The sequence below is a fragment of the Panthera leo genome, chromosome A1 (assembly GCF_018350215.1).
Source record: "Panthera leo isolate Ple1 chromosome A1, P.leo_Ple1_pat1.1, whole genome shotgun sequence".
NCBI lineage: Eukaryota > Metazoa > Chordata > Mammalia > Carnivora > Felidae > Panthera > Panthera leo.
In genome coordinates, this window is record NC_056679.1 from 91,575,859 (window position 1) to 91,629,949 (window position 54,091).

At 43.1% G+C, this 54,091-nt stretch overlaps 2 protein-coding genes across 5 annotated transcripts; both read left to right on the forward strand.

The window, feature by feature from the left end:
- The first annotated feature begins 5,713 nt into the window (after positions 1-5,713).
- On the forward strand, positions 5,714-6,655 carry LOC122200062 (olfactory receptor 1D2-like). The gene has a single exon (XM_042905485.1). It carries the CDS (start codon positions 5,714-5,716, stop codon positions 6,653-6,655), a length of 942 nt encoding a protein of 313 aa, XP_042761419.1.
- Positions 6,656-28,562: 21,907 nt separating this feature from the next.
- ZNF354A (zinc finger protein 354A) lies at positions 28,563-51,399 on the forward strand. 4 transcript variants are annotated; one of them, XM_042932984.1, is made up of 5 exons: positions 28,563-28,753; positions 29,760-29,845; positions 33,952-34,078; positions 35,290-35,385; positions 49,284-51,399. In XM_042932984.1, the coding sequence occupies exons 2-5, from the start codon at positions 29,813-29,815 to the stop codon at positions 50,834-50,836; spliced, it is 1,809 nt and encodes a 602-aa protein (XP_042788918.1). In that variant the 5' UTR covers positions 28,563-28,753; positions 29,760-29,812; the 3' UTR covers positions 50,837-51,399. The 4 variants fall into 4 exon arrangements, with proteins under 4 accessions (XP_042788918.1, XP_042788950.1, XP_042788929.1 ...); XM_042933016.1 differs by lacking the exon at positions 28,563-28,753 and adding an exon at positions 30,060-30,113 and having other exon boundaries at positions 28,787-29,845; XM_042932995.1 differs by lacking the exon at positions 28,563-28,753 and adding an exon at positions 28,787-29,541.
- The last annotated feature ends 2,692 nt before the right edge of the window (positions 51,400-54,091 follow it).

Sequence of the window (54,091 nt, forward strand, 5' to 3'; positions counted from 1 at the left end):
GGTCATGATCTCACAGTTCGGTTCGTGAATTCAAGCCCCACATTGGGCTTTCTGCTATCAGCACAGAGCCTGCTTCAGATCCTCTGTCCCCCTCTCTCTCTCTGCCCTTCCCATTTGTTCTCTCTCCATCTTTCAAACTAAATAAATAAAAACTTAAAAAAAAAAAGAATTTGGTACAAAGAGCAGTTTCCTAAAATTGTAGGCAGAGACATGACATGAGGCCAGGGTTGATTTTATGTTGTATTCCAATCATTTATGTGTGGGAAGCTGTGCCCTCTCCCCAACTAGAGGGAAAGCAGAGTGAACACAGGCCTACACCTTTTCCACTTCTCTCTTCTGTAGAGCCTGGAACAGTCCCTGTCATATAGCAGGTGTCCAATAAACACTGAATAAATCACATAACCAGAGAAGGAATATTGTTAATGAGACCAAGATCATTTTACAACTGGTACAGGTAATGCTAGAGAGATGTGGGACACATGAGTTCCAGGCGCTGCTCAGTAAGGACCCTGGTACCTCCCTCAGCATAGCCACAGATAAAATCATGGTGGCTGCCAAGATTACACCGTGCATTGGGGCGCCTGGGTGGCTCAGTCGGTTAAGTGTCCGACTTCAGCTCAGGTCATGATCTCGCAGTTCACAAGTTTGAGCCCCGCATTGGGCTCTGTGCTGACAGCTCGGAGCCTGGAGCCTGCTTCTGATTCTGTGTCTCCCTCTCTCTCTGACCCTCCCCCCGTTCATGCTCTGTCTCTCTCTGTCTCAAAAATAAATAAACGTTAAAAAAAAAAAAAAAGATTACACCGTGCATCGAACCATCCCATGGAGGTCAGGAAGGTGACTTCCGACCCCAGTGACAACATGGAGATTAGGAACCCTAAGCCCCAAACACTCAGATGCAGCATGACAAAGGCCACTGCCCAAACTCTGTTTCCTGGCACTTTCCACCCCATCACATCACGGATGGTTCTCCAACATCTCATGCCATTTTTTTAAATGTTTATTCATTTTTGAGAGAGAGAGAGCCGGGGAGAGGCAGGGAGACAGAGACAGAGAGAGAGGGAGACAGAATCCTAAGCGAGAGAGAGAGAGAGAGAGAGAGAGAGAGAATCCCAAGCAAGGCTCCACACTGTCAGCACAGAGCCCAACACAGGGCTCAAACTCAAAATACGTGAGATCATAACCTGAGCCGAAATCAAGAGTTGGATGCTTAACTGACCGAGCCACCCAGATGCCCCCATCTTGTGCCATTCTAACGAACTCCCAAAATATATATTCAGAATAATCAGAGGATAAGGTGGGTCTGCTCCAAATTAGGACTTAGATTCGTCAACTCCTCAGTCCTTGGATGAAGGCAAAATGGGACAGAGAGTACTGAGGAATGACACAGCCAGGACTCTTCAGTGAATGTGGATCTGTGGATGCCTATACTCCAGGTGGACCTTGACCTAACCTGGAAAATTCCCAACAGGAAAAACTTACATCCCTGACCTACAGCACAGATGCAATCCTCTGGAGTAGATGATACATTTGTGATCTGCAGCACACAGACAGATTCTCTGTGGACTGCCTGTAATCAGGAGCTTTGGGAGTTCACTCTGGTGGGGACCATAAAATCCCTACACATCCATAGAAGGAATAGTGTTCCAGCCCGAGGATAAGGGAATAGACCGTGCCACCCTGGACCCCAGGTATTGTCCCCACACCCCAGGGCAGTGAGATTTGAGTAGGTGGCTACCTATAAGTCCATAAGCATACTTCCCAACCTTGCTAGTCTAATTATCACACTTGCTATCTGACCGACCTGTCACACAGGGCTGCAAAAAGGTAAGTGAGGTCATGTATGGGAAAGTCTTTATACATTTGAATCAACATAACTCTTTTAGGTATTATTGCATCATGACCTAAGAATGCTATCAATTAACCTCATTTGAAACTACAAAGTGCAAAATTCAGTCACACCGGGAACTCATACGGTGGCTCTATGTCCAACCTTGCTTAGACAACTGCAGGTTCCATGCTCCCAAACCAGGACCTCACCTCCACACGATGGCATGATCTTTTGCTTCATGTAACACCCTACAGGCCCACAGATAAAATCTCAGGGTCACCCTAAATTCCTAACTTATAGAAATTGTTAACAAAAAGGTTCAAAGAAGAGAAGGCTGCTTTGGGAAGAAGTGGGGACCCACCACTGAGGGTGAGCACCGTGGGACCCACCACTGAGGGTGACGGTGGTGGGAGCACCGTCACTTGCAGCGGTGCTCCCGGCAGGTCTCTCCCATAGGTGGGAGGCTGCATCTCTTCGTCTCACCTGCCACAGTCCTGCTGCACTTGCTCTGCTCTGGGGGGTAGGGGCAGTCATGGAACCTGCAGTCAGTCCCGGGGAGAGAAGTGAAGGCCAGCGCCACAACCTAGTGAAGGAATGAAGATCGGCACAGGCAGCCAGGTGAGGCCAGGGGAAGCCGGAAGGGAGGACACAGACACAGATGCTCAGACACAGACATCCCCCAGGATGTGAGGTTAGCACACGGACACGTGGTGCCACATCACCCACCTTTCATCTAATGGCTCCTCTGAATGGGGGGAGGGTCTGGCCTCCAGGTTTCATTCTGTCAGAATTTTACAGGATCTCTGATGTGGTTCTGAGGAAAGGGCATAATAGATCTACCAAGAGCTGCAACCCACTGGCTTCCATGTCAGATGGAAGGACCGTGCCAGGCACTTTGAGCCGCTTTCTCCCTCATCCTCACAGGCTGCCCCCATTGTACAGAGGAGGAAACTGAGCACGAGCAGTTTGCTCAGGAATTAAATCCACTTCTAGACTAAAGGTGAGCCAGAGCAGGATCAGGAGGCATCAGCGTCCCCTGTCTTTCCCAGTGAGCAGCAGAGAATTCCAGAGAATGGGACATGGGCGCTGCATGGTGCAAAGTCCTATATAAACAAAATGGATTTTTGATGTTTTCATGTAAGGCTCCTGAACCAAACACTGGGCAATGTGAATTTTAAAGAAAATTTTGAAAAGTCTCTCTTTCTTGTCTTACATTTCCCAGTGTTCTCCCCCACAGGCGAGGTGCCATTTTCCCTTACATCTTGCCATTAGTTTCCAATACATCTCAATCCTACTGGCTCCTCCTTGGCTTTAAACGTATCAATTTTTGAGTTTAGTAAGTGCTTTCTGGATGGCAGTAGTGCTCCCAGAAGATAGGGTCTGTTCCATTCTCTGGTGGCGCCACAGGGACGAGCTGAGTGCTCCACATGCACTTGACCAATGGTGATGTGAGCAAATGGACAAAAGTCTCCTCATTTATGCCATTTTGCTTTACTTCAATTTGTATGAAAGTAGGGGAAGATGTCCCTTAAGAATTCAGACTCTATGGTACAGATCAAATCCCACAAAACAAAGCATGATTACAACATAAATTCCCTATAGAACATAATGAGACCAAAGAACTACCCAGTGATCTGGTTGTTTCCAGAAATTTCTATTATTAAAAAATTCAGCTACATCCTGAAAATTTGTCAAAATGAGGCAAAAATTCATCTTGGGAAATCATATCTAATGTAAGATTCTGGCAAATAAATCATCCAAGGGGCACCTAGGTGGCTCAGTCAGTTAAGCCATCCAACTCTTGATTTCAGCTCAGGTCATGATCTCATGCTTTGTGAGATTGAGCCCCATGACACATTGACAGCATGCGTGGTCCTGGACAGCATGAAGCCTGCTTGGGATTCTCTCACCTCTCTCTGCCTCTTCCCTGCTTGTGCACACATGCACTCACTCTCTCCCTCAAAAATAAACATTTTTAAAAAATCATTCAAAGCCAATAGGTAAATAAATTACTCTGACTCATCTACTACATGAAGTGGGAAGAAGAGGGTCAGGAGGAAAGGGCTGGGGCCAGGGCGTAACACTGATAAGGTTAGGCTAAAGTCCTGAATGCTTTATTTGATTTTCTGTTTAAAACTGTAGACACGAACAACTCTGAACCTAAAATCAAAGTAAGATTTTCATCATCAACTGACTTTGTGCAAATTCTTCATCCCAGCTTTCTGAAATCCTTCAGAATTTAGACTGCCTGGGGAATAAGGAAATCTTGAGAAAGATTTGAGCTTCTAGAAGATACTAGAGAGGATGGCACATGGAAAGTGACTAGACTTTTCCCAAGGGATTCCAGGGGCCAGAACAGAAGGCAACCGTGGTGACAAAAATCAGCTAACACAGGGCAGCCTGGAGAGTGGGACCACTGTTAGCTCTGCCACTATGGGAGGGTCACTTACTTTTGCTGTGTGTCCCCCGCCTCCTGTGGAATAGGGACATTTATCGAATGACTGCAGAGGCAGGCTCTGAGGGATACCAGAGCCTTCTGTGTGCAGAGCTAAACAGAAGGAGTGCTCGGAGAGTACTAGCTGTTTGCCTTCCCAGCTGATTGCTGCCAGGCAAGAATGGGAGCCCAGCATATCCAGGTCTGCTGATTTTTCAAGAAGAGGTAGAATACAGACTTTATATGAAACCCTTGAGTTTTAACATGTCAGAAAATAGATGTCTTGTAAAACATTAAGGGTCTAAACCAAATAAATACACCTGCAGGCTGTGTCTGGCTTACAGAGCCCGTTTGTTCCTCTGGTCTACAGTGGTCACAGGTCCTGGATCACACAGACCAGGAACACACAATTCCTCCTCCTTCATATAGTCAAAGAAATTCCTGTTGACACAGAGCCTTGGACTTGTCTAGGACTCAGCACTGCCTCCTTTTCACTCTGCTCACTTAGCAGCCCCTTCAAGTTAGGCTTTAAGCCACAATTTTATTTACTAAATGCATTCATTAGTCACAGCAAAACACTTCTCATCCAACATAGTGTCCGTGTAGCTTTTGCTGGTAGATTTTTGGTGTGCAACACCTTTGTGAAAGTTCATTCTTTGACTACTTTGTTGAGCACTGACCACGTGCTGATTATTGTCCAGGCACAGGGCACACAACAGACAGCGGCGTGGACACATGTTCTTAGAAGGGCACAGCCTCATGGGGAAAACACACTATAAACCAGTTAACTAACAAATGAGATAACCTCCTACAGAGGTACAAAGGTGATAAATCAGCCATGTGAAGGTCCAGGTGGAGAGAATGCCAGGCCAAGAACAACCAGTGCAAAGGCCCTGCCTGGAGGCGAGAAGGGCATGAAGTCCCGTGTGGCTGGCAGGACATGCAGTCAGACAAGCAAGTGAGAACCAGGGCAGGAAGGCCTGGTCAACTGAAGAGGACATGATAGCTGAATCAAAGTCAAAGATTCAGTGACGCTGCTCCCAGCACACAGCACCTAAGACCAACCAGGTAGGTCCTTGGTAGCAAGACAGTAGAGGCACAGGACAGGCTCCGGATTCAGATCATGGGTGCCACTTGCTATCTACGTGGTCTTGAGCAAACTACTTAATCTGAGTCTCAGTTATTTCATCTGAAAGTGGAAATCATAAAAGTCACTGTTTTGTGGGGACCAAGAGAGACAGTACCCACGAAGTCCTTCGTATGGTGGCACGCAATAAAAAAACACTTGATAAAGAGCAGCAATTATTACAGGTACAAAACTCTGCTCACTTATCTGATTACAAGTAACCTTTGATCTGATTCTTAACACACAGCAGGTGTGTTAAGGCTCTGCTGGGATTTCATCCTCCCCCTTGTGTGTGGAGCCTGTCACCTCCCTGAGCTACGGTGGGATGTCCAGGGGGAAGGAGAATGGGACAGGAGTCACCGAGTTCCTCCTGCTTGGCCTCACTGGTGACCCAGAGCAGCAGCGAATCCTCTTCTGGCTCTTCCTGTGTACATACTTGGTCACTGTGGCTGGGAACACACTCATCATCCTGGCCATCGGCTCCGATCCCCGCCTGCACACCCCCATGTACTTCTTCCTTACCAATCTCTCCTTTGTTGACATCTGCTTCACCACCAACCTGATCCCCAAGCTGTTGGTCAACCACATAGCAGGAACATGGACAATCTCTTACCCCCATTGCCTGACCCAGATGTACTTCCTCATCTCCTTTGCCAACCTGGACACCTTTCTGCTGGCTGCCATGGCCCTGGACCGTTACGTGGCCATCTGCAAGCCCCTGCAGTACTACGCCATCATCACCCCCCAGCTCTGTCGGGGATTGACCGCACTCATGTGGACGTGCTCTGGCCTCATCTCCCTAGTCCACACGCTCCTCATGAACAGACTGACATTCTGCTCCTATGCCCGCGAGATCTCACACTTCTACTGCGACGCCTACCTGCTGATGAAAATCGCCTGCTCGGACACGCGTGTCAATCGGCACGTGTTCTTAGGTGCTGTGGTCCTGTTTGTGGCCCCCTCTGCACTCATTGTGGTCTCCTACATGTGCATAGCTGCAGCTGTCCTCCGGATTCCCTCCACCCCAGGAAGGCGCAAGGCATTTTCCATATGCAGCTCCCATCTGTCTGTGGTCATCGTTTTCTATGGAACTATCCTGGGGGTATATATTCGACCCCCCAACTCCTTCTCAGCTCAGGACACGGTAGCAACCATCATGTACACAGTGGTGACCCCTATGCTAAACCCCTTTATCTACAGCCTGAGGAACCAAGACATGAAGAAGGCTATAGGAAGTCTCTTCAGCAGGAGCTCAAAATCTTCTTAGTGATGGTGAGCACTGGGCTGATATCTGGAGAGGTCCAGGATGTCAGAAAACAGAACACAATAGCACCATTGACTCAATAATACCCACTTCCACACACTGAAAGATTATTTTCTGAGATGAAAAAGGCTAAAATTAGAGGAAATTTATATACTCTGTGTATATATTATTCTATCTCTGAGAAACTCAGTCTCCTTCCAGTTCTTTCCTCTACCATCCCTAAGGTAGGACTATCATCCCCATGCTTCTAAGGTGGTTGCTGGGGCTCCATCCATCTCTTCCTATCCCAGGCAGGGAGCACGAGGGGAAGAAAGCCAAAACACTTGCCACTTGGAAGGGCTTTCTCAGCAGCTCCACACAGCTTCTTCTGCTCATCTCTCAAATATTTCCCTCCAATTGCATGGCAGGCTGGGAAACGTAGTTTAGTTATTTTGTGCTGCTGCTGTTGTTTTGGTTAGACTTAAACACACCACCACCTCCAGTAAAATAGGGTTCTCCTGGAAAGGAAGATGGGATGGATAATGGGCAGATAACTGGCAAGTGTGCAACAATACTCAAGACTTACTTTGCTACATTTTATAGATGTGAAGTCACTTAGTGACTTTAGGAAAATAAACCTAAAATATAGGTTTTATATTATTGACCCCCTCTGGAGGGAGACTGTGTCAGGAAAAAAACCTCATATGCTCCCACACTGCTAAAGCTGTGACATTAGCAGAAAGACCGCACAATTCTACACATCAGAGTGATGTCCCTCTTGCAGGGAGCACAGCGAAAAAGTGAAAGGAGAGTTCATGACATTCAGTTTTTGTGACTTTAATTGTTCCCAAGGGATGGGTTAGCTTTCATCTTGAATGGTTTTTTTCTGTGTGTGTGTGGAAAATTAATATTGGAAGTGTGGAAAGTTAACAAAAGGAACACCACCACCCCCTCCCACAACACCCCCACCCTACTTACAATGGGGTTGGGGAACTCCCAGCAGGGGGAGCTCTCACACCCAACTACTGCTGGTCAATTGCAGCCCCTACTAGTTTGACTACTGCTTTACTACCCCAGCGGGAGCAAGAAAGGTTGTCCACCTCTCCACAACCCACCCCCCCTACCGCAACAGCCCAGCCAATGAGAGACTGTCACAACTCAGCGAATGAGAAGCTACCATACCACGAACTCCCAGTTGGAAGTCCCAATGGACTTTTTGTTTACAACAGCCCCTCCTAACTCCACCTTTCCTCTATAAAAGGGAGGTCCTCACCTTTGTTCTTCAACTGTCCCATGGTTTTACCATAGCTTACTCCTCCCAGTTGCAAGTCTCTACTCCCAATTAAACCCATTTTTTGCTGGCAAAATAACTGGCAGTTTTATTTTGAAAGTTAACAGAAGAAAGTTCATATTGTTCAAGCTGTGCAAAATATTATATTGATATATGTATGTGTGTGTTAAAGCACAAAGTATTTTAAAAATAATAAAACAATAAGGCATTAGAGTCCAATATCAGCTGATGGGCTTTAAAAGGCCTTGGTAGAGAACATGTTTCTAGGCTCAACATACAATTAATTGAGTGATTTGACTGCATGAGACTTCTTTAGAGAAAAATTAATAAACACCTACCATAGAAATGAAAAGATGAATGACAAGAACATGTGCAAGTCACAGGACAGAAGGTTATTCTACACCTACACAACACACACACACACACACACACACACACACAAAATGACAGAGGCTAGAAACAGTAATATGCAAACATGGTCATCATCACTGAAAACTCAAATAAATGGAAAAATAAAATAATCCCAATGTGCCCATTTTTTCTGATGTGACAATTTAAAAATTTTTTTAAATATTTATTTTTGAAGGAAAGAGAGACAGAGTGTGAACAGGGGAGGGGCAGAGAGGGAGACACAGAATCCAAAACAGGCTCCAGGCTCTGCACTGTTAGTGCAGAGCCCGAAGTGGGGCTCAAACTCACGAACGGCGAGATCATGACCGGAGCTGAAGTCAGTTGCTTAACCGACTGAGCCACCCAGGTGCCCCTTGATGCGATGGTTTTTAAAGAGAGAATATGCAACTACTAGGTATTTATCCAAGGGATACGAGTGTGCTGTTTCGAAGGGGCACATGCACCCCAATGTTTACAGCAGCACTATCAGCAATAGTCAAAGTATGGAAAGAGCCCAAATATCTATCAATGGATGAATGGATAAAGAAGATGTAGATATATGCAGAGAAGATGGCGGTGTAGGAGGACGCTGGGCTCACTGCGCGTCCTGCTGATCACTTAGATTCCACCTACACCTGCCTAAATAACCCAGAAAACCACCAGAAGACTAGCAGAACGGAGTCTCCGGAGCCAAGCGCAGACGAGAGGCCCACAGAAGAGGGTAGGAAGGGCAGAGAGGCGGTGCGCGCTGCACGACTGTCGGGAGGGAGCCGGGGCTGAGGGGAGGCCCACGGGCCAAGCAGAGACCCCGAGTCTAGCTTGCAAAAGCAGAGGAGCCGGACGGAGTGTGTTCCGACAGCAAGCGGGACTTAGCATCTGGGAGGTCATAAGTTAACAGCTCTGCTCGGAAAGCGGGAAGGCTGGAGGACAACGGGAGGGAGAGTTGCTGAGCCCCGGGATGACAGAGCTCAGTTTGGCGGAGAACAAAGGCACTCGCCAGGGCCATCTCCCTCACCCATCCCCCAGCCAAAATCCCAAAGGGAACCAGTTCCTGCCAGGGAACTTGCTAGCACAGGGCAAACACCCAACGCTGTGGTTCTGCGGAGCCACCTCTCTGGGAGCGGGTCTGACTCCCTCCCGCTGCCAGAGGGCCCCTCCTGAAGTGGATCACCTAAGGAGAAGCGAGCTAAGCCTGCCCCTCCTGCTCCCGTGCACTTTAAATTAAAGGCTGTAACAAGAGATGAAGAAGGGCATTATATAATAATCACAGGGTCTATCCATCAGGAAGAGCTAACAATTATAAATGTCTATGCGCCGAATACCGGAGCCCCCAAATATATAAAACAATTACTCATAAACATAAGCAACCTTATTGATGAGAATGTGGTAATTGCAGGGGACTTTAACACCCCACTTACAGAAATGGATAGATCATCTAGACACACGGTCAATAAAGAAACAAGGGCCCTGAATGATACATTGGATCAGATGGACTTGACAGATATATTTAGAACTCTGCATCCCAAAGCAACAGAATATACTTTCTTCTCGAGTGCACATGGAACATTCTCCAAGATAGATCATATACTGGGTCACAAAACAGCCCTTCATAAGTTTACAAGAATTGAAATTATAGCATGCATACTTTCAGACCACAATGCTATGAAGCTTGAAATCAACCACAGGAAAAAGTCTGGAAAACCTCCAAAAGCATGGAGGTTAAAGAACACCCTACTAACGAATGAGTGGGTCAACCAGGCAATTAGAGAAGAAATTTAAAAATATATGGAAACAAACGAAAATGAAAATACAACAATCCAAATGCTTTGGGACGCAGCGAAGGCAGTCCCGAGAGGAAAATACATTGCAATCCAGGCCTATCTCAAGAAACAAGAAAAATCCCAAATACAAAATCTAACAGCACACCTAAAGGAAATAGAAGCAGAACAGCAAAGGCAGCCTAAACCCAGCAGAAGAAGAGAAATAATAAAGATCAGAGCAGAAATAAACAATATAGAATCTAAAAAAACTGTAGAGCAGATCAACGAAACCAAGAGTTGGTTTTTTGAAAAAATAAACAAAATTGACAAACCTCTAGCCAGGCTTCTCAAAAAGAAAAGGGAGATGACCCAAATAGGTAAAATCATGAATGAAAATGGAATTATTACAACCAATCCCTCAGAGATACAAACAATTATCAGGGAATACTATGAAAAATTATATGCCAACAAATTGGACAACCTGGAAGAAATGGACAAATTCCTAAACACCCACACTCTTCCAAAACTCAATCAGGAGGAAATAGAAAGCTTAAACAGACCCATAACCAGCGAAGAAATTGAGTCGGTTATCAAAAATCTCCCAATAAATAAGAGTCCAGGACCAGATGGCTTCCCAGGGGAGTTCTACCAGACGTTTAAAGCAGAGATAATACCTATCCTTCTCAAGCTATTCCAAGAAATACAAAGGGAAGGAAAACTTCCAGACTCATTCTATGAAGCCAGTATTACTTGGATTCTTAAACCAGAGACCCAGTAAAAAAAGAGAACTACAGGCCAATATCCCTGATGAATATGGATGCAAAAATTCTCAATAAGATACTAGCAAATCGAATTCAACAGCATATAAAAAGAATATTCACCATGATCAAGTGGGATTCATTCCTGGGATGCAGGGCTGGTTCAACATTTGCAAATCAATCAACGTGATACATCACATTAATAAAAGAAAAGAGAAGAACCATATGATCCTGTCAATCGATGCAGAAAAGGCCTTTGACAAAATTCAGCACCTTTCTTAATAAAAACCCTTGAGAAAGTCGGGATAGAAGGAACATACTTAAACATCATAAAAGCCATTTATGAAAAGCCCACAGCTAATATCATCCTAAATGGGGAAAAACTGAGAGCTTTTTCCCTGAGATCAGGAACACGACAGGGATGCCCACTCTCACCGCTGTTGTTTAACATAGTGCTGGAAGTTCTAGCATCAGCAATCAGACAACAAAAGGAAATCAAAGGCATCAAAATTGGCAAAGGTGAAGTCAAGCTTTCGCTTTTTGCAGATGACATGATACTATACATGGAAAATCCGATAGACTCCACCAAAAGTCTGCTAGAACTGATACATGAATTCAGCAAAGTTGCAGGATACAAAATCAATGTACAGAAATCAGTTGCATTCTTACACACTAACAATGAAGCAACAGAAAGACAAATAAAGAAACTGATCCCATTCACAATTGCACCAAGAAGCATAAAATACCTAGGAATAAATCTAACCAAAGATGTAAAAGATCTGTATGCTGAAAACTATAGAAAGCTTATGAAGGTAATTGAAGAAGATATAAAGAAATGGAAAGACATTCCCTGCTCATGGATTGGAAAAATAAATATTGTCAAAATGTCAATACTACCCAAAGCTATCTACACATTCAATGCAATCCCAATCAAAATTGCACCAGCATTCTTCTCGAAACTAGAACAAGCAATTCTAAAATTCATATGGAACCACAAAAGGCCCCAAATAGCCAAAGTAATTTTGAAGAAGAAGACCAAAGCAGGAGGCATCACAATCCCAGACTTTAGCCTCTACTACAAAGCTGTCATCATCAAGACAGCATGGTATTGGCACAAAAACAGACACATAGACCAATGGAATAGAATAGAAACCCCAGAACTAGACCCACAAACGTATGGCCAACTCATCTTTGACAAAGCAGGAAAGAACATCCAATGGAAAAAAAACAGTCTCTTTAACAAATGGTGCTGGGAGAACTGGACAGCAACATGCAGAAGGTTGAAACTAGACCACTTTCTCACACCATTCACAAAAATAAACTCAAAATGGATAAAGGACCTGAATGTGAGACAGGAAACCATCAAAACCCTAGAAGAGAAAGCAGGAAAAGACCTCTCTGACCTCAGCTGTAGCAATCTCTTACTCGACACATCCCCAAAGGCAAGGGAATTAAAAGCAAAAATGAATTACTGGGACCTTATAAAGATAAAAAGCTTCTGCACAGCAAACAACCAACAAAACGAAAAGGCAACCAACGGAATGGGAAAAGATATTTGCAAATGACATATCGGACAAAGGGCTAGTATCCAAAATCTATAAAGAGCTCACCAAACTCCACACCCGAAAAACAAATAACCCAGTGAAGAAATGGGCAGAAAACATGAATAGACACTTCTCTAAAGAAAACATCCAGATGGCCAACAGGCACATGAAAAGATGCTCAACGTCGCTCCTTATCAGGGAAATACAAATCTCACTGTGTCTTTCATTAAAATTTCCCTAATGATTGGTGATATTGATCATTTCTTCGTGTGCTCATTAGCCATTTGTACACCTTCTCTCTTCTACCCAAGTTCTCTGCAATTTTTGAAGTGGGATGTTTGTTTTTGTTGTTGTAAGGTAATACAGTGGGTTTTTTTGTTTTTTAAGTCAGCTTCATACCCAGCACGGAACCCAACGTGGGGCTGGAACTCATGACCCTGAATACAACATCTGAGCTGAGATCAAAAGTCAGACACTTAACCAACCGAGCCACCCAGGCACCCTGGTTGTAGAGTTTTTATATATTCTGGATATTAATGCCTTATCAGATACGTCATTTCAAATATATTCTTCCATTCTGTGGGTTGCTTTTCTGCTCTCTTGACAGTGTCCTTGGAAGCACAAAAGTTTAATTTTGAGCAAGTCCAATTTATTTTTTTTCCCTTCACTCCCTGTGCTCTGGTGTCATAACCAAGAAATCACTGCGAAATCCAATGTTGTGAAGCTTTCCTTCTATGTTTTATTCTAATAGCTTTATAATTTTGGCTCTTAAGTCTTTGATCCATTGAGTTAATTTTTGTATATGGTGCGAGGTAAGGGTCCAACTTCATTCTTTTGCATTTGGTTATCTAGTGTCTCAGCACGATTTGATAAAAAGATTGTCCTTTCTCCACTGACCTTAACACTGCTGTTGAAAATCATTTGACTGTGTATGTGAGGGCTTATGTCTGGATGCTCTATTCCATTCCATTGAACTACACCACTATCTTTATGCCACTAAAACACTGTTCTGATTACTATAGGTTTGCAGTAAGTTTTTAAATCGGAAAGTGTGAGGCTGCCAATTGTGTTCTTTTTGAAGGTGTTTTCGGCTGGCTGAGGTCCCTTAATATGAATTTTAGAATGGACTCTTCTATTTCTGAAAAAAAAAATCTGTTGGATGCTGACTGAATTGCATTGAATCTATAGATCACTTTGGGTAGTGTTGACAACTCTACTAAGTCTTCTGTCCACACACGAGACGGTGCATTTATATGTATCTTGTCTAGTTAACTTCACCAATGTTTTATAGTTTTCCACATACAAGTCTTCCACCTCTTTGGATAAATTTGTTTCTAAGTATTTTATTCTTTTTGATGATACTGTAAATTGAGTTTTTAATTTTGTATTTGGATTGTTCACTGTTAGCATATAGAAACTCAATTTTTACATGCTGATTTTCCATCCTGCAACATTGCTGTATTTTTAGTAGTTCTAATAGTTTTGGTGGAATCTTTAGGGTTTTCTGCATATAAGATCATCTCATATGTGAACAAAGAAAATTTCACTTCTTCCTTTCCAATATGGATGTTGTTTATTTCTTTTTCTTGCTTCATTGCTCTAGTTAGGACTTCCAGGACCAAAATGAATAGAAGTGGCAAAAACAGGTCTCTTTGTCTTGTTCCTGATCATAGGAGAAAAGCTTTCAATTTTTTCACCATTGAGCAGGTATTTCAACATTGAGCATGATGGTTTTTTTTTCATATAAGTCATTTCATTAATGACATTTTCTACTTTCTATTTCTACGTTTCTATATTCTATTTTCTATATTTCTATTTTCTATTTATAGTTTGTTCATTTTTCTCAATCATGAAAAGGTGTAGAATTTTGTCAAATGCTTTTTATCAACTGTGATAATCACATGGGTTTTCTTCCTTTGTTCTATTAATGTGGTATATTACACTGGTTAATTTTCACATGGCAAACCATCCTGGAATTAATGCCACTTGGCTATGGTGTCTAATCCTTTTAATATGCTGCTGAATTTGGACTACTATTTTATTGAGGTTTTGCATTTACTCTCATAGGGAATAGTCATTGGTCTGTAGTTTTCTTACACTGTTTTCGGTTTTGCTGTCAGGGCAATGCTAGCCTTACAAAATGAACGTGGAAGTATTCCTTCCTTTTCATTTTTTAAAAAAAACTTTGAGAAGGATTTTTTTTAATTCTTTTTAACTGTTGGTATATTCACTGGTGAAACCATTTGGTCCAGGGCTTTTCTTTGTTGGGAATTTTCAGTTACTGATACAATCTACTTATTAGTTCCAAGTCTGTTAAGATTTATTCCTTTATAATTCAGTCTTGGTAGATGTTATCTTTCTAGGGATTGGTCCATTTCATTAGGTTATACTATTGGTGAATAATTGTTCACAGTATTCTATCATAATCCTTATGAGTAAAATCTGTAGTAATGCCCCCATTTTCATTTCTGATTTTAGTATTTAAGTCTTCTTTCTTTCTTTGTCAATATAACTAAAGGTTGGTCAATTTTATTGCTCTTTTCAAAGAACCTGTTTTTGGCTACATTGATTTTCTCTACTGTTTTTCCATTCTCTATTTTATTTATGCCAACTCCCTTTTCTAATTTTATTTTTTATTTTTTAAAATTTACATTCAAGTTAGTAGCATATAGTGAAACAATGATTTCAGGCATAGATTCCTTAATGCCCCTTACCCATTTAGCCCATCCCCCCTCCTACAACCCCTCCAGCAACCCTCAGTTTGTTCTCCATATTTATGAGTCTCTTCTGTTTTGTCCCCCTCCCTGTTTTTATGTTATTTTTGTTTCCCTTCCCTTATGTTCATCTGTTTTGTCTCTTAAAGTCCTCATATGAGTGAAGTCATATGATTTTTGTCTTTCTCTGACTAATTTCACTTAGCATAATACCTTCCAGTTCCATCCACGTAGTTGCAAATGGCAAGCTTTCATTCTTTTTGATTGCTGAGTAATACTCCATTGTATATATATATACCACATCTTCTTTATCCATTCATCCATCGATGGACATTTGGGCTCTTTCCATACTTTGGTTATTGTGGATAGTGCTGCTATAAACATGGGGGTGCATGTGTCCCTTTGAAACAGCACACCTGTATCCCATGGATAAATGCCTAGTAGTGCAATTGCTGGGTTGTAGGGAAGTTCTATTTTTAGTTTTTTGAGGAACCTCCATACTGTTTTCCAGAGTGGCTGCACCAGCTTGCATTCCCACCAACAGTGCAAGAGAGATCCTCTTTCTCCACATCGTTGCCAACATCTGTTGTTTCCTGAGTTGTTAATGTTAGCCATTCTGACAGGTATGAGGTGGTATCTCATTGTGGTTTTGATTTGTATTTACTTGATGATGAGTGATGTTGAGCATTTTTTCATGTGTCAGTTGGCCATCTGGATGTCTTCCTTGTAGAAGTGTCTATTCATGTCTTTTGCCCATTTCTTCACCGGAGTCTTTGTTTTTTGGGTGTTGAGTTTGATAAGTTCTTTATAGATTTTGGATACTAACCCTTTATCTGATATGTCGTTTGCAAATATCTTCTCCCATTCTGTCGGTTGCCTTTTAGTTTTGCTGATTGTTTCCTTGGCACCAACTCCCATCTTAATTATTTCTTTTCTTCTGTTTGTTTTGGGTTTAAATTGTCCTGCTTTCCTTAAAGTTGTTGATTTGAGATCTTTCTTCTTCCATTTTTTTTCTTTTTTTAATGTAAGTTTTTACAGTGATCAATTTCCCTGTTAGCACAGCATTTCTTATAGAGCAGATGTAGCTTTTGTTTAACTGGGAATGTCTTAATTTCTCTCTCATTTTTGAAGGACTGTTTTTGCTGCATATAGAAATCTTGGTTGACAGGTTTGTTTGCTCTCAGCACTTTAAATATCTTATTCCTGCCTTCTGGCCTCCAAGATTTCTACTGAGAAATCAGTTAACAGTCCTATCACAAATCTATTGTATTTGATGAATCATCTATTTCTTCTTGCTGCCTTCCACGACTCTCCCTTTATCCTTGGCTTTCAATAGTTTAATTATAATGTATCTCAATGTGGATCTCTGTGAGTTTGTCCTACATGGAGTTTGCAGAGTTCCACGGATTTGTAAATTCGTGTCTTTAATTGAATTTGGGAAGTTTTCAAGCCATTATTTTTTCTTTCTTTTTTTTTTTTTTGTTAATGTTTATTTAGTTTTGAGAGAGACAGAGACAGAATGTGAGTGGGTTAGGGGCAGAGAGAGGAGACACAGAATCCAAAGCAGGCTCCAGGATCCGAGATGTCAGCACAGAGCCCAACATGGGGCTTGAACTCACAAGCTGTGAGATCATGACCTGAGCCAAAGTTGGACACTCAACCGACTGAGCCACCCAGGCACCCCAAGCCATTATTTTTCCAAATAATTTGCCTCTTTCTCTCATTTCCTTCTGAGACTCTCATAATGGATATATTGACCTACTTGCTAGTAATTTCAAATGTTCTATCTTCACATTTGCTAATTCTTTCTTCTGCTTGCTGAAATCTGGAGTTGAATCCCTCTACAGAATTTCCAATTCATTTTCTTTCTTTTTAAGCTCCAGAAGTTGTTTGGTTCCTTTTTATAAATTGCTATCTTTTTGTTGATACCATTTTCTCCAATATCATTTTCCATACTTCCTTTAGTTCTTTGCCCATATTTTCCTTTAGCTCTTTAAACATATTCAAGACAATTTTTTAAAAATGTCTTTGCCTGGGGCACCTGGGTGGCTCAGTCAGTTAAGCAGCCAACCTCAGCTCAGGTCATTGTCTTGTGGTTCGTGAGTTTGAGCCCCACGTCGGGCTCTGTGCTGACAGCTGGAGCCTGGGGCCTGCTTTGGATTCTGTGTCTCCCTCTCTCTCCCTGCCCCACCCCCTCTCACACTCTGTGTCTGTGTCTCAAAATAAATAAATGTTAAAAAAATTAATAAAAATAAATAACTAAAATGTCTTTGCCTGTCTGATGCCTGTATTTTTCCAAGGACAGTTTCTGCAGCCTTAGTCTGGTCAGACTTTTATAACAAAATACCATAGACTGGATGACTTAAGCAACAAACTTGTACTTCTCAAGGTTGTAGAGGGTGGGAAGTCCAAGTTCAAGGTTCCAGCAGATTCAGTTACTGCTGCGGCCCTCTTTGTGGCTTATAGATACAACCTTCTTGCTGTATCCTCATATGGTGGAGAGAAAGCGCTTATTATTTCTCTTCTTGTAAGGATACTAACCCCATCATGGAGGTCCCACTCCCATGACCTCATCTAAACTTAATTATTTCCCAAAGGCCTCACCTCTACACCTTCATATTGGGAATTTGAATTCATATATGAATTGCGGGGGCAGGGAGGGAACAGATTCAATCCCATAACACTGCCAATTTATTTCCTTCCCTTGAATGAGCCATGTTTTCTTGTTTCTTTAGGTCTTGTGATTTTGTTGTTGCTATTGAAAACTGGGCACTTGAAAAAAGTCACATACATGCAGTTTCTGGATCTGCATGTATAGAGCCTGGAAATTGCCATTCCAACATAACAACAAGTAAAAAACTGAACAGACAGAACAATCATCAATTCTTCTAGGATCTGCAAGACAGGTGAGAACACAGGGCAAACCATTACTCCCAAGACTGGAGAAACCAAGAGGTGATTACAGAAAATAACTTATTGAAGCAGAGACTCAGCAGCAGAAACTGCTGCAGGAACAATTGCAGGGTAGAAAAACTCAACAGTAATTGACAGTTACTGGAGGCTGGGTGGGAACAATTCTGAGAGTTAAAAGTTCCAGGAGACCTCATCCTAAGAGGGGTGCCAAAATTTTGTGAGATTTTCAGGAGCTCTATGAGATTTTCTCAGTAAATACTCCTTGTGTAATACTCCTTTGTGTGAAAATCTCCTTGTGTTTCCAGGAAGGAAAAAGAAGAAGGAACCATCTTGAAATATAACATAGCACTCTGTTCTTAACAAGGCCTGCCCTCAGAAGAAACTAGTTAACCAGTGCCTAAATTGCTACAGTATTATCAGAGCCTAACTATCCCAGAGGAAGGGAAATGCCCAACTCTACTCAGCCTTACCCTTCCATATGGGGGAAGAAGTAGCCAACTCTAGCACATCCTAGCCATCCTGTCTCACTTACAAAGTTAGGAGAAAAAAGATTTTAAAACACTTGTAAAGTTCATGGTCACGAAGCATAAGCTTACTAAAAAACTGACACCTAATCACAGAACTATAGAAAATTTTCCTGCCACTCACACCTTACCACCGCATTACTAAAGGCCCATTTATAGCAATTCCCTTTGTCCTGTTCATCATTTCCACCTACAAAGAAAAAACATAATACATGCCAAAAGGCAGAACATACAACCTGAAGAGACAGAGCAAGCATCAGAACTAGACATGGCAGGGAAGTTGGAATTTTAAGACTGGGAATTTAAAACAACTATAATTAATATGCTAAGGGCTCTAATGGATAAAGTAGACAGCATGCAAGAACAGATGGGCAGTGTGAGGAAAGAGACAGAAATCCTAAGAAGGAACAAAAAAAATTGCTAGAGATCAAAAACACTGTAACAGATATGAAGATTGCCCTTAATGGACTTACTAGTAGACTGAACATGGCTGAGAAAAGAATCTCTGAACTTGAGGATATCTCAGTAGAAACCTCCAAAACTGAAAACCAAAGAAAAAAGTCTAAAACAAAACAAAACAAACAGTAACTGTAGGACAACTACAAATGGTGTAATATTCAGGTAATGGGAATACCAGAAGGAGAAGAAAGGAATGGAAGATTTGAAACAATAATAACTGAGAATTTTCCCAAATTAACATCAGACACCATACCACAGATCCAGGAAGTTCAGAGAGCATTAAATAATTTGGATGAATTCTAAAAACACTAAAATACTACACCTATGCATATCATTTTTAAATTATAGAAAAGCAAAGATAATGAAAATATACTGAAAGAAACCAGAGGAAAAAACACCTTAGCTATAGAGGAACAAAGATAAGAAGGCCACTATTATACCCACAATTTATGAGGCCACCATATGTCTAACATCTCTTTAGAAACCATGCAAGCAAGAAGAGAGTGAAGTATTTAAAGTGTTGGGGAAAAAAACACTACCAATCTAGAATTCTGTACCCTGCAAAATTATCCTTGAAAAGTGAAGGAGAAATAAAGACTTTATCAGACAAACGAAAATGAAGGGAATTTGTTGCCAGTATATCTGCTTTGCAAGAAATGTTGAAAGAGCTTCTTTAGAGAGAAGGAAAATAATATAGGTTAGAAACTCAGATCTTCATAAAGAAAGGAAGGGCACCAAAGGAGGATTAAAACTTTTATCTTCCTTATTCTTAATTGATCTAAAAGACAACAGTTTGTTCAAAATAATAGCAACAATGTATTTGACTACCTATGCTAATATATATCATAGATATGTTTATAGCAGCTAACTGAATGACAGCAATGATACATGGCAAAAGAGGGAGGAATTGAAATTATTTTGCTCTTATTAGGTTCTCACAAAACCCATGAAGTAGTATAGTGTTACTTAAAAGTAGACTTATATTAGTTGTAAATTTATTGCAAACTTTAGGGCAACCACTAAAGAAAGTAATAAAAAGAAGTATAATTGATACACTACAAATAAAAGGATATCCTATAGAGTAAAAGGAATCATATAAGATGATTCTGATATGCTACAGAGTAAAGGGAATCATATAAGATGCTCAATTAAAACATAAAAGGTAAAAAGAACATGGAAGACAAATATAGGAACAAAGAGCAAGGACAACAAATAGAAAACAGTAAAAAATATGGTAACATTAATTCAATTATATCAATAATCACTTTGAACATCAGTGGTTTAAATACACCAAGTAAAAGACAAATTGTCAGATGGATCAAGAAACATGACTCAACTATATGTTGTCTACAAGATACCCATTTTATAGATTTTTTTAATTTGTTGATGTTTATTTTTGAGAGAGAGAAACAAAGAGAGTGTGGTCAGGGGAGGGACAGAGAGAGAGGGAGACACAGAGCAGGCTCCAGGCTCCAAGCTGTCAGCACAGAGCCTGGTGTGGGGCTCACACCCATGGACCAGAAGATCATGACCTGAGCTGAAGTCGGATGCTTAACTGACTGAGTCACCCAGGTGCCCCATGATTCCATTTTAAATAAAACGACACCTATAGATTAAAAGTAAATGGAGAAAAATAGACTATGCTAACACTAACCAAAGAAAGTTGGAATTAACTATATTAACTTCAGAAAGAACAAGTGCTAAAGCAAGGAAAGTTATCAGGGATAAAAAAGGGAATTAAAGAATGATAAAGGGGGCAATTCTCCAGGAAAACATAACAATCCTTAATGTGTATGTGCCTAACAATGGATCATCAAATTGCATGAGGCAAACTGACAGAACTGTAAGGAGAAACAGAAGACTCAACTATTAGAACTGGAAACTTCAATACCCCTCTATCAGAAATGAGTAGATTCACCAGACAGAAAGCCAGTAAGGATGTAATTGAACTCAATAACACCATCAACCAAGTAGATATAATGGACATTTATAGAATACTTCATTCAACAACAAATACACATTCTTCTCAAACTCATATGGAATATTCACCAAGGTAGACCACATTCTGGGCCATAAAACACATCTTAACATATTTAAAGTTATACCAGTCATACAATATTTGCTCTTGGATCACAATGGAATTAAACTAGAAATCAATTACAGAAAGATAGCTAGAAAAATCCCAAAATGCTTGGAGATTAAACAATATACTTCTAAATATCACATGGATCAAAGAAATCTTAAGATAAATTTTAAAATATTTTGAACTAAATGAAAATCAAAACACAACCTACCAACTTATCACTTGTCAGGTGTAGTGAAAGCAGTACTTGGAGGGAAATTTATAGCATTGAATACATACATAAGAAGATCTAAAATTAATAATCCAAGTTTCTACCTTAGGAAACTAGAAAAAAAGAGCAAATTAAGCAAAGTAAACAGAAGAAAAGAATAACAGAGCAGAATGAAGTTGAAAACAGGAAATCAATAACAAAAAAATCAATAAAACCAATAGCTGGTTCTTTTCTTTTTTAATGTTTATTTATATTTGAGAGAGAAAGAGAGACAGTACATGAGTGGGGGAGGGGCAGAGAGAGATGGAGACAGAATCCAAAGCAGGCTCCAGGCTCCAAGCTGTCAGCACAGAGCCCGATATGGGGCTCGAACCCACAGACCGGGAGGTCATGACCTGAACCGAAGTAGAACACTCAACTAACTGAACCACCCAGGCGCCCCCAATATCTGGTTCTTTGAAAAGATCAACAATATCAAAAAGCTTCGAGCCAGGTTAAGAAAAAAAGAGACAGCCCATGGATTACTAATATGGGATACGAAAGAAGGGATATCACCACAGAACCCAGGGACAATAAAAGTATAATAAAGGAGGCGCACCTGCGTGGCTCAGTCGGTTGAGTGACTGACTCAGACTCAGGTCATAACCTCATGCGTCATGGGTTCGAGCCCTGCATCGGGCTTGGCATGCTGCTGACAGCTCACAGTTTGCTTCGGATCCTCTATCCCCGTCTCTCTCTGTCCCTCCCCCACTAGTCCTCTCTATCTCAAAAATAAATACATATTTAACTATAATAAAGGAATACTATAAACAACTCTATGAGAACTAGTTTGATAACTTAGATGAAATAAGTCAATTCCTTGAAAATCACAATCAACTAAAACTCATGCAAGAAGAAGCAATCTGAATAGGTCTGCATTTTTTAAGAAATAGAATCAACAATTAAAAAGCTTCTAGAATAGAAAGCACCAGGCTCAGATGGGTTCAACCACACATTGAAAGAAGAAATTATACCAATTCTCTACTATCTCTGCCAGAATTAATATAGAAGCAGAGGATATACTTATAAATTCATTTTATGAAGACACCATTACAATACCAAAACCCAACAAAGGAAACATAAGAAAACAAACTACAGAGCAGTATTTCTCATGAAGATAAGATATCCCAGATATGCAAGTCTAGTTCAACATTTGAAAAGCAATTAATGTAATCCATCACGTCAACAGTCTAAAGAAAACTTATATAAGTATATAAATAGATGCATAAAATTCATTTGACAAATCCAATACTCATTCATGATAAAAACTACTATCAAACTAGTAACATACTTCCTCATTTAATAAAGAGTCTCTATAAATCCCCTACAGACAATTTACTTAAGGGTGAGAAACTCACAGCTTTCCCAGGCTCAAGACCAAGAGGTCTCCTCTCACTACTGCTTTTCAACACTGTATTGGACAAGAAAAGGAAACAAAAGGCATACAGATTGGGAAGGAATAAAACTGTCTTTGTTCACAGATGAGTGTTGGTTCACAACTTCAGGAGGTATTCTGGTGAACTCTGAAACTGGCCCCACTTACATAAAAGGCAAGAAGAGACTGAAGACAGAGGCAGACCCCCCCACCCCAGATTGGTAGGTGACAGTTTTAATATGCAAGGTAACTTACATACAAGGCTTGTCTTGGGCAGCCACAAGACTAGTAGATCTCTGTATCTTAAAAGTTTACATACTTAAACTTAAAACTTTAGTTAACTTTAAGACCCCCAGAGGGTCTCAACAACACATAACTCTCTTAAGGCTATATACTTAAAATGGCTGCTCATATGGGAGTAGTAGGCATAATTTACATTCCAAAGACAGGGGAAAGAGTAAGAGGCCTCAGATTGCCTGGGTCCAGCTCATGAATCAATCAGTGGCCATGTCCTCTCAATGACCTCCAACAATGACATGATACTCTATATAGAAAACCCAAAAGAACTGAGCAAGCAATTCCTAAAACTAATAAGCAATTATAGCAAGATTGAAGGATACATGGCTCATATACAAAAGTCAATGTCCTCTATACCAGCAATCAACAAGTGGAACTTGAAATTAAAAACACAATATCATTTATATTAACACCACCCAAAATGAAATACTTAGCTAAAATATGTACTATATCTATATGAAGAAAACTTTAAGACTTTGAAAAAATGAACAAAACCAAGGGAGAACCAAATAAATGGGGAAATATTCCATGTTGGCGGAAAAGGAAGACTCTATTTTCAAAATGTCAGTTCTTCCCAAATTAGTCTACACATTCAATGAAATCCCAACCAAAATCCCAGAAAATTATTTTGTGGGTATTGACAAACTGATTCTAAAGTTTCTACGTAGAGGCAAAAGGGCCAGAATAGCCAACACAATAATGAAGAAGAACCAAGTTGGAGGACTCATGCTCCTAACTTCAAGACTTACTATAAAGCTACAGTGATCAAGTTAATACAGTGTTGTGAAAGAGCAAACAGATCAATGGAAGATAACAGAGATCCCAGAAACAGATAAATATAGCCAACTGATCACTAACATGGAGCAAGGACAATACAATGGAGAAATGAAAGCCCCTCCAACAAATGGTGCTAGAACATCTGGACCTCCACAAGCAAAATGATGAATATAGGCACAGACCTTGCACCCTCCACAAATATCAACTCAAAATGGATTTCACAGAACTGAATGTAAAACACAAAATGATAAAACATTAAAAGATAACATAGGAGAGGGGTGACTGGCTGGCTCAGTCAGTGGAGTGTGTGACTCTTGATCTCAGGGTTGTGAGTTCAGGGCCCACACTGGCCATAGAGATTACTCAAAAAAATAAAATATTTAATATATAATTGATTAGTTAATTAAAATAAAAGATAACATAGGGGAAAAGTAACATGACCTTGGGTATGGTGATGACTTTTTAGATACATTATCAAAAGCATGATTGATGAAAAAAATAAATGATAAGCTGGACTTCACTAAAATTTATTTTTTTATTCTTTTTTTAATGTTTTTATTTATTTTTTGAGAGAGAGAGAACAGAACACAAGTGGGGGAAGGGCACAGAGAGAGGGAGACACAGAATCTGAAGCAGGCTCCAGGCTCTGAGCTGTCAGCACAGAGCCCAACAGGGGGCTTGAACAACCAAACTGTGAGATCATGTCCTGAGCCAGTCAGGTGCTTAACCGACTGAGCCACCCAGGTGCCCCCTGGACTTCATTAAAATTTAAATCTCTGCTCTGTGAAACACACTGTCAAGAGAATGAGAAGACAAGTCACAGACCAGGAGAAAATATCTGCAAAAGAATATACAGCATCTGATAAAGGACTGTTATCCAAAATAGTCAAAGAACTCTGAAAACTCAGGAGTAAGAAAACAAACAACTGCATTAAAAAATGAGGTGGGGGGGGGGGTGGGTTGCTGGGTGGCTCAGTCAGTTGAGTGTCCGACTCTTGATTTCAGCTCAGCTCATGACCCCAGGGTCATGGGATCCAGCTCCATGTTGGGCTCCACATGGAGCATGGCGCCTGCTTAAGATTCTCTGTCTCTCTTTCTCTCTGCTGCCTCCCCCACTTGTGCTCTCTCTCTAAAAAATAAAAATTAAAAATAATTAATTAAAACAAAACAAAACAAAATACTAGTCTCCTCTCCCAGTCTTTGTAGACTGATTCTGAGCTATAGCAGTTCTTTATGGATTAGCTGGCTTGCTGTCAGCCTAGGGATCAGACACAGGTGAAAACTTAGAAACTCTTAGGTCTTTTCTGAACGTGCATCTCAGTGGGGCCTCATGTTGCTTTACCAGCTGGTTTTAAATGTCTTGATTTTTCCAAGAGTCTCACCCCTAGCCCCTCCTGGGGGCCTTAGATGATGTATCTTGCCTGTATCCTTCATTTCTTGCCCCAGGTATCTGTGGGACTGTAGTCCACCTACAGTTTTCATGAGCAATGCTCCCGGCTTCCCCCCACAGGAGATCGGAGTGAGGCAAGACAAAGCCCAGTACTTCTGGCAGCCCCCAAACCGGCCAGAACTTTATAAATAAAGGCTGCTCTGGTCTCTCCCTGTTGGAGAGAAGGAATGAGATCTCCACTGCCTCCTCTCCAGACCAAGACCTGCACTGGGGAAAGGGGAGGGGTGAGAGGACAAGTAAAAATGCCACAAAACTTCCCACAGTCTCAAATGTGGTTTTTACTTTGAGTGTTTGGTTGCTGTAGATCTTTTACCGTTTGCCAGAGCCTTTCTAAGGCTATTTTGGTTCATTTCTAGAAGGTTTTTTTTTTTTTAGTTTTGAATTTTTTTTTTAATGTTTATTTATTTTTGAGAGAGAAACAGAGTGCGACTGGGGGAGGGTCAGAGAGAAAGGGAAACACAGAATCTGAAGCAGGCTCCAGGCTCCCAGCCATCGGCACAGAGCCCGACACAGGGCTGGAACTCACAAACCGCAAGATCATGACCTGAGCCGAAGTCGGACACTTAACTGAGGCACTCCTAATAGGTTTTGTTTTTTGTTTTAATGTTTCCAAAGAGGATTGAGGGCTTGGAGCTTTTACTCTCATTTTGACAACTTCCCTCTGCTTTGACTGGAAATCATAGACCACTCAATATAGGAAAGAAAATATATAAACAAAAGAAGCAAAGCTGTCATTCATGTGTTTTAAAATATTATATAAAAAGCCCCAAACAACAAATTCATTATTGTAATTTATAAGGGACTTTAGGCAGTCAGCTGTAGACAAAACCAGTACTTTACAAATAAAAATTTTAAAGAGATACCATTTACAATAGCTTAAAAAGTAGGAAAGATCTAAAATTAAACTCAAAAATATGCAATAATGCCATGGAGAAAAGACGTGAAGTTATTTATTAGACCCTCAGATCAGAGGACTCAGAGCTATCTGCAGAGAAGGAGCATGCAGGGACAAAGGCAGGGAAAGAATGTGTCTGTTTTGCAGAACAAGTTGCTCCCACCAAGGAGACCTAAGGCCAGGTGTTCCAGGATATTCCCTTGCATGAACCAGTTTGGAGCTGAGCAACTGTGCAGAAGCCCCAAATTGCCCTAAAGTTACCTTTAGGTTGTTATACTACTATCATCTCCTCCCAATGTGGGAAACAAAGGCAAAAGAAAAAAACTCAATTTCCTTACAACTTATAGCCCACTGACAGGTCCTTGGGACAGGCAGAATGACTTTCCCCTAGGAGCTCAGCTGCCTGGATGTTGCCACTTTGCCAAGGGCAAAGGGCAATCTTAGCCAGAACCCCCAGGATCGTGTAAGTCTACTTTAACATAAAAATTCCTTTGGAAACATCACATCTATCCCCACCCCCAAATATACTTTAGCAATCATCCTCCAAACATATGGCCCACTGATATGCATCTGAAGGGTCTCATGACTGGGGTTTTATTAGACAGTAACAAATTACCTTTTCCTAACAAGTACCTGGAAACCTTGCTTCCAAAATTCCTTACAGACTTACTCTATCCCTGACCCCCTCCCAACTTGAAAGTATATAATCAGTCACCTGTCACAACCCCAGTGCAGCTTTCTGCCCATAGGTTCTATTCCATGCTTTAATAAAACTACATTTTGGGGGCAAATGGGTGGCTCAGTCGGTTGAGCCTCTGACTTCAGCTCAGGTCATGATCTCATGGTTCCTGGGCTTGAGACCCACATTGGGCTCTGAACTCTCCACACAGAGAAGAGCTCTCTGTGTGGAGAGCTCAGAGCTTGGAGCCTCTGTCAGATTGGGTGTCTCCCTCTCCCTCTCTCTTTGCCCCTCCCTAATTTGCATTGTCTCTGTCTCTCTGAAAATAAACTTAAAAAAACTTATTTTTATTTTTTAAGTTTATTTATTTTGCGAGACAGAGAGAGAACAGAAGTGGGGGAGGAGCAGGGGGGGGAGGAAGACAGAATCTGAAGCAGGCTCCTGGCTCTGAGACATCAGCACAGAGCCCGGTGCAGGGCTTGAACTCACAAACCGTAAGATCATGACCTGAGCCAAAGTCAGATGCTTAACTAACTGAGCCACCCAGACAATGCAATAAACATCTTTAAAAAATTTTTTTAAATAAAACAAAAAAATACCTTTTTGCACCTAAGACATCTCAAGAATTCTTTCTTGGCCATTGGCTCCAAACCCCAACATTTCCACATTGACGTACTCCTGTGGGCAGAGTCTTGGGCCTTTTTTAAACATACAACATTTGCACTAGCATGTTGACAAGCTATTGACAAGGTAGGTATTCTAATTGAACAAAAGTGCCTAACAAAATATGTGTTAAGTTCCCTAATGTATCAAGCACTCTGCCCCTGCCCCCTAGCACACTGAATAAAAAGCTTCCTGCACTAACCCCAAAGGGAGACAGTGCTTTGAGATTTATCCTCCTGTCTGCTTACTTGCTGGAAGTGGTGAAAACTTGCTCCAACCAAGAGACTTGGGCTGGCCTATTGACTCACGCACTGCAATGGGGCAAAACTTTTGTGACAGGTAATGATACCACAGTAATGGATTGTGACAATCAATAATGTGAAACCATCAATTTTCCCAATTTATAGATTCAATCAATCCATTGTCTCAGAATTTTTATTTACAAATTGGCATATTATTCATGTGAGTTGATTATAGCCAAAACACTTGAACAAAATTCATAGGATACTAATTCTATCTTATCAACATTTCATTTCCTGCTATATTAACACAGGGGGGTACCCGTGACCCTATTCTTTCCTATAACTGACTCCATACATACCTGAACCTGCTCTTTCACTTTTTCCCATAACACTTACCTTCTAAAATGCTATACAATTGTATTCATGGTTTACTGTCTGCACCCTCCTGCCCCCCACCCGACCAAAAAACAAAAATGTTACTGAGAGCAATTAACTTTGTTTCGTTCACTGACATATTTCCAACCACTTACAGTGGCATTTGGCACATACCAGGAACACAATAACTTTGGTTGAATTAATGAAGGGAAAAAAGGTTTGTTCTTGTGGTTGTCTACTTGCCTTACTATCATAAGGCACCACTCTCAGCGAACTTCAGTTTCCTTCCCCAGGAACCCAGAGCCACGGCCTCGCAGCCCAAGGAGTGTCAACCCAAGCCCGGAAGTGAGAGCTGGGCACGTGACAAGCTCGCCTGGGCCCCGCCTCACCGACCAACACGGAGAACTACACTTCCCAGAATGCATGAGTCCTCGCGTGGACTACATTCCCCAGAAGCTTTGCGGCCATTACTAACCCGCCTCCTTCCCCACCTCTCCGGACCTGCGCGGGACTCTGGGTATTTGCTGCCAGAGCTAACAGCTACGGGGCTTGAAGTCGGTCCAGTATCGCCCGGGGACAAGTCCCCTACCCGGGCTGCTTTCCGCTGGGGCGGCGTCGGAGCCTCCGCCGGCGGCGTACGGCCGGGGAGGCGCGGTTCCTGGAACCTCCGAGGCCAGGGCGAGGTGAGCGGCCGAGGGTCGGCCGAATGCGGGAGGGAGGGAGGGAGGGAGGACCCGGGCCTCGGGAGGATGCGGCGCCAGGGCGCGGGGCACAGGCCCGGGAGGCGCGAGCGGGGCCTTTGTGGTTGCAGGCGGGGCAGGGGCCGGGCACCCCCTATGTGCCCGCCCGCCCGGCACCGGCCGTCCCGCGGTCGTGCCCGTGACCGCGGCAGGTCGGGCACTTGTCCCCACTGGCCCAGGCCCCCCTCCCGCTCCTTCCCAACCGGTTCCCGGCACGCTACCTGCCCGGCTACCGGCTGACGGCTGTCAGCGAACGTGAGGAATTGTGTTTCCGCCCCTCACCGGCGGCACTGCCCTCTGGACGGCGGGCGCAGAGATGCGTTTTCCGCCAGAAGTGAGTTGTCCGCTTCCCCCCACGGCAGATCCTCGACTGGAACCGAGGTTTTCGGTTTCTGTGCCTGTTCTCAAGATAGCAGCCATAGGAAAACTGATGTCATCCCTTTCCGAAGCAGCTTTCTCCAAAAATCTGGAGATTCCTTGACAGGAGGGGAGTTGGGTGGGGAAAGCTTGAGGTGGAGAAAAGTTGTCCCATGCAGGCAGCGAGGTTGGGGCAGGTGTTCTGGAGGCGCGTGGTATAGATCCCGGTGCACCCTCCCTGACTGTGTGAAATGGGGCAAGGTGCTCCCGCTCTACCCTCAATTTCCTGATCTGTAGAATGGGGGTGCTGACAATGGCATCTGTGCTGCTGGACTAAACCGGTGTTGGCAGTCCCTGGCATGCGGTGAGATTCAGTGAGTCGCTGCGGCTGCTGATAGTCCTACACCCTTTTTCTCTGAGCCAGAGCGACCCGGCACTTCTCTGGTCCTGTCTGCTCACAGCTCCTTATTTCCCTCTCTGAGGGCACATGGGGTCATTCTCAGGTGGTGTGAGGATTTCAGATTTGGTGATTCTGAGGGGGTTTGAAAGCAGAAGGGGCTTCTCCCTCCTGGCTCCCTTTTTCTTCTTTCAGATCTGCCTTCTGGAGACTCCACCCATCCTAAGGGAAGAGCCCAGAAAGAAGATATGGCTATTGGACAGAGGGAAGCAAGGTCTCAAGTGAGTTCATTGCTACCTAAGATTTAGAAACAGGTTTTTTTTTTTTTTTTTTTAATCCTCAAACTGAAATTCTCTACTCAGTACAATCTTCTGCAGGACCTGGAACTCAAGCCCTTTTTCCTGGCCCACCTTGTTAGATGGTGGATTATGTAGGGAATGCTAACCTCCTCCCTGCCAATGCATGTCTAATGTTTCTCTTTTCTTTTCCTAACAGACACTACTTTTTATTCATTAATCTCAATTGAGTGTATGATTACTAACTTGACAGGTAAGATGCCACGTGGGGGCAGAACAAACAAACGTGCACATTTGGCAGTTCCTTTCTGGCCCTGCTTCCTTGGCTTACTCTGGTCTCCCTCCCTACCCTTCGCTTTTTCTTTCCATTCCTGAGTTTCCCATTATACCTTCCCTAGGTTTCTCCAACCCATCATTTATAGTGTTTTTTCTCCCTCTTAACCTTGTGGATCATGTGCCTTGCTTCCGCATTCTCTTGAAAACTGTTCTTGACCTGCCATTTTCATCTTCATGTTGTGGAACGGGGGAGGGACCCCATCCCGGGAGGCCCATGCATGAACAAGGAATAGCCATGTTGGAGGGGACACAGTTGGAGAGGTCTCTTGACTGCGAGGGCAGAAAGAAGACTCCTCAGGAAGCAGCAGGGAGGATTTTGTGGGGTATCAGTAGTGGAGAGGCAGGGTATCCAGTGTCTGACAAGTAGGGCTTTTAAGCCAGACTGCTGGGTTTGAACCCATCTCCTTGGTTGTTGTCTCTGGGCCTTGGACAAATAGCTCCATCTCTCTGTGCCTGTTTCCACACCTGGAAAGTGGGGATCACAAGCATGCCTACCTCATAGGGCAGGTGAGAGGATCACGTGAACTCAAGTGCATGGAAAGTGTTTAGATCGGGCCGGGCCCTCGCAGATGGTCACTGTGTGGCGGCTGTAGGAGGTGATGATGTTACTGCAGTAGTAACATCAGTGCTGACAGACGGGAACTGCCATCCAGTGTTTCCAGGACCCGGGAGATACAGGTCCTTCCATGACTCACCTTCACCTGACAGTAGCAGTTAATGTCCCATGGGGGGACTTCCTGAGGGCTTTGCCTTTGTTCTCACTCTCCTGCCTGCGCAGCAATTATCATCTCCATTTTACATATGGGGAAATGGAGGCTCAAGGAAGCCCGGTGACCTGAATTCAAACCCAAGTGTGTCTGGCCTCTGGGTTCATGCTCATTACTGTCCAGCCATTCCCCTGGTGCCTCTCTCAGAACTCAGGGCAGACCCAGCCCCCGTGTCACCACCCTTCACTGTGACATTGTGTTTCAGACCCATGAAACTCGCTAGTGTCTGATCTTTGGGCCGAGGCCTGCCATTGCACGTTCCGGCTGCTTTTCTCTAAGGCTTTCCTCTTCCATTCCATTGGAGCCATGTTGCTCTCTTGGCCAGAATCTTCTCCATCTCTGTGTGTGAGTGAATCCTCGTGGCATTCTCCCTAACCTCACCTGCCACCCTTTTGTCACCTGCACGGGCTTGTGTGTAAAAGTCAGTGACAGGGTGTTTAAGAGCAGGGAGAGAATATACCGAGTGCTGGGTTAAAGGCAGACTTGAATTATTGTCCTGCCTCTGCTACTAAGAAAGTACGTGACCTGGGTCTTGACTGCCCTGGACCTTCTGGTTCTCGTCTCTAAAATGAGGATTGAACTGGGAAACGGCATACAGGCCTGTCCAGCTACACAATTTCATTGAGCAAATCATTGCACACGGTTTTCTTCTGGTCTATCAGTTGGATCGTAAATTCTTATGAGGGCTAAGATTATATATCTATATTAACTATTTCTAAGTTACCTTATTATACATGTATTGCATGCTCATGTTTAAAATTTCAGAGAATAGGCGTGCCTGGGTGGCTCAGTTGGTTAAGACTCCAACTTCGGCTCAGGTCATGATCTTGCAGTTTGTGAGTTCAAGCCCCACGTTGGGCTCTGTGCTGACAGCTCAGAGGCTGGAGCCTGCTTTGGATTTTGTGTCTCCCTCTCTGTCTCTGCCCCTCCCCTGCTTGTACGCTCACTTGCACTCTCTTTCTCTCTCTCAAAAATAAATAAACTTTAAAAAATAATTAAATTTCAGAAAATAAAAAATATATACATAAAGAAGAAAGTGAAATCACTCTTAACCCAGCATTAAGAGATAGTTGCTGTCACCCCTTTGGTATATGTCCATCAGAATCCTTTTCTATTCACTTTTTGTGTGAATACCTACGTACATAGGTATGCATCTGTTTTACCATTTTAGCTTTTTTATTGTGATAAAATATACATGACATTATCGCCTTAGCTTTTTTTGCATGTATAATTCAGTGGCATTAAGTACATTCACATTGTTGTGCGACTATCACCACCATCCATCTCCGTTGTATAGATTATCCCATTTATTTCTTAACCCCTTGAGGTAGACATTGAGAGGCAGTTTTGCAGAATGGTTAAGAATGGAGCCTTGGACGTCCTCCAAATTGCAGTTTTACCTCTACCCGTGACCAGCTGTGATATTGTGATTCATAGTATGAAATATATATTTGGTCTTCATTCCTGTTCCTGGCACATAGGAGATTATAAGGGTTTGGAAGCTAAATGATGAATAATAGTTGGTTTTTATTCTTGAAATAACTTCAGAGCAATAAAGATGAAATTGCTGTGTTTTGTTACTCATAACAAGTCATTTCAACCAAGCCAAAGTTGATATGAATGAGGTGACTTTTGAAAAGCCCCTAAGGATCCAGTCCAATCAGGGGAACCAACCTTGATTAGAGGGTTTGATCTTTCAGGCTCTCTACCCCAGCCTGGGGCCATTCATGCCTATGTAATGGCCAGTGATTTGATCCATTGTGCCTATGTAATGAAGCGGCCATAAGAACCCAGGACATGGTTTGAAGAGCTTCTGGATTGGTGAAGAGTTGTCGGTGGGGAGAGTGGTGCATCCAGGGAGGGCGTGGAAGCTCTACACCCTTCCCGCATACCTTTCACCTCTTTCCCGGGTCTGTTCTCAATAATATCCTTTTGGAATAAACCAATAATCTATTAAGTAAATGTTTTCCTGCATTGTGGCACTTTCCCTGCATTTACCACTTGAGCGAGTTAATTAAACCTGAGGAGGGGGGTGGTGGAAACCTGTGCAATTTATAGCCATTTGGTAAGAAGCACAGGTTACCATCTGGACTTGGGATTGGCATCTGAAGTTGAGGCAGTTTTGTGGGACTGAGCCTTAACCTGTGGAATCGGGCTCTCTCTCCAGGTAGATGGCATGAGAATGGAATTAAATCATAAGACACCTAGCTGGTGTCACACAATTGCTTGGCGTGTGGAAAACACACATGTCTGGTGTCAAAAGTAAAGCAGTATTGTAGTATTGAGAGTCGATACACAGGGGGAGTGAGTCTTCCTCTATACCAGCTGTTTGGTTTGGACAAATTTCTTTTTTTTCTTGTGTAAGATGGGGGCAATATAGTACCTATTTTATAGGGTTGTTGTAAAGATAAGTATTTACACTAAAAGTTAATACAAATCTCTTAAGAAGAGCTTGGTCCAAAGAAAGCTTTCAATAAATAATATTGTCCATTATTATTTGTCCATTATTATTGTCCTCTGGCTTCAAGATGGCGTCTCAAGTTAGTTAACCTAACTTAAGCCTGCAGTGATTTTATCAGTAACATCATGATAAACACCTTGGAGGTGCATTTTTGCACACTGTTCATTGTGATGCAAATATAGTAATTGGTAAGTTAAAAGATCCACACATTTTAAGTCTTTAAATATCTATTATCAAATTGTCATCAGAAATGTTATTCTAAGTAACATTCCCACTAATGTCCTTAATTCCTCCCCACATCTCCTTACAGTGTTTAACACAGGGACTGGTTAACAATTCATGCTTTCATGAACACTTCAGTATATATTGGTCACTGGCCGATTGTTCATTAAACAAATGACCTGAAACCTTCAGAAACCAGAATAACATCAGGAGCATTCATGGGAGCCCATCTACCCCCCACTGCCACCTTCTTCACTCTGCACGATGGGAGGTCCTAGGTGAGCTGGGATGGCTTGTCATTACAGGTGTCACTGACGTTTGAGGATGTGGCTGTGCTCTTTACGCGGGATGAGTGGAGAAAGCTGGGTCCTTTTCAGAGAAACTTGTACCAGGACGTGATGCTGGAGAACTATAGTAACCTGGTCTCATTGGGTAAGGAAATTTTCTCTTGTAGATAAAAAAAAATTCAGAAATTAGGATAAGTCAGCACCTGCTTCCTTGGATAAAAGGCATGGGTCATCAGAAACTTCAGTTGAGGGGCACCTGGGTGGCTCAGTCGGTTGAACGTCCCAACTCTTGATTTCGATTCAGGTCATGATCATGATTTCATCATCAGGTCATGGCATCGAGCCCACACTCAGCATGGAGCCTGCTTGGGATTCTCTGTCCCTCTCTCTGCCCCCTACCCCATTCATGCTCTCAAAAAACAAAACAAAACAAAACAAAAAAAAAAAAAAAAAAAACCTTTAGTTGAGTTTTACCCTTAGGTTTGTGTCAGATCACCATAAATAAATGTTAAACACATTTTCCCCTCTTATAGGCATGGAATTACCCCACACATGGAAATGAAGGAGGTGGTATTGATAATCCTCCCCTTCCCGGTCTATAATTGCACACTAGAAGTTTCCTCACAGTTTGGGAGTCATTTCACTGATTGTTCTGGGGTTTGTTTGCACCCCTCTCAACAGAGGGCTTTGTTCATTGGACCTACCATTTACCTTTCTTGCTTGGCTTTCCTAGGGGTCAGCAAGCTTTTTCTGCAGAGGGCCAGCTAGAAGATATTTTAGGCTTTGTGAACTACATTTGGTTTCTGTAACATATACCACCATGCTCAGAGGGCCATACATAAATAAACAGTGGTCTAGACTTGGCCTATGACCCATAGTTTGCTGACGGCTACCATCGTAGAAAGGGAGTCAGTGTTTCCTCATCTAGAGCAAGCTACTTTGTTCATAATCCTTTCCATAGGTACCTGTTTATAAGTATTTTTTTAATATGAAATTTATCGTCAAATTGGTTTCCATACAATACCCAGTGCTCATCCCAACAGGTGCCCTCCTCACGTTTATAAGTATTAACTTAGTCTGTACATCTAACATATTCCCTTTTCTATGGAAAGCTAATGTTATTAAAGCTGCAGATTTATCATGTTTCCCTAACATACAACTATTGCACAGCCATGTCCTACAGGTCCCTTGCCTTTCCCCGCACTATGCCCTCAACATCGTGGGGGCACAGCTGGAGCACCCCCAGAAGCTCTTTGTAACATGCCCTGAGTTTTCTGCTCAGGTCTATGATGCCTCTTTGAGTCAAAACAAAACCAAGTCTTTTTTGTCTCTCTCTTTTTGTTTGTGTATGAGCAGGACTCCTGTTTTCCAAACCAAAAGTGATCTCCCTGTTGCAGCAAGGAGAAGATCCCTGGAAGGTAGAGAAAGAAAGTCCTGGAGGCCCCTCTCTAGGTGAGTGGCTGGGACGGAGGAGCCCGGGAACCTCTTTGGGCAGCAGTCTGTTTACTAAGTGACGGTGGGGCTTGGAGATGTTGGTTGGGGAAGTTTCTCTGTCCTCAAGAAGTGGCGGGAGGGGACACTAAGGCCCCAGACAGGAGCCTCCTCTTATTCTGCGGGAATCACTTCCCAAGTGAATCTCTCGGGATCTCCTCTTATTCTTTCCTGTTCTCAGAGGAGGGCGGCACATCAGGTATTCAGTCAGCAAACAGTGTATTTGAAGAGTGGCAAAGAATTCATTCTGATGGAGGCTCAGGGGATGCATGTGAGACCAGGAGCTGAGAAAGGAAAGGGTGTCAGAAAGCTAGCAGGGGCCATGTTACAATGTGCTTCAACAAGATTCTTGGAGATGGACTGTCCCATGGAAAGAAAGGATTTTAAGCAGGAGAATGATATGGTCTTGGTGTTTTAGAAAAATTGGCCTAAATCTGAAACATGTAGAGGTCTTCCAATAAAGGCATGGCTTAAGAAGCTGTGGCAAGTCCCTTGCCCTGGCATGGAGTGCCATGTCAGACAAGAGCACGCTGGTATGGCCAGAGCTCCAGGGCAGGTCACAAAGCATGATGGTGATGTGCCCCCATTTGTGTTTAAGGAAAATTACGAGGCTGTTTGTATGTATAATATGCGTGGAAGTGCAGAGAGAAAGGTTAGGGGACACACCTTAGCTGGTAACAGTAGTCCTACTTGGAACGGAATCGAGAATGGGGGCAGGGGTAGGGATCAAGAATGGGCAGGATGAAAGAGGGCTTTATTTATGTGGAACCTGAATATTTCACAGAGAATATATTCATGGAGTCCTTATGCAATTTTGTTACTGAACCAAAGTGGGCCGACTACTTGGTGAGGTGTAGACAGACTACACCAGGTGGTAATATCTCACAGGGTCAGCTTTATTTGTAGAAGCAAGGAGATTGTGGAAAATAATTTACAAAGCCACATCTCCAGGAACAAGGGAAATAAGGCTGCTTTTATTAGGGCTTGGGATGGATATAGAGAAAGGGATTCTAGCGCCATAGAGAGATCAAGGTCATTTCTGGCACTGTGGATTGATCTGCTCAGGTGATCTGCTCAGGCAGCCTCCTCAGATGTTTCTTTTTCTGTTCCAGCAGTTAGTTTGTCTCTAAAAGGTAAGCAGGCAGGCAGGCAGAATCTTTTAGTTTAGTTCCTAAGTTCAGGGGGCCAATGTGGTAATAATTGGAGTTTATTTTTTTAAATTTTTTTTCAATGTTTATTTTTGAGAGACAGATAGAGACAGAGCATGAGTAGGGAAGGGCAGAGAGAAGACACAGAATTCAAAGCAGGCTCCAGGCTCTGAGCTGTCAGCACAGAGCCTGACGTGGGGCTTGAACCCACAAACCGTGAGATCATGACCTGGGCCAAAGTCGGACGCCCAACTGACTGAGCCACCCAGAGACTGAGCCACCGGGTGGTGGGGTAGGAAGGTGGGATCTGAGGATGCAGAGAAATAGTCCAGGCACAGAAAAGGGCATGTGTGTTTGTGCAGACAAAGAAAGCCAGCAGGTGCTGATGGGAGCCAGGAGAGAGCAGCAGGGACCAGGTCCCACTGAGCCAGGGAAGCCCAGACACAGGATTTGGACTGTGTCCGAGAGCCATGCACAGTGCATGAGGAGTCGGAAGTACCTGGCCACGGACCCGGGTTTACCCTCTGCAGAGATCAGCCTGCAGCAGACAGGGAGCCTGTTGGCATGGAAGTGGGGACTGGTCCCGGCTGTCCTCAGGTCCACACGAGTCAGTGACGGCCCCCCACGCTGTGGGCCCCACAGAGGACCCGTGGGATGGGCAGATGCATTCCCTAGCCCCCAGGCCCCGGTAGCTTTATTCCTACAGTAAGTTGAGGTTTTTGATATGGGAACTACCTTTGTTTTTTGGTTTTTTAGCATTTATTTATTTGAGGGAGACAGAGAGTGTGTGAGGGAGGGGCAGAGAGAGAGAGAGAGATTGAGAGAGAGACAGAACCCGAAGCAGGCTCCAGGCTCCAAGCTGTCAGCACAGAGCCCCACTCAGGGCTCGAACCCACCAACCGTGAGATCATGACCTGAGCCCAAGTCAGATATTTAACCAGATGTTTAACCAATTGAGCCACCCAGGAGCCCCCGGATTTCTTTTTTTTTTTTTTTTTTTTTTTTTTTTTTTTTTTAACACTGACTTATGGAATCAGAGTTCTGTGGAAGCTGGTAGAGGCCACCACGAAGTGATCAGAGAATGCAGGCCATCAGGGAACCAGGTGGGGTTGAGGAGGGTCCTCAGTCCCGCTGTTGGGTGTGAGCCGGGTCTGGCATGGAAGGTCAGAGGAAGAGCAGGGCTCCCTTTGCCCTGACCTCAGGAGCCTCTGATCCATTAATGAATCTGAGTGAAGTGAGTATTCGTTCAGTTAAGGGGAATAGATTGTGTGACTAGAGTCCAAAGCTGTCCTGAGAGGCTCTGGGGCCACCGGGTGGTGGGGAGGAGTCCGGTCAGCCTCCTCCTCCATTCTGGGGAGACGTCCCTGGGTGGGACGTGGGTAGACCGTGGGTGGACGTCGGACGGACATAAGGACATCACAGCTGACCAGTATGTGGGTGTCTCTGGATGGAATGAACTCCCTCTCTTCCCTCAGAGGTGGAAGTCACATGGGCCACCCTGGGAGTCCGGGCATGTGGCTGTGTCTGTCCTGTACCCCTGGGGGGTTGGGGGGCTCCATCTGCCTGGACTGAGGGGACCTCAGAGCAGCTTCCCCTCCCAAGGGCAGCTCACTCCCCTGCGAGCACGGGTGAGGGAGCCGGTGTTCATGGGAGTGCCTCGGCTTGTTCACTCTAGACCCAAACTAAAACCTTCCCCTTGGGCAGCCAGTGATGGAAAAGCCCGTGCTCCCGGGGTAGGACTCCTAGAACCTCTAACTGCCTCCAAATATCCTCTTTTAAAAAAAATTACTTTTATTTCAATACTATTCACAAATAGGAAAAACAAAACAAAAAAACAAAAACGAACTGTCATCCCAGGTATGTAGGCTTTAACTTGAGAGATGGAAGGAGATGGCACGCAGGGTGTGTGTCTCTTCTGAGTCTATGAGCCTAAACTGTAATCACTGAGGTTGTGCTCTTCTGGAAGAGTTGTAATAAGGTGATACACATCATGAGTTTGCTTTACACCCAAAAGTCAAACTATTCTTGAAATCTAAAATTCAAAAAATGCAGGGAGGGGTACCTGGGTGGTTCAGTTGGTTGAGTGACTGGCTCCTGATTTCAGCTCAGGTCCTGATCTCGTGGTTGTGAGATCGAGCCCTGCGTGGGGCTCCTTGCTGAGTAGGGAGCCTGCTTGGGATTGTCTCTCTCTCTCTGCCCCTCCCCTGCTCACTCTTTCTCAAAATAAATATTTTTAAAAATGCAAGAATGATCTATGTAAACAATTACCTCCAATGAAAATATGTTCTTCTTTCTCCGTCATTTTCTCTTCCTTTGTTATCTGAACGCAAGAAGCCTTGTAGGGTGGACTGAACCTGGGCCACGTGGTCAGCCAGGGGGCCACCTGGGAGTTGCCTTCCACCCACCAAGCTGTGCTAGGACTGCCCCTGCACAGGGGGCAGGGGTCTTCTAATTTGCACGAAAGTGCTGCCCTTAGCAGCCTAGTGACCCAGCAGGTAGTGGTTTAAAGAGTGAATCTCTTAAGAGGTAAAAGCAGAGCCCAGGTGCTCTGGAGCCATGTCCAGTATGTTCAGGTCAGTCTTGTCCTTGTCCCTTTCACTCCCCAACAAGACCCCTGCATGGCCCTGCACCTCCCTACTGCCACCAGCATCTGTTCTTGTAGCTGCCAGAATGCTCTATTAAAAGGTAAATTATGGGGCAGCTGGCTGGCTCAGTCAGTTGAGTGTCCAACTTTGTCTTAGGTCATGATCTCACAGCTTGTGGGTTCGAGCCCTGTGTCCAGCTCTGTACTGACAGCTCTGAGCCTGGAGCCTGCTTTAGATCCTGTGTCCCTCTCTCGCTCTGCCCCTCCCCTGCTCATGCTCTGCCTCTCTCTCTCTCAAGAATAAATAAATGTTAAAAAAAAAAATGTAAAAATGTCAGGTCATCTCACTCTCATGCACAAACTGCTCATGGCTTCCATCACATGGAGCACAATCCAGAGTCCCCAGAGTGGCATCTGGAGCCTACATGGTCTAGCCCTGGCTGTCTCTTCACCTTCCCCTCCTTCTGCTCTGCCCTTCATCTGAGGACTGTAATCACTGTGGCCACCTTGCAGGGTCAGGCAGGCCAGGCAGACTCCCACCCCGGGGACTCTGCACTTGTTTTTCCCTCCCCATTCTTCTTCCTGATGTCCACAAGCCCACTGACACTTCCTTGAGGTGGTACTTTCTTGAATAGATCCAGCTCAATTCTTGTTGCCCTCCCTCCACATCCTGTATCCCCTCACCATGCTCTGTTTTCCTCAGGGTGCTTCTCATGGCATGATAGTACATAATTCATTCATTATCCCTTCTCTGGACTATCAACTCCCTCAGGTGGGATTGTCTGATTTGCTGCCATTTCCCCAGTACTGAAAACAGTGTCGGTCAGAGTAGGCTTCCAGTTAATGAATACGTGAATGACTCAGCTAGGCTGGTGATTATGGAGACACAAAGAAGTGAGCGAATCTCAGAGACACTTGGGAGATAAGAGAAGCAGGGCTTGGAGATGGATTCGATATGAAGACAAAGGAAGTGGGTTATCAGGGGAGCTTGGTTTGTGGCTCTTTCTGGGATGGGTAATGATTTCATTCACTGAGATAGTGACCCTACAAGGAGATCAGATTTGGGGGGTGGTAGAAATAAGGTTTTGGATGAATTAAGTTGCTTTTGATTGACCCAGTTATCCCAGGGGAGAGGTCAAATAACATGTTAGATTTGGAGTACTACCCCTCAAAATATAGACTGGGTGTGAAATGTAAATTTGGGAAATCCTGGTCGTTACTGGGTAATTGAAACAGTGGGTGAGTTTGAATTAGTCTATGGACTGGGTGCAGAGTACAGTAAGAGCAAGAAAGGGCCCAGAACTCAATCTCGAGGAACTCTGGCATTTCATGGCCAGGTGGAGAGAAATGGGCCCACAGGGAAGACAAATGTAGGTATCCTGCAGAAGGAAAAATTAGGAGACCTGGTGTCCTTGAGGTCAAGACTTATAGCAGGTTGGTAACAGTAGAGGTGGGGAGAAGTAGAGGAGTGTGAGACCCATTTAGATGGTAGAATGAACAAGTCTTGGAAATTGATTAGCTGCGGGAGAGGGGTTAAGGATGCCTCTTAACAGTTTTGATTACAGAGACAAGGGTTTATACAGCTTGGAGGGAATGATCACGAATTCAGTTGTAGGCATGCTGAATTTGAGGAGTCTTTGAACCCTCTAAGTTACTATGTTCAGTGGGCTCCTGTATAATTGGGTGTGGAGAGCAGAAGTCTTGCTTAGCGTATATATTTGGAATGGAAGCTGGCCTGTGGAAAGGGTGCAGAGCAGGGAGAATTGAGGTCCAAGGACTAAGCCCTGAGGAACTCCCAATGATTGAACATCACTAGGACAACGAGTACACAAAGGAGACTGAGGCTGGAATGTGTAGCTTAGGAAGAGAGCGTCTCCAGGAAAACAAGGGGTCACTGTCATACACTGCTGAGAAGTAAGTTAGGTGGGAACTGCAGAGAACATTTTGTCTCAGCCACGAGGAGGTCATGGCTGCCTTAGCGCGGGTGGCGGTGAGGACAGAAGCCAGAACAGAGCCTCTGAGGGGTGATGGGCAGGAGGAAGTGAACAGGTGCAAGATACTGTAGAAGATCAGATTTGAAGAAGAGATAGCAACAGCATTGAAAGAGCCCTCCTGTGCATATAAACAGACATTTCTCCGTATACTTCCGTTTTCCTTTGTCCACTCTGGTTAGAGCACACAGCACACGTTATTTTGCCCTTTTCACCTGATGTGTATTGAAACCCTCCATGGCAGCACATAGAGGGCTTCCTCGTTCCAGGGAGTAGCTCTGGATGATGTTGGCCCAGCAGGTCTAGTTTGGACTGCGATTTGATAGGTGGTATGATTGCTGATTCGCATGATGGGTATCACTTTAAAGCTGTAAAGCTGTACCTTTACCACCTACCCGTGTAAAGTCCATGATGTATTACAGTGAGACCCCAAATGTCCTTCACAGCAATCTGGTTGAATAAACTGTGGCACATTCACACAGACTTCTGTGAGGAAGACTTCTGTAAATTCCACTTTGGGGTGATCTCCACAATTTATTAAGAAGTGGGAGAAAGTGTAGGAAGTGTAGAAAATAGTACTTTTAGCTAAAGAAGAAGGAGACACCAAAACAGAAGTGTCTATTTGATTAGGTTTTTTTTTAAGGAGGGAAAAGCGGGGCACCTGGGCGGCTCAGTCAGCTGAGCGTCCAACTTCGGCTTAGGTCATGATCTCTCGGTTTGTGGGTTTGAGCCCCGTGTCAGGCTCTGTGCTGGCAGCTCAGAGCCTGGAGCCTGCTTCGGATTTTGGGTCTCCCTCTCTGTCCCTTCTCCATTCGCGCTCTGTCTCTCTCTCTCAAAAATAAACATTAAAAATAAATAAAAAATAAAAGGAGGGAAATGCCCCTTCCCCACCCTCCCCCCACCAAAAATAAAAAAAGTAAAAGCAGATCAATAAAAGCGATTATCTATAAGGTGAAGGCAAAAAAGAAGAAAGGATGAAGAGAACTTAGAATTTAAAAAAATGGGTTTTTTTAATTTTTTTTGAGAGACAGAGATAGAGTGCAAGCTGGAGAGGGGCAGAGAGAGAGGGAGACACAGAATCCCAAGCAGGCTCCAGGCTCTGAGCTGTCAGCATAGAGCCCAACGCGGGGCTCAAACTCATGAACTGTGAGATCATGACCTGAGCTGAAGTCGGACACTTAACCAATTTAGCCAACCAGGCGCCCCTATCACAGCAGTTTGAATAAACATCCTTAGTGATTTCTAGGTGTGATATTTTAAATTATAACAATATATATTTGGTCTTCCTCCCTGTTTCTGGCACAGAGCTCCCAAAACTCTTGGAATTTCCTATTGATGAGAGCAATAACGATCACTTGTTATGTTGGTGAGGTGACTTTGGGACCCCACCTAAGAATGGGCTCTGGTTGCCAGGAGAGCCAGCTGTGATTAGAGGGTTGGCATTTTCAGTCTTGTCTCCCTGACCTCCGGGGAGGGGAGAGGACTGGAGGTCAAATCAATTGCAACGGCCAATGATTCAATGATTTAATCAATTGTGGCTTTGTAACAAAGTCTCCATAAAAACCCAAAAGGACAGAGTTCAGAGAGCTTCCTTGTTGGTGAACATTTGGAGATTTAGGAACAGTGGTGCACTCAGGGCATGGAAGCTTCTCTTTCCCCTGAATACTGCCTTATGCATCTCTCATCTGGCTTTTCCTGAGTGACGTCCTTTTGTAATAAACGAGTGATCTAGTAAGTGAAATATTTGAGTTCTGGGAGCCATGCTAGGCTATTAAAACTAAGGAGGGGGTTGTGGGAACCTCCCAATTTATAGCCCATTGATCAGAAGCACAGATGAAAATTTGGACTTGCAACTGGTATGTGAAGGGGTCAGGGGACAGTCTTGTAGGACTGAGCCCTCAACCTGTAGGGTCTGATGCTGTCTCCAGGTAGCTCGTTGAATTGAGTTGAATTCCTAGGTTGTTGCTTGTTGGTAGTGTGGGAACTGCCCCTCTCCCCCCACGGGAATTAGTGCACAGCTTTTAGTTAGCTTATAGGCAATAATAACTTCAAACAATAGGTAGGGCAGATCTGAGGACCCAGAGGTGGTCCTGTGGGACCAAGAGGGTTGTTGGCTTCACACAAGATAGAAATCAAACTCAAGCAAAGAGGAAGTGAGAGCAAAAGTTATTGAAGATACAGAGAGCGCACAGATACAGAGTGTCTGGGAGACTCAGGGAAGAAGAGTGTCTCATCTTTGCTTGGGGTGCAAGGCTTCTACTAAGGACAGTGGTCTGGCGTGTGCGTGCTTTTAGGCAGCCAGGAACTGGTCGAAACAAGGACAAGTGCTCAAGTGCCTTCTGTGAGTCACTTATTCCCTGGAGCCAGGAGTCTTGGGTCAAGGTGTCTCAAGTCAGTGGTCTTTAAAGTACCTGAGGACTCTGCCCCATCTCTCCTGAGATGTTACTTGTTGTGCTGGAAGACTCCAAAGATAGCATTAACTCCTTGACCTTTACAAGGAGGACATACATTAAGGCACACGTAAGCCGGGCGTGCAGGTCATGGCAAGAATAGAGGCAGGAAAAAAAAGGCAGTCCTTAATGGGGTCCCTTCAGTTTCCCAATCTCAGTAAGCTTAAGTGGTTATGTTTACAAGTAGAGTTCTTACCTTTGAGAAGCATGTTCTGACATAGGATGGGTGAAATGATAGAGTATCTGGGACTTACCTGGTCCCCCTGCAACACACTGGAAGAGATGTAGGGGTGTGCGGTACTGTGTTCAGCCTGCTCTAAGAATCCCACACTGCTTCACCAGAGATTTAGTGTCTCACAGTTCTTGAGGCTAGAAATCCAAAGTCGAGGTATTGACGTGGCCGCGCTCCCCCTGAGACTCTGGTACATTCCTTCCTTGCTTCTGGGGGTGGCCCAAAATCCTTGTTCCTTGGTTTACAGCTGTGCCACTCTGGTTTCTGCTTCTCTTGTCACTTGGTGTTCTTCCTTTGTGCCTTCACACGGTCTTTTCTCTGCGCATGCCTGTGTCCACACTTTCCTTTTATAAGGACACCAGTCATACCGGATGAGGACTCAGTGGTCGCATCTTAACTTGATTAACTCTTCAAAGACAGTTTCCAAATAAGGTCACACTCTGAGTTACTGAAAGTTAGGACTTCAGCCTATCCTTTTGGGGGACACAGTTCAACTCCTAACAAGGCAGTAGATGAAACAACATTGGTGATGGTTGAAGCCGGCTTGGAAATTCACTGTACAGTTCGCTCTACTTTTTGTATATGTTGAACATTCTCCATAATAAAAAGCTTTAAAAAGTTAGAATTAGCAACAAAATTTTGAGAACAGCATTTCTTTTTCACCAACACAGACATGGTGGAGGTGTGCAGATGTGTATACTACCCCGTCATGGTGTTCTGTATAATTCCTGGCATGTAGTTCCCTCAGTCCTTGGATTTTAGTAGAAAGTCTCTGAGACTGCAGTGCGTATGATGTTTTTATAGGAATAACTTTGAATCTGGGGGAGCCTGGGTGGTTCAGTCGGTTAGGCATCCAACTTTGTCTCAGGTCATGAACTCACTGCTTGTGGGTTCCAGCCCCATGTCAAACTCTGCTGACAGCTCGCAGCTCAGAGTCTGGAGCTTGCTTTGGATTCTGTGTCTCCCTCTCTCTCTCTGTCCCTCCCCCTCTGAGCTCACTCTCATATAAACATTTAAAAAAGTAAAAAGAAAAAGAAATAACTTTGAATCTGTCCACCTACAGGATAAGGTGGGAACAAAGTCTGGAAAGCTGGTTTGAGTTCAAAGATTTTGATGGTGCTTTAGGCCTTCCACTATCCAGCCTATATCTAAGCCTTTAAAATCCCATCTTATATGTTTCTGCCAAAAAACTAACCACCACCTGTACCCCTTCCCTACTGGCACCCTCCACTAAGGGTAGTTTGGGTGGTGCTCTAAGCTCACATTCATGTCCATTTCTACCTTGTAATTTTGTCGTAGAAATTATCACATGATGTGATATCCTATTTCTTCTTTGTCTCTAATACCAAACTGGGAACTCCTGAACTGTTTCTTTTCATTACTGGATCTGGGATGTCTTATGGATCACCAGTGCCTAGGATAGAGGTATATTATAGGTGCTTTTTAACTTTTTGATAAACGAGGCGCCTGGGTGGCTCAGTCAGTTGAGCATCCGACTCTTGATTTTGGCTCAGGTTATGATCCCAGGGTTGTGCAGTCGAGCCCCGTGTCTGGCTCCATGGTGAGCGTGGTGCCTGCTTGGGATTCTCTCTCTCTCTCTCTCTCTCTCTCTCTCTCTCTCTCACTCACCCTCTCTCCCCTTCCTTCTCTCCTCCTCCCTCCCTCCCTCTGCCCCTCTCCCCACTCACATGCCCTCTCTCTCTAAAAAATAAGTCAATAAATCCATCCATCCCATGTCCAATTTCTTGTTCGGCTTTAAACAAGACGTTTCAAGAGCATTTCTCTACTTGATGTTTCTATTTTATCACCTCCCTTTGTTTCCTGTGTACACCCCAGTGGGGCTTTCTTCCTCGCTATCCACGAAAAGCATGGTCACTAAATCCCATACTATTTCCATCTTGGCACAAGCAGGGTTAAGTTTATAGTCCCCACGTTATTTGCCAGAGTTGCTCACATACTCCTTCCCTGAAGTACTCTCTTCCTCTGGCATCTGATTTTCCTCCTTTTCTTGACTTCTAATGTTGCCATGCCTAAGTGACTTTTCAGTTCTTCAGCTTTAAGTAAAATTTATCTATGGAGGACTCCCAAATACCTGACTAGCTCTGACCTTTTCTTCAGGCTCCAAAATACATAACAACTGAATGCCTCAGCATCTTCCTTCAGGGCCTGTGAAAGCATCTCAGCCACAACACACACATCTGAAATAGAAGGCCCCCTCAGACCTGCCCCTCTCCTGGTCTTCTGGTAGCTTGTGCAGCATTCATCGTTTTCAAGCCAGAAACCTAGGCGTAATCTCTTAGCTGCTTCATTCCTGTTCAGCACCCCACACATCATCCATCAGCAAGCCTGGTCCTGCTACCAGTTCCTGAAATGATAATCCTGCTGCATTATCTGTGCCTCCTCTATCCCCTTGCTCAGCTGCCTAACTACAGCAGCCTCCCAAGTGATTTCTCTCCTCCCTGCCTCCACTTAGGCCCCACCAAGTATTAGATACTCGACCTCACATGTGAATTGTTGAAGATAAATTTGGAGGATCTTAAGGAAGTTGGCAGCATGCTAAAATGTGGATTTTAAAAAGATTACTCTGGCTATGGCATGGAGATTAAATTACTAGATACCAAGACTTGAGGCCAGAAGACTAGGAGACCATGGCACAAACAGTGAGACATGAGAAACAAAATACCATTTAGGCATCTGACCCAGTGCTCAGGGCTCCAGTCGTAAGTTAGCAAGACTGAGTTGGAGAAGGGATGAGGAAGGTGTTGGCAAAAAGTAAAAATGCTCCTCTTTCCCTTACAATAAATAATAAAGACACGAGTGCAGGTAAAATTCATCAAGAAGGTTGTGCAGAGTGGGGGGGGGGGGGGGGCGGATTCCAAACCCTAGGGGATACCAAATATTAAAAAGGGAACAGAAAAAGTTATTCATGAAGGAGACTGAGAAGTAAAACTAGTAGAAAAGAGGGGCACCTGGGTGGCTCAGTCGGTTAAGCATCCGACTTCAACTCAGGTCACTATTTCACGGTTCATGGGTTCGAGCCCCACATCAGGCTCTGAGCTGACAGCTCGGAGCCTGGAGCCTGCTTCGGATTCTATGTCTCCTCCTCTCTTTGCCCCTCCCCTGCTCATGCCATGTCTCTCCCTGTCTCTCAATAATAAATAAATGTTAAAAAAAAATTTTTTTTTAACTAGTAGAAAAGAAAAAGCAGAATATACTATGTTCACCAAGCAGAGAGAATTTGTACACAGGTGAGAAAGGGAATGTCAGATAGGAATCTCAGACACAGTGAGATGCAAAGGATTTTTTTTTTTTTTAATTGTCAAGTTGGCTAACATACAGTGTATACAGTGTAGTCTTGGCTTCGGGAGTATTCCCATGATTCATCACTTACAACACCCAGTGCTCATCCCAACAAGTGCCCTCCTCAATGCCCATCACCCATTTTCCCTCCCCCATCAACCCTCAGTTTGTTTTCTGTATTTAAGAGTTTCTTATGGTTTGCCTCCCTGTTTGTAACTTATTTTTTCCTTCCCTTCCCCCATGGTCTTCTGTTAAGTTTCTCATTCCACATACAAGTGAAAACATAGGATATCTGTCTCTCTCTATCTGACTTACTTAGCGTTAATACCCTCCAGTTCCAGCCACATTGTTGCAAATGGCAAGGTTTCATTCTTTTCCATTGCCGAGTAATAAAAAGATTTCATTCTTTTTCATTGTATATATAAACCACATCTTCTTTATCTATTCATCTGTTGATGGACATTTGAGCTCTTTCCATAATTTGGCTATTGTTGATAGTGCTGCTATAAACATTGGGGTGCATGTGCCCTTACGAATCAGCACTCCTGTATCCTTTGGATAAATTCCTAGTAGTGCCATTGCTGGGTTGTAGGGTAGTTCTATTTTTAATGTTTTGAGGAACCTCCACACAGTTTTCCAGAGTAGATGCACCAGTTTGCATTCCCACCAAGAGTACAAGGGAATTCCCCATAGGAGCCTTTTAAATAGTTACCTCTAGCCCAGGAGAAGATGCCAAACTAAATGCACAGCCATTCCCCTGGCAAAATTTAATATTCTCAACTGCATCCTCTCCCAATTTTAAGATTTGTTGAGTTCAATTCTGTTTTGTTTTGTTTTTTTCCACCACTTTAGCACGTTAGGTCTCTTTTACCTTTTTATATTTATACCTGCCTTGTTTATCTTTGACTCTTTTCTACACTGTCTGCGTAGCCTCTTTTGCTTGATGCATGAGCAAGGCTGCCTTCCCAGCTTCACACACCTTTTTGGCATCATGCCTATCTCTGGCACCTCTGGATTAACTATAACATGTTCCTATTTGGACTGGCCATGAGTGTAATCACCCATTGATGAACTCCCATCACCCATGTAATGTCCTGTCCGGGAAGGTAACTTCAAGTGCTTGAATCGTGTGTGTGTGTGTGTGTGTGTGTGTGTGTGTGTGTGTGTGTCAGACAGAGAGAGAGAGAGAGAGAGAGAGAGAGAGAGAGAGAGATAAGGAATTGAGAATATTTGACATTGTTCAGATCAGGAATATGTAAGTAATTAAGGAAAATTAGCAACATTTCATATATAATTCAGATGCCATCAGGAGTTTCTATAATTGGGCATGTTAATCTGCTTGTTGCAGAGAACACTTATGGTAGAAAAGAAAGTCTTATATTTAGCTGTAGGTAGATATATAATTATATCTAATATAAAGGTATGTAACAATAAGGGCTCCTGGGTGGCTCAGTTGGTTAAGTGTCTGACTTCAGCTCAGGTCATGAGTTCACGGTTCATGGGTTCAAGCCCCATGTCGGGCTCTGTGCTGACAGCTCAGAGTCTAGAGCCTGATTTGGATTCTGTGTCTCCTTCTCTCTCTGCCCCTCCCCTGCTCACGCTCTGTCTCTCTCAAAATTAAACATTAAAAAAATAAAGAGGTATAGAATACATATTTTTAAATCCTGTGGTAAATGCTATAATAAGGGGAATGGAGTGTGGAAACTCAGTCAAGAAAGGACTCCGTTAACTTCTGAACTGAATCTGAAGTATACAAAGGAATTTGGCATGAGGGAAAGTAGAAAGGACTACAGATACAGATTACGCACAATGAAGAGAAAGGTTATGAAAATAATTTTGGAGTCTTTCATGGCTTTGGACTCTGATCCCAGACTGCCTTTCTGAACTCATGCTCCCCTGGTCACTCCTACACTCACCTTCTTTAAATAGGTTTGTTTTATTCTTTTCTCCACACTAGTACTTCAGTTCCCATTGATTCTTTTTCTGTATTGCTTAAATCTTAACGTTTTCCTCTTCTTATGTTTTCCTCTTATGTTTGGCCAGATACCAAGACCTTATTTAAATACCATCAATACTTATTTATTATCTACAGTTGGTCTCAGTAACCAAATACTGTATCACAAAAAACATCTTTAGTTTTTTCTTCCCCTCCAGGGTGGAAGGGCAGTCACAAAACCACGAAGTCAACTCAAACACAAGATTCTTCCTTCCAAGAGCTGATAATGAGAAGATCCAAAAGGAATGGACCCTGGGACTTTAAATCAGAAAAACCCTGCATTTATGAATACAGAGTAGAGAAAAGGCAAGAGAAAAAAGAAAGTGTCCAGACAATTTTAGTCACCCACAAAAAAATCCTTGCTGTAGAAAAAAGCCATAAAAATGCTGAATTTGGCCAAAACTTCAGTCCAAAGTCAGTCCTTGTTAAGCAACAGATGGTCCCCAGAGAAGAAACACCACCAAAATGTGAAATACAAGGAAACCGCTTCAAACAGAATCCGTATTTACTTAATCAGCCAAAAATCAACACAGCAGAGAAACGCTATAAATGTAGTATATGTGAAAAAACCTTCATTAACACTTCATCCCTTCGCAAGCATGAGAAAAACCACAGTGGAGAGAAATTATTTAAATGTAAAGAATGTTCAAAAGCCTTTAACCAAAGTTCAGCTCTCATTCAACATCAAATAACTCATACTGGAGAGAAGCCCTATGTGTGTAAAGAATGTGGGAAAGCCTTCACTCTTAGTACATCCCTTTATAAACACCTAAGAACCCATACTGTGGAGAAATCCTATAGATGTAAAGAGTGTGGTAAATCCTTCAGCAAGAGATCTGGCCTTTTTATACATCAAAAAATCCACGCTCGAGAAAATCCCCATAAATATAATCCAGGTAGGAAGGCATCTGGCCTTCCTGGATGTCAGAGAATTCACCTCAGAAAGAAGTCCTATTTATGCAATGAATGTGGCAACACCTTCAAGTCTAGTTCATCCCTTCGTTATCATCAGAGGATTCACACAGGAGAGAAACCTTTTAAGTGTAGTGAATGTGGGAGAGCCTTCAGTCAGAGCGCATCTCTTATTCAGCATGAAAGAATTCACACTGGAGAAAAGCCCTATCGATGCAACGAATGTGGAAAAGGTTTTACTTCGATTTCCCGACTGAACAGACACCGAATTATTCATACTGGTGAGAAGTTTTATAACTGTAATGAATGTGGTAAAGCCTTAAGTTCCCACTCAACGCTGATCATCCATGAAAGAATTCACACTGGAGAGAAACCATGTAAATGTAAAGTGTGTGGGAAAGCCTTCAGGCAGAGTTCAGCCCTCATTCAACATCAGAGAATGCACACTGGAGAAAGACCCTATAAATGCAACGAGTGTGGGAAAACATTCAGGTGTAACTCATCCCTTAGTAACCACCAGAGAATTCACACAGGAGAGAAACCGTATCGATGTGAGGAATGTGGTATATCTTTTGGCCAAAGTTCAGCTCTTATTCAGCATCGCAGGATTCATACGGGAGAGAAGCCCTTTAAATGTAACACATGTGGGAAAACTTTCAGACAGAGCTCATCACGGATTGCCCATCAGAGAATTCATACTGGAGAGAAACCCTATGAATGTAACACATGTGGGAAACTCTTCAACCACAGGTCATCCCTTACTAATCATTACAAAATCCACATTGAAGAGAACCCCTAGAAAGTAGATTTGCATGTGCGAAAGCCTTAAACCAAAGCTCAGCAGAATACATGCGTAAAATACAAATGTAATAGATAGGAAAAATCTTCCTGTAACCTAGGCCTCATCAGATTCCGGATTCCAAGGATAAGCCTTGACTATGTAATAGATAATGAGGAAAGTAGAAAGTGTTCGTGCCTATCAGGCACTTTTAAAATAACCTAAAATGAAGAATTCACAACCGGAGACGCTTCCGGCATTTGTAAAATAATTGTTTTCTTTCTACAGCAGTGTATGCTAGAGGTCATATGTGATTGTCATAAACATCTGGGTGAGGGGAGGTGTGCCCTGGATTTTTCATTAAAAAGACATAAATCAGTAATACTTTTTTACAACTAACACTTAATAGCATATAAAAGATGCGATCAAATTATACCCTTCTAGAGGAAAGGACCAAATAAAAGATAAAAAAAGAAGAAAAAACTATAAACTACCTCTTAAGTTTCTGGGGTTTGTCCTTTTCCTGACCTGATGTCAAATTTTGTGCATGGATTTCATTTACAAATAGAAATAAAAGTCTGTTCTCTTCATCCTTGGTCCTTCTAGTAATTGCTGTGAATTTGCAATTTCCTAACCAATCACTCATTCTGTTCTCAGAATTTATTATTTATTGTGAAGTCATTTATCATGAAAGTATACCTGCTATACACGGAGCTGTCATCCTAGGTACATTAAGCAATTATTTCAAATTTAAAACTATTAAATATACATGAATTCATGAATGTATATTTCATGGAAATATACATTTCATGGAAATATACATTCCATGGATATGAGCTATCCAAAGAAAGATAGCTATCCAAAGATAGGGAAAGAGCTATCCAAAGAAGTTTCATGAATCTAATACCTGTGCCAAAAGATTGAAAGATATGTCAATGATTTCATGACATAAGTAGGTTTTCCACTTAGTATGCTCACGTGTCACACAATTTCAGGAAAACAAAAGGCAATTATAAACAACTCTGTTTTTGTTTTTGTTTTTGCCCTAGTTCTGGGGCAGCTACTATGCTGCACACTGGTAGTCTTTAAAAAAAATTTTTTAATGTTTATTTTTTGAGAGAGAAAGAGAATGCGAGCAGAAGAGGGGCAGAGAGAGAGAGGATCCAAAGCAGGCCCTGTGCTGAGAGTGGAGAGCCCAATGCAGCCCTCAAACTCACAAACCATGAGATCATGACCGGAGCCAAAGTTGGACACTAAACCAACTGAGCCACCAGGCGCCCCTACAGACTGGTAGTCTTAAGAAGAAAGACACAGCTCTTAGAGATGCCATGAATTTGGGGGAAGGGGATGGAATGGAGTTGAGAGACTAGCAAACGAGGAAGCAAATTATGTCACAGTATGTAAATATAGCTTTAACAAGCAAATTGATAGATTATGACTGTATTGCAATGCAGATATGTTAGGGGTTTGCACAGGTTGAAGAAAGAGAAGATGGAACCTAGCCAAGGAAACCTGGAGACAAAGCTTTCCAGAGGCAGTGTGCCTAAGCCAGGCTTTGGAAGAATAGGAACTCTCCAGAGGGGGAAATGACCATTCTAAATAAGAGGGACTATGCATGTGTAAAGGTACAGGTTGGTAATAATCAGGAACTTTGTGGGAACTCAAGTACAGAACTGGTGAGTAAGAGAATGATCTGTTACAAGTTTGAGGCAAACACAGATGCCAGATAACAAAAGGCTTATTTGCCATGTGAAGAAGTTAAAATTTTATCCTAAATTGATGGAATCAATTAAAAATGCTGAAGGAAGGGGACCTGAGTGGCTCAGTTGATTGACACTTGGTTTTGGCTCCAATCATGATCTCATGAGTTTATGGGATGGAATCCTGCCCTGGGCTCTGTGCTGATAGAGTTCAGAGCCTACTTGGGATTTTCTCTCTCCCTCTCTGCCGTCCCCCTACTCTCTCTCCCTCAAAATACATAAACATTTTTTTTAAAAAAAATTTAAGATATTAAAGGATATTGTTCTGGCAATGATGTGTGGGAGATGAATTGAGGGGGTTGAAGAAAGCTGTACAGATGGACGCCTAGAAATCTGGGCTGTGTTAATTCACGTGATCTATGAATGAGAGACCAAACTTCCTGCAAGGCAGATGGATAGAGAACAGGAGACAGATAAAGCATTGAATTAATAATATGTGGTGTTCCAAGCAAATAAATGAGGTTGGTGAGTGAGAAGAGGCTAAGCTGACCCAGGTGGTGTGGCCAGGTGTGTTGTATATAGGTCTCACGTTTAATGATGTTGTCCTGCATCCTGGATTGACTTTGTCAGGTCAGCTTTAACATAATCAGTTGTGGTGTGGTGGGTTGTTTTTTTTTTCTTCCCCCAATAATGAAAATTCAGCTCTTTTTCTGCTTCAGTAATTGGTACTTAAGTTAAACAGCAACACTAGCTGAAATTCATATTTCCACAAATAAAGATCTGAACAACACTTTGTAGCCTCCTGTATTTTTGGCTGAGGAAAGAACACAAGGGGGGACAGAGAATGGCAAGTCTTGTGTCCCATATTACATTTTTTTCTAATGTTTATTTATTTTTGAGAGAGACAGAGTGTGAGTGGAGGAGGGGCAGAGAGAGAGGGAGACACAGAATCTGAAGCAGGCTCTAGGCTCTGAGGTGTCAGCACAGAACCCGATGCAGGGCTCAGACTCACGAACCATGAGATCATGACCTGAGCCGAAGTCAGACATTTAACCAACTAAGTCACCCAGGTGCCCCTCTTGTTCCCCACATTAAAGAAAAGATAAGGCTTCTTTTTGCCAAAGTCTCAAGCTGTAAACCAGTAATCACTATTAGAGATAACTTCGGATCAGTACACATGCTCTGAAGATCGGCATGCCTCTGAAAGTGAGCAGTTAATGACAGACTCCACCTTCTGAAAGTCAACCAGTTAGCAGACCGTCCCATGCCTCTAGACAATCAGCAAATGCCTCGCTCCAGTGACCATAGAAAGTAAGCCACTCAATAACAGCCTTATTCCAGTGATCACACTAGCAGTTGAATGTCTGTTAATCTATAAACAGGTACTTTTGAAAATCCACCAGTCCCTAGACCAAGTTTTCCAAAACCTTGCATAAGATCAACTCTGACTTTCTTCAGAGAGGCTGTTCTTTCCAACTACAGCTTTTCCTTGCAGGCATGCATGAAGTTTACCTTTTCTGCCTTATATGTCAAGTTCAATTTATTGTTAGTGTGCAACCATTTCAACAGCTGAATC

What these genes read in the sequence shown, in the direction of transcription:
- LOC122200062 (XM_042905485.1), top strand. Translation starts at nt 5,714, where the DNA reads ATGTCCAGGGGGAAGGAGAATGGGACAGGAGTCACCGAGTTCCTCCTG.
- ZNF354A (XM_042932984.1), top strand. Translation starts at nt 29,813, where the DNA reads ATGGCTATTGGACAGAGGGAAGCAAGGTCTCAA. An exon ending in TAGTAACCTGGTCTCATTGG is followed by an intron (nt 34,079 to 35,289) that starts GTAAGGAAATTT and finishes GTGTATGAGCAG; the next exon opens with GACTCCTGTTTTCCAAACCA. An exon ending in TCCTGGAGGCCCCTCTCTAG is followed by an intron (nt 35,386 to 49,283) that starts GTGAGTGGCTGG and finishes CTTCCCCTCCAG; the next exon opens with GGTGGAAGGGCAGTCACAAA.